This window comes from Mesoplodon densirostris, chromosome 15 (genome assembly GCF_025265405.1).
Source record: "Mesoplodon densirostris isolate mMesDen1 chromosome 15, mMesDen1 primary haplotype, whole genome shotgun sequence".
In the NCBI taxonomy this organism is placed as follows: Eukaryota; Metazoa; Chordata; class Mammalia; order Artiodactyla; family Ziphiidae; genus Mesoplodon; species Mesoplodon densirostris.
This window is the reverse complement of record NC_082675.1, coordinates 85954216-86024906: the sequence shown is the minus strand read 5'-3', so window position 1 is coordinate 86024906 and position 70691 is coordinate 85954216. Positions and strand designations below refer to the sequence as shown.

The window sequence follows — 70691 nt, the reverse complement described above, 5'->3', positions numbered from 1 at the left end:
CCACTGAGTGGGCCCAAGAGACACCCCGATAATCAGTGTCCAGAGCAGTTTCTGACTCCTACTCGTACTCCAGAAGGAAGAAGAGAAACAGAAAGAGGACGAAAAATAGGGGGGAAATGGGAAAAAGGAATACCTAGTGGAGAGGCGGTCCCGAGGCAAGGAGAGGGCAGAGCAAGCCTGGCGGTCAGGCTCGCGGCGGCCACACGTGTTCCGGTGGTGAGACCTGCCCCCACCCCCGGGTCCTGAGCGCACCACTGGAGCCTAATAGCGCAGTGGGATGATGGCAGAGGTGGGGTTTTTACTCAGCTGGGATATTTGTTAGCAGGGCCCACGGCGCGTCACCACCCCACCCCACCCCGATGTGTGTCAGGCGCTCCTGGAAGATAATAAGGCTCTCGCCGCCCGCTGTCTAGAACCCAGTCAACGTGGAACACGCCAGTCCCTCCCCAGAGGGCTAAGGACAGCACGCAGGTCATCACAGGAGGAAGCAACCAAGGCTGGACACGTCGGCACGCGCCTGGCTGACTGGCACCAGTAGAGCCAGAACGTGATGGAACACTTGGACTAATCAGAGACGTCATTTACCTTGAAATCAGTGACATTCAAGATTCAGGGCTCCTCTCCCGCAGGCCCCTTCTAAATAAATAAGTATCCACTTTTGTGCCTAATTTGTATTCACAGTTCTGTATTCTTTTTCTTAAAGAGATCCCCTAAATTCCAAGACGTCAGGTCCCACGAAACTTAGTCCAGGCTGGGCTGACGAGGGACGACAGAGCTGCCCAGACCACCAGGCGAGATGCGCAAGGCCCCCCAGCCTGGATCCAGGCTGCCGCCTGGAATCCCCATTTGGGCGACATGTGGGCTTCATCCCAGAGGTTTCTGCCATCTCCTCATGATTTAAGTTGTGCTATTTTTAAAAAACCCATTTAGCTTTTCCCTGTACTTAATCTTACAGAAAATAAAATGGAAGAAACCACGTGTACCGGCATTTCTGCTGTTACTTTTAGCTTGGCCTCTTGATTATCTTTGAGAACTATCTCAGCCTATGGAACATCCGCTGGGAAGATTTAGGAAACACGGTGTCTCCCGTGGGCTCACGGCGCTTCTCGTGCAGCCGGCGGGGCTGGGAGCCAAGATTCCCAAAGCTCCCAGGCTCCCGGGTTGGGGGCTGCCCATAGGATCCAAGTTTGTTTGCCTGGCGTGGTTGTGTCATCAGGAGAGGCCGTTAGGGGGGAAGTGGGGGGATTTCTGTCCACCTGGGGAGGGTGATGGGGGTGGAGACGAGCGTGGATGGTTTCTTCCCTCGGCTACACTTCCTTCAGGACCCGTTGCTGAGACTCCTAGGGAAGGCCCTCCTGCCTCAGGAGCCGTGGGTCCAGCGAGGATTCTGAGCACGTGGGGAGCACAGGGGAGGGAGGACGCCACGTGTGGATGGGTTCTGAGCACCTGTGGGGAGGGGCCCAGGACCAGACCAGGCGGACCTGCTTTTCCGTGGGCAGGGGCTGCTGCAGGGCTGCGGAAGGAGCTGTTCTCCAGCCTGCACCACAGGCCAGCAGACACCTGGCTCCTGAGCCCCCCGATGTCAGCTCCCACAGGGGACCTCGTTGTCCTGGTGGTGGGTGAGGCTTGGCTGAGGGGTCCTGCAGGCAGGGCCACCCATGCAGCAACAGGTATTGGAGCTGAGGAAGAGCCAGGGAGTGCGGGGACTGCCTGCAGCCTGAGGACAGTGTGGGACCCTAGGTCACCCCACTGGGGACACTGAGAAGTAACGGGGGCACCATGAGGTGGGTGTTTATAGCACCAAGCAGTCTGGGGAATTGTGCAGCTGTAACATATATAGAGAGAGGACGTGCATCCTTGGTTTGTCATCATGGTCTGCTAAGACCCGGGACATAAGGCCAGCAGCAACAGGAACTTCTTTTTCAGTTTGGTGGGTTCAAGAATTTTGTCGATGCAATCCAAGATGACAAGTTTCCAACTGAAGCTTTTATTTGAATAGATGGGGTTCCATTGTTGAACGCTGCCGGGAACCCTGAACAAAGTTTTATTTCTTTTTAAAGCATTTGTTTCCCATTGGGCAAACATGGGCAAGGTAAATGAAGTGCTGGGTTCAAAGGCGTCGTCTGCTCATGGATGACTTTGCAAGTTTTCAAACTGTAAACAGTTGCTGTCACTCACAATTCAAGTGCCACTATTCACTGCGGTTAAAAAAAAAAAGGAATTGGAACTTGGTTTTATGGATGCGAGGAACTCATCCTTAAATTAACCCAAGATGGAATTTCTGCTGAATGTTGAAGTGCTCCAGTTTTCTGTCTAAGTCTGTTGACAGTTTATAGGAGACAGTTCTCCAAGTAAAAGACGTGTGCATTAGTTTCCCGTGGCTATTGTAACCAACACAGACCTAGTGACTTAAACAGCAGCAATTCATTCTCTCACAGGTCTTTAGGTCAGAAATCTAAAATCAAGGCGTCCACAGGGCTGGCTCCTCTGGGGGCTTCGGGGGAGAATGCATATCCTTGCCTTTTCCGGCTTCTAGAGGCCACCCTTGACCTGTGGCCCCTTCCTCCTTATTCAAGTGCATCACGCCAGCACCTGGTCCATCACATCTCCTTTTCTGACTTCGACCGTCTTACGTCCTTTCACAAGGATCCTTGCGAGTGCATTGGGCCCCAGGGTAGTTCAGGATAATCTCCCCATCTCGAGATCCTTCCCTTAGTCACACCTGCAAAGTCCCCTTTTCCATGGAGAGAGTCACGTCACAGGGTCCAGAGATAAGAACGTGGACATCCTCATGTGTGTGTGGTGGGGGTTATTATTCAGCCTCCCGCCACGTGTGAGGTATTAGTGGAAAAGTCTCCTGGAAGATGAACAAGCTCAGATCAAAGACCCAACTCGAGGGACCCTGGTGGTCCAGCAGTTAAGACTTTGCCTTCTGACGCAGTGGGTGCAGGTTCCATCCCTGGTCGGGGAGTTAAGATCCCACATGCCTCACGGCCAAAAACAAAAACAACAAAAACAATATAAAACAGAAGCAATGTTGTAACGAATTCAATAAAGACTTTAAAAATGGTCCACATCAAAAAAATCTTTAAAAAAAAAAAAAAAAAAAAGACCCATCTTGAAAGTCCAACATTGCAGTGTCCAGACAACCAAGTGGGGTCACGCTCCCGCCCAGGGAGTTTGGCTTAGCCACTAGCTGCTTCCTTTTTACTCTACTCACATCCGTGGAAAAACCAGAGGAAGTGGCTGGGGCAGGAGTGGTCTGTTTCCAGAGCTTCCTGTGGGCCAGATGTGGACCCTGCAGAAGGGAACCCGTCTGGATCATGTGGAGAGAGAATCTACCCATGTGGAGAGAGAATCTACCCAATTGGGTAGATTGGGTGGACCACCTGGAGGAGGGGCCCCTAGAACAGGGCAGAAGATGGAGTGTAAGCACCAGAGGGGGTCTTAGACCACCAAGGAAACTGTGGGTCAGAGACTCCCAGCCCCAGGAGCGTTATCTCTGAAGATAAAGCATCTCTGGAGGAAAGAAATCAGCATTTGAAATATGCCATCTCTCGGGGGCCCCAGTGTCAAATGACAACCGTCCTCATCCACTAGGGCCTCTTCCTCCTGAGGCTGCCATATACGTGTGAAAGTCACCCTGTGGAGTTGTGTAGTGCACAGTCTCAGGCACGATTTCTCACCTCTCTTCCACAATGGAACGAAATAAGAAACCAATAAATGAAGACAATTTGAGAAAGTCACAAATATGTGGAAATGAAACAACACACTTCTTACAGGTCAAAGAAGAAATCATAAGATGAGAGTTATAAAAAACGCTGAGATGAACTAAAACAAAACTACAACATGCCAACACTTATGGGCTGCAACTAAAGCAGTGAAATAAAGCAGCTAAAGGAGAGAAACGTATAGCTGTAAATGCTTATATTAAAAAAGAAAAAAGATCTCCAATCAATAACCTAATCTTCTATCTTAAGAAGTAAGAAAAAGAAAGGTAAACAAAATCCACATCAAGCAGAAGAAAGGAAACAATTAGAGATTAGAGCATAATAAATAAAATAAAGAATAGAATAACAACACAGAAAATCAACAAAACCAAAAGCTGGCTCTTTGGAAAGACCAGTAAAATCAACAATCTTTAGCTAGACTGACCAAGATAAAAAGAGAGATGATGTAAGCTACTAAAATCATGAAAAAAAGAGGGGACACCACTACCAATTCTACAGAAATAAAAAGGACAGTAAGGGAATCCTATGAACAACTGAATAGCAACAAATTAGAAAACCTCAATTAAATGGATAAATTCCAAGGTAGGCAGAAACCAGTAAAAATGACTCTAGAATAAATAGAAGATCTGGGACTTCCCTGGTGGTCCAGTGGTAAAGAATCCGCCTTACAATTCAGGGGACTTGGGTTCGATCCCTGGTCAGGGAACTAAGATTCCACATGCCATGGGGCAACCAAGCCCACGCGTCACAACTACTGAGCTCACGTGCCTCAACTAGAGCCTGCGTGCTGCAAACTACAGAGCCCTCACGTCCTGGAGCCTGCGTGCCACAACTAGAGAAGAGGAAACCTGCACACCACAACTAGAGAGAAGCCCGCGTGCCGCAACGAAAGATCCCACGTGCCTCAATGAAGATCCCACGTGTCGCAACTAAGACCTGACACAGCCAAAAATAAATTTAAAATAAATAAATAAATAATAAAAATAAATCTTAAAAAAAAGAAATAGATCTGAATATGCCTATAACAAGTAAAGAGATTAAATTAGTTATTTTTAAGCCTCCCACAAGGAAAAGCCCAAGTTGGCTTCGCTGGTGATCTCAAACATATGTTAAAAGAAAAATGAAAACCAATCCTTCATAGCTCTTCCAAAAAAATAGAAGAGGGGGAAATACTTCCAATATCATTTTATGAAGCCAGTATTACCCTGACACCAAAACCAGACAAAGATCACAAGAAATGAAAACTATATGCCATATACTTTATGGCATATTAACACAAGAACCCTGAAAATACTGGCCAGCCAAATCTAGCAATATGTAAAAAGAATTATATAACATGACCAAGTGGGATTTATCCCAGCAAGGTTGTCAGTAGGGTGAACAAGATGTTTCAGAGCCTGTATGTGTATGCTGTATGTTTATATAAATATTTATATATTAATAGCCTTAAATACTTGTATCTTTTAAAGAGAAGAAAGTAAAAAATCAGTGAGCCAAGTTTCAAACTTAAGAACTTAGGAAAAACAAACTATAGTTCAATTTTTAAAAAATGACGTTAGGAAAAGAACAAAAGAACTCCAAAAAATCTAAGAAGGGAGATAATAAACAAAAGACCGTATATTGCCAGACAGAAAACAATGCTATAAGAAGGCTGATAAAGCCAAATGTGGTCCTTTAAAACTTCTGGTAGATTCATTAAAGAAAAAGAAGAGCAGTTATAAATAAATAATGTTATAAATGAAAAAGAGGACAGGACTAGACAGAGGAGCTATCAGAAGGTATAATAATTTACTACATGTGGCAAAAAAAATAGAAAGCCCCAATAATCCTGTAACTACTAAGAAAAATAGGAGTAATTAAAAATCTTCCCACAAGAGAACCATATCCAAAAACTTCTGCCAACTTTTCAAGGACCAGCTCATTCCAATCTTATACAAACTCTCCCAGAAGAAATGCTCTCCAAATCATTCTATGAGGCCAGTATAATTCTGATACCAACACCAGATAAAAACAGTATGTAAAAGGGAAATTAGAGCCTTATTTTACTCATGAATATAGATGAAGAGTTCTAATAAAATATTAACTGAATCTAACAGCACATTAATAAAGATAACATGCTATGATCAAGTTGGATTCATAGGAATTCAGAGGTTCTTTAATATTTTCATGTCTATACATTTGATTTACTACATTAAGAGATCAGATGATCATATATGGTTATATATAACCATATATGAACATATCAATAGATGCAGAAAAAAGCATATGATAAAATTCAACATCCGTTCATGAAGGTACCTTAACTTGATAAAGAATATCTCTAAAAAACTTGCAACATAAATCATCATAAATGGGAAATAGAATTATTTCTTTTAAAGCTAGAAACAACAATCTGGAAACAACAGGATCTGTGTGCTGAAAATACAGAATCTGTATGCTGCAAACTAAAAATGTGATGAAAGAAATCAAAGAATGCCAAATAAAGCGTGAAATATATTGTGTGCATGGATTGGAAGACTCATGATAGTAAAGGTGTCAAATCTTCTCAAAACAGTCTGCAGATTTAATGCAAATCAGAGCAAGATCCCAGCAGGATTATTCTGCAGATAAAGACAACCTAATTTTAAAATTCATATGGAAAGGCAAAAGAATTAGAATAGTCAAGTCAACTTTGGAAAAGAAGCAGAAAGTTGGAGGAATCACACTTCTCCCTACTTTATGACTTACTATAGAGACAACAGGAATCACAACAGTGTGTACTGGCAAAGGGATAAGCACAGAGGTCTAGACTTAGACCCACATAAATATGGCCAAGTGAATTTCTGACAATGGCAAAAAAGTAGTTCAGTGGAACCAGGATAGTCTTTTTTCAAAAATGGTGTTAGAACAATGGGACTCCCATATGCAGAAAAGGGATCCCGACATCCTTCGGCTTTATTCAAAAATTAACTCAAAGACTGCAGTCAGCTGTTAGGAGAATGAAAAGACAAGCTCCTCACTGGGAGAATATACTTACACACCATGTAGCCATTAAAGGACATTTATCCAGAATACATAAAGAACCCTCAACTTCAACAGTCAGAAAACTCAGTTAAAAATTAGGAAAAGGCTTGAGCAGACCCTTTACTAAAGAGGATCTACAGCAAATAAGCACATAAAAAGATCTTCGACACCATTAGATGTTAGGGACATGCAAACTAAGGCCACAGTGTGTTGTCTGCAAGCCTTACTGGCCCCTTTGCAACAATGTCGTCTCAGACTGTAAATTCCAAGAGGCCGGGGGACTTGTTCCCTGTTACAATGGCTGGAATAGAAGAATATGGGGAGGGGGAAGGGTAAGCTGGGACAAAGTGAGAGAGTGGCATGGACATATATACACCACCAAATGTAAAACAGATAGCTAGTGGGAAGCAGCCGCATAGCACAGGGAGATCAGCTAGGTGCTTTGTGACCACCTAGAGGGTGGGATAGGGAGGGTGGGAGGGAGGGAGACGCAAGAGGGAAGAGATATGGGAACATATGTATATGTATAACTGATTCACTTTGTTATAAAGCAGAAACTAACACACCATTGTAAAGCAATTATACTCCAATAAAGATGTAAAAAAAACCCAAAAACTTACAATAGCAAGTCCTCGTGGGGATGCAGAACCCCTGGAACTCTCAGCACTGCTGGGAGAGACGTGAAGTGGCACAGCCACTGTGGAAGACAATTTGGCGGTTTCTTGTAAAGTTAAGCAATCCCATTCCTAGGTATGAGATTCCTAGAGAAATAAAAATGTATGTTCACACAAAAACCTGGACATGACTATTCATAGCAGGTCGATTCATATTCACCCCAAACTGGAAACAACTCAAGTGTTCTTCAACAGGTGGATGGGTAAACTGTGATAACTTTCGTACAATGGAATATGACTCAATAATGAAAAGGAATAAATTACGGATACATGCAACTACTTGCATGAATCTCAAAAGCATGATGCTGTGTGAAACAAGCTAGTTTCAAAAATGTATGGCTCTGGGGCAGGAGACAGATGGGCCCCCAGGGCAAACAGTTTGAGTTCGTTCCTTGTGGACCAATACTCCGAGACGGGAATAACAGGACAATTGAGAGAGGAGGCTGGGCCCTGCCCAGGTAGAAGACAAGAGACCACATATTCCTCATTCCTGAAGTCAGGAGACCTCCCCAACTGCACATGCGCTGAAAGGCTCCTTGGAGGTCAAAAGGGGAGCGATGCCAACTGACGCTCACTTACCCATAGGCCTCTTCCATGGAATCCATCTTGGCTAAGAGATGCGCGCGCACACATGGGAGGATCCTGAGATACACCAAATATGGAGTCTGAACCAGGCAAAGCAAAATGACTGGACAAAGGAAACACGGAAGAAATGCCCCATATAAGTGATTTAAACTGCTGCAAGGGCGTGACTCTGAGTCCGCCCGTGTGTCTATCCACACGTACTCTTTTTTTCTCCTAATAAATACTTTACTTGTTTCACTACTTTCTATCTTTGTGGGAATTCTTTTTCTGCAAAGCCGTAGAGCCAGGGTCTTGTCACTGACCACTGGACTAGTGGCTGGGATTCGGTGTTCTCACTGCCGCGACCCGACCTCAGTCACTGGCCGGGAACCGAAACCCTGCTTCAAGCCGCTGCAGGCCGAGGCCACCCGAGATCAATTCCATTTCCGTGACGGTCTCGAAAGGCCAAAACTCAGTGATTACCAGGGGATGTGGTGGAGTGGGAGTGCAGCATGAGGGGGTTTTTGGATGGTGGACCTATTCTGTATATACGGTTACTTGACTCTATATATACACGTGTGAAAATTCATAGAATGGTACACACGTTCACACAGAAGTCAGTTCCACTGTATGTTGGTTTAAAAATCAAACAGTAGAAGCTAAGATCAGTTAGAACTTGCACAGGCTATTCCCATGTACTTTCAATGATCAGCATCAGAAAGGCCCTCATTATAGCAAAATTACTTAAAGTGCCCAATACCAGTTGCCCATTGTCTTCAGTTATACAAATAAAATAGTTGACTTAGTCACAGGGAAAAATAATGTAGTAGTAAGACACGGATGCTTATTACTTCTACTTCTAAACAAGCCTGATAGGAGGTTCAAAAAAATTAAAGACAGGGCTTCTGGTGGCGCAGTGGTTGAGAGTCCGCCTGCCGACGCAGGGGACACGGGTTCGTGCCCCGGTCCGGGAAGATCCCTCATGCCGCTGAGCGGCTGGGCCCGTGAGCCATGGCCGCTGAGCCTGCGCGTCCGGAGCCTGTGCTCCGCAACGGGAGAGGCCACAACAGTGAGAGGCCCGCGTACCGCAAAAAAAAAAAATTAAAGACAGAAGGATTGGAAGGGACGAAATCACACCATCATTACTTGCAAGTAGGGAAGAAGGGAGGCTAAGAAATACAAAGAAAAGAGATGGCACCACCACCACCCCCCCCGCCCCCCGCACAGGTGTTCTGGTCCGAGGCTGACCTGAGCCAGGAAAGGAAGGGATTTGTAAGTGAACTCTGGAGCACTCCTGTTCAACAGGATGAGACTCTTTACTACTTAGAAAACAGGCTATTGTTTAGTACCGAAACTGACTAAGCTGTGAGAATTGCCAAAAATGTCAGGAGCCAGGAGCATTGAAAACACTACATGTTATGGAAAAGAAACACCCAGAGATCTGCTTCCTGATTGCTCGGAACCAGACCAGCTCATTCATTATGCCGGTGAGATGTTCACTCTCTGATGTGAGGAGGGGATGGACGGAGCCCTGGGGCCACGACCTGCTCTGAGGCTTCCCCACCCTGGTTCCCTTCAGTGCATCCACCATCCAGGGCTGCTGGAGAGGCAGGGAATGCAGGCAACCTCCCAGCTCAAAGTCAATAAGACCAGTACCTTGCCTGCCTTCTTGGAATTCACAGTCTAAGACGACTGGGATGTGAGGGGCAGGCAAGGCTCAGGGACGGGTAAGCAGAAATTCCCCATGAAAACGGCGATCTGTGAAAGCAAAAGGGTAAGTGCCCTTGGCGGAAGGGGCAAGTGGGTAAGGGAAAAACTTACAGGATAGAATGAGAAGACCTTGGCAACGAGACTGGAAAGGGGGCCGGGACGCTGGCGGAAGCTGCTAGTGAGGGAATTAGGTAAGGTAATCGGTCTGCACAATGAAAAGGCAACGTTTTCCCCCCTTTGGCTAGAGTTATTTGATTATTTGCATTGTCTGGCATTGGTTGTACGAGATTTTCTTCCTGAGTAATCCTGTATCTTGGCAAGCACGTAAAATATAGTTTTTGTAACTTAAAAAAAAAAAAAAAACATTGCTGGTATATGTTAGTTGCAATCAGAACAGCCATAATCTGTGCTTTATAGAGAATCCGTTTTCTGATTTCACAGAAGCAACCGTGCTTTATCAGAAGGCTCACTTTCGTTGTCGCTTGTTATTTTCCTTTATTAACAATCATGCATTCTAGCAGGGACTCATGCAGATGTACGTACACCCACGTGCATGGCAGCATTATTCACAATAGCCAAAAGGTGGAATCAATCCAGGTGTCTATGGACAGATGAATAGATAAGCAAAATGCAGTCTATCCATACAACAGAGTATGATTCAGCCATGAAAAGGTAGGAAATTCTGACACAGGCTACAACATGGATGAACCTTGAGGTTCAGTGAAATACGCTTAGTGAAATAAGCCAGATACAAAAGGACAAATGCTGTAGGATTCCAATTTACGGGGTACCTGGAGTAGTCAAACTCATAGAGATAGAATGTAGAATAGTGGTTGCCAGGGGCTGGGGAGAGGGAGGAACAGGGATTATTGTTTAATGCGACAGTTTCAGTTTAGGGAGATAAAAAGTTCTGGAGATGGTGGTATTATTTGCCCAACAAAATGAATGTACTTAACGTCACTGAACTATACACTGAAAAATGGCTAAAATGGTAAATTTTATGTTATATATATTTTACCACAATAAAAAAATGTTTCCCAATGGGGAATTATATACCTTTCAGTTTATTTATCCATTCACATACTGAAGGACATCTTGGTTGCTTCTAAGTGTCGGCAATCATGAATAAAGCGGTGGCCCTGGTGGTGACTCTTGAGGGTGGAGCAGGGGCCACCAGTAATGAAGGAGGACCCAGGCCTCCACAGTGAAGACACGGAGGTGCAGACGGAGGGCCTGGGGACATCTTGGTTGCTTCTAAGTGTCGGCAATCATGAATAAAGCTGCCAAAAACATCTAGGTGCAGATTTTTGTGTGGACACAAACCCTCTGGGTAAATACCAAGGAGTGTAATTGCTGGATCATATGGTCAGAATATGTTTACTTTTGTAAGAAACTGACAAGCTGTCTTGCCGAGTGGATGGAACCATTTTGCACCCCCACCAGCAAAAAACAAAGAGTTCCTATGACTACACATCCTCACCAGAAGGATGGTTTTGTCGGTGTTTTGGATTTTGGCCATTCTAATAGATGTGTAGTGATAGCTTACTGTTGTTTTAATTTGCAATCCCCTGAGCACATACGATGTTGAGTGCATTTTTCAGTGGGGATCGTGAGCACAGGCTTAGGCCACATGGATGGCACGAAAACTCAAAATATGTGTTGAAAGTATTTAATTTTATTTTGGATATTTCATGAGAAGCAATGGAATAATCATCACGAGGAAAGCTAAATTTGTTAGACTTCCATGCAGTTAATTTACGGCTGAGGGTTATTTTTATGCTGACTTAGTTGGGGGGCAGGGTGCCACCACCCTTTCAGTGCTTTGGGGGCCACTAAAGGTCTCAGCTGGTCCTCTGAGGCCTCACATCCAGGTTTCCATCCAGGATGAAGGCCCTTCCTCTCCCCAAAGGCAGCCTCCGGTCCCACCTCAATAGAGCTATGAGTTACCTTCTTGGACAAGGAAGCCGACTGCCATGCTCCAGACCCAGGGTCCTGATCGCTCTGTGATGCACTGCCTACTGGGCCGTTCTGTCCCCCGCTGCATGGGCCCCACCCCAGGCCCTCCGTCTGCACCTCCGTGTCTTCACTGTGGAGGCCTGCGTCCTCCTTCATTACTGGTGGCCCCTGCTCCACCCTCAAGAGTCACCACCAGGGCCACCACCTTAGGGTCTCACCTGACTCCCTTCCCCTCGCTCCACCCACCACTGTCTGAACACCTGGGTGTGTGTGTGTGTGTGTGTGTGTGTGTGTGTGTGTTTTACAAACCTGGTTCTCCCACCAACTGGGAAAAGCAGTGTCTCTTCATCTTGAATTCCTCGGCATCCAGCCCACTACCCTGAGGAGGTGAAAGCCGGGAGATGCTTTCTGGGGAGAGGGGCTCATGGGGCACAACCTCTTGGATGTAATAATGTGACCATTCTCACTCATGAGGCCCCCGCTGTCTCTCAACAGCACTTGGAGAGCCAAGGTTAATGGGGGCGGAGGGGAAATGGGGGTGACTTGACACTGTGTCTTCTCATAGGCTGACATCCGATGACCTGGTGAGAAGAATCTCATCCCAGAACTATCAGTATTTTCAGGACGCATATCTGGCAAAGGCATTAGGCTCTCCCGACCTCAGCAACCTGGACCCACCAGAGCTGAGGGCCTTCTGCTTTCAGCTGCTGGTGAAGGAGACCCCCTTAACAGGACCCAGCTCTGAGCTAGGTGAGCAGTTCCAGCTGCAGATTATTTCAGGCACGCTTTAGGGTGGAGCACGCTCCCTGCAGAGCGGCAGGTCATTCGCCAAAAGGGAAATAAATTCTGGAATGTCACCCTTTCCTAAGAGCCCTTGTGTAGGAGTCTCAAGGCCAAATCGCAGGCTGCATGTTTTCCTGGCGAGGTGTTTTCACGGGAATGTAATGGGCGCGATACCGATCTTTCTCCTGCGCTTGCTGGAAGACGGCACGGCACACACGATGTGGGCTGGAGCAGGGGCTCCGGGTGAGGGGGAGGAGTGTGAGCACTCCCATCGCTCCCCTCGTACTGGAGGGAAATCCCACGCAGCAGCTGTGTCTTGAGTTGAAATGAAAATGCAAGAAAGGAGGCCAGAGAAAGGGCAGAGATGTCCTAAGGTTTGTCCCAAACAATGTAGTGCAACTGTGTGGGGGGTTAGGAAATTCCAAGGCTTATACGACCAAGGCGAACCCTGCAAGGAACACAGTGATTTGTTCTGTGCAAAGATTTCGGGCCAAGCTTAACACACAGCAAAGGCACCGGCAAAACAGCACAGCAAAGACTGCAGTGGGTGGTTCCAGAGTCTCACGTTCAAGACAGCTCGGGAAACCATGCTGAGCGCCTGCCGGCCTTTAGCTCACATCCCTTTAACCAGCATCACCGGTGCTCCAGACTGAAGGACAAGGAGCTGCACTAAAGGTCCTGAAACAGTGTTCTATCACAAAAGGACCGAATTGCAGGACAAGGAAAGAGTGACCACAGAAACCGCGGGCTCACTTCTGGCCACGGAAAATAAGGCGATGACTCTTCAAGAGGAAAATGCACTTTAAGATCACAGTGAAATGCTGCTTTACAGCCACTAGAGCCAATATAATGAGTGTTGGCAAGGATGTGGAGAAACTGGAATCCTTGTAGTTTCTGATGGGAATGTAAAATGGTACAAGCACTTTGGAACAGTTTGACAGTTCCTTAAGCTAGAGGTAAATTTACATAAGACCCAGCAATTTCATCCCTACCAATTCAGAAAAATAAAAACATATGTTCGCATAAAGACATCTATGTAAATTTCATAACAGTGTTATTCGCAAAAAAGTGGGAACAACCCAAATGTCCATCAACTGATGAATGGATAAACAACATGACTTATCCATACAATAGAATACCATCCAGTAATACAAAAGGAATGAAGGATTGATACTCTTATCACACGGATGAACCTCAAAAACATTAAATTGAGTGAAAGAAGCCAGAAGCAAAAGACACCTAGTGTAGGACTCTATTTAGACGACATGTCCAAAGAGAAGCAATTCTACAGAGACGGATCAGTGGTTGCCTGGGGCTGGGGGTGGGAACAGGCAGCAAATGCAAATGGGTGCCCGAGACAGATCTTTCTGGGGTGACAGAAATGTTCCCAAACCGGAAGGTGTGAGTGGTTGCACAGCCCCTGTAAATTTACTGAAAATCACTGAACTGTACACCTAAAACGGAGGAAATTTCATGTATGTAAAACATGCCTCAATAAATCTGTTAATAAATAATGACGACGACTATAGCCCAGCAATCTGAAAACCAAAGGTGTGGAGGGTCTCTGATCTAGGAGGCTACCTGCCCTTAGGAAGGAGGAAATTGTGTCCCCTCATCTTCCAGGCAGGAGTTGGGAAGAGCAGGAGTCGTTCCTGAGTTTCGGGCAGATGGAGAGAGGCTTTCTCTGGCTCCTGGAAGATGACAAGGATGAAAGAGAAAAGAACCTCTATCATCCCATGGCCTGGCCCACAGCCCCTCGCCCCCTGGGGCTCCCACTCCAGTCCTGGCGGGATCCCCGTGTGCACGTGCAGCGCAAGGCCTAGCAGGTGGTCCTGGGTCCGGCAGAGGTTTGGCAACAGCAGCCCCAGACCTGTCCTTTGGCAGGGTCCCTCAGAGGGCCCGGGGGGTCAGGAAGGAACAGAGAGGAGCAGAGATGCAGCAGATCCTTCTGCAGAGAATTCCAGGCTGTAGAGCATCTGCTCCCAGCAAAGGAGGACTGTGTCATTCATCTCGACGTCTTGAACACTAGAGTGGCGGCGCTTACAGAGTGAATGAATGAATGAATGAACTCCCACCACGGTAAGCATTTTTACAGAAAAAGGAAGAAGGCTGAGAGGTCACAGAAGACGAACTAGCCCTTACAAAGTGGTTCAGGATGGCCAAAGGCTGCACCTCTCAGATGTCCAGCATCACAGCAGCTCTTGAGACTAGAAGCTACTGATCCCAGAGCCCTGATGTCTGCTTCTCTTCCTGTAATTCATCTCCTTAAATAAAAATGCTTTTTCATTACACAAATAAGGCATGCCTGTCTTACATAAAATTAGAAAATTAACAGAAGAAAAGAAAAATCACTTGTCATTCCTCCAGCTAGAGATAACATACATTGTGATGTCTCTTTCCAAGATTTTTTGTGTCTATAAGTAAGTATATGGTATGCTTTTAAAAACTAAGACGGAACATAATGTTTTGAAACCTGCCTTTTCACTCCATGACGTATCATGAAGGTCTACTGACCAAGACTCTGTCCACTGTAAATGTCAGAAACCCAACCCAAATTGGCTTCAGCCACAAAGGGAATCTATCCACTGGGTAACTGAAAAGTCAGGCGCTCACGTGAAGTCCTGAGGAATCCAGCAACCCATGCCCTCCTTCCTCAAGGCTGGCCTCATCCTCCAGCAGATCCTCGTGTGATGGCCCTCTGGCCCCCGCACCCTCAGAGCCTGGCACTGGCATCCTCAAGGGGAAGAAGCCTCCTCTTTCCCTACGGTTCCAACAAAGCTGAGAAGTGAGTCCCTTCCGTCCTGCTGGCCTGCTGGGAGCCCTGGACCAACCCTGCGGCTGGGAGTTTGTGTCTCTGTTCTCTTCAGCGGGCTTTCTCACAAGCCCTCACCACCGCTGCATTTCAGAACAAACCACAGGACTGAGCATAAGAGGTGTGATTCCCTAAGAAGACATGGGGTGTGCACTGAGAAGGGACGGTGCAGGGCCAGGAAAAAGGACCGTTTCTCCAATAACACCTTTCCTATCAACACAGGCTTCCTGTCCAACCTCTGGTGACAGTACACATGGTTCCACGAGTGGATGATTACCGTTTATCAACCCAACCCCTAGGACACACGCTGAGGTAACTTCCAGCTGCTGCTGTTAGCAATCATGCTGGAAAGGAAATCCCAACACTACATCTTTGCCCACAGCCTTCACCTATTCTTAATTCTCCCGAATCAGGGTAAAACAGTTATTGATCTTTATGAACTAGATGATTTGGGGAGTCTAGGCAAAACTGCAGGAGAAGCCCCACTTTTCTGCTAACCATTCTAAGCTCTTCTCTGCTCGGCTCTTGGAAGCCAGGCTTCTGGTTATAAAGGGCTCCCAGTGAGACCTACACCCAGATCTCCCATCCCCACCCCAAGGCTGGTCCCAGACAACGAAGTAACTTCTTCCTTTCCAAACAAAACTCTGGTTTTAAAACAGGCTGGTCTCGCTCCGGAGGAAAGCAAGGTAAGTATCTGGATAAAGTAGAACCCCAACCACGGAGCAGCTTGAGCTTGCTGAAGTGCGGGATGAGTTTGAGGGGAGATGGTTTTGAGTGGGGAGGGGAGTCTGGCTCGCTCTCATTTCCTTCAGGCTTATCCTCCCTCACCCCGCAACCCTGCAGGTGACGGGAAACTCACCCCCTTCCGAAAGGTGGCCTCCCCTTTCCTGCACTTTGACCCTTGTGCAAATGTGGTCGCCACTGCTGGGAGAGGGCCACAGAGACCGTGGCAAAGCTGGGCATGAGCTAGAATCCTATTCCGACTGTAATTTTGCAAATGACTGGTAAAGCTGATAAATGTTTGAAACTTTCTTGGCCTGAGGCAGGATACGTCAATAAATGATTGTGAGATGCTTAGAACACTTCACCTCCTCCCTTCTAAGGTGCCCAATTCCAACATGGAAACAGGCATTAGAATATCACACCTAGAAGCAGGTGAGTCAGCCTCTAACCCTGTCACTCCCACTCCCACTAACAGATGATAGTTAAAAAAAAAACAAAGGGCCATTACCCTTTTCTATGAAATATTAGATAACAACATTCTCTCAATCCACCCTACCAGGTTGCTAGGCCAATTGTATGAGCTAATGTCTGGGAATATACCAAGTATTATACAAACACAGGGATATTTGTTGTTGTCAAAGTCCTTTCAGGAAGAAAAACACTTCTATGAGCTCATAGAAATGTAGTAGAATTGAGCACTAATAAACCTATTTGTCTAACATAATCAGAGTCGAAACCATAGAATTTTACCTTTTCTTCCAAGAAAGGCCTATAAGCAAAATATTCATATTGTTTTCAGTGACAAGTTCAACTGCCAATAGATGAGTTCAGAATCCAAAGGGTATGTTCAAACGTATTCCTAACGCTGTGACGTGTCTGGATTGCTCCATTTAGCCTCAGGAAATCAGAGAGAACTATTTATGTGTTAAAAGAACTTTCTCAAGAAAAATTCCAGGGTGCTCGAAGTTTTCTGATCTTTCAGAGGAAAAGCTAGGATACATATTCCACTCATTTCTTTAGCAGGTCTTTAAGGACCTCCTTTGATTCAGGTACCAGATTAGGTGCTGGGAGACGCAGTCCTTACCCTCAAGTAGCCTCTGGTCTGATGGAAGAAGTAAGTGAACAAATACAGTTTAGTCTAAGTGCTTAGTTAAAGCAGACACACCCTGGTTAGTACACTCCCTCTGCTTGGCTGTGGTGGTGCCTGAGTGTGGGCATGGGGCCCTGGAACCCCGGGCCTCTTTCGCCGGCTCAGAGGACTTTTTGCCTCGTGTGGTTAGAAAGAGACACGTCTCCATCTCCTTCAAGACAAAGGAAAACCAACTTGTGAATATCTGTGTGACCAGAGTATGATTGGCAGGGTCACTGCACTCAAGCCATTTCTAGTGTTATGACTTCAGTTTTCACAGTTTGGGTAAGGGAGCGGGGGGAAAGTGGTTCTTGGATTTCATACAGTTTTTTGAAGGAGTCAAAGACTATTCAGGTCAACTCCATGTGAAGCCTGCACGGGGCCAAGCCACTCCCCCAGCTCTGCCTGTCCCCAATCCTGACCCGCAGGCTCCCTGCCAGGCCCCGCCAAGGCTGCCAGTCACTGGGAATTACGGCTGGTGCTACCAGCACGCTGGGCTCCTGGGAGATGAGACCAGACTCGTTTTACCTTGCTTGTTAAGCTAAAGCTTCACGTTTTATTGCTAATGTAATTATTCGTTTAGTCGTTTGCTGTTCTAGGGGAATATCCAGTACCAAAGGTACAGCTGGCCTGTAAGGCACTGTCATGTGAATCCCCAGAAAAGCCCCCTTTGCACAGGTCATTTAAAAAGGCATCCCCGGGCTTCCCTGCTGGCGCAGTGGTTGAGAGTCCGCCTGCCGATGCAGGGGACACGGGTTCGTGCCCCGGTCCGGGAGGATCCCACATGCCGCGGAGCGGCTGGGCCCGTGAGCCATGGCCGCTGAGCCTGCGCGTCCGGAGCCTGTGCTCCGCAACGGGAGAGGCCACAGCAGTGAGAGGTCTGCGTACCGCAAAAGAAAAAAAAAAAAAAAAAAAAAAAGGCATTCCCTCTGGTCGGATGGGGCCCCCAGGAAAAGGGCCTGGTGGCCTGGGCTCTGGTGGACTTCAGCCCCATTCACCCCTCTGCGGCTTTGTGCAGCATACAAACAGCACTAGAGGGTGGCAGCTGGTGTAAGTTCTGCATTCTGAGCGTTTTGTTTTGGCTCTAGAGAGTACAGTATCTTCTGTTTTAAAACGATGCTCATGTATGTCAACTATATTTCAATTTAAAATATGCTGAATGCTTAAAGGATCTCTTTACCGTGGGATTATCATTTTCTTTGGTATACTTTTCTTTATAAAGATGCCAAAAGAAGTATTATTAATAACGTATTTTTAAAACTTACGAAAGTAGAACTTATCGTGCAAATCCTAATATTAATTTTGCTTTCATGTTCTGCTTTTCCCCTGTGGTTTTCACGCATAGGTTTTAAAGGAGAAGTGTTAACACTTCTGTAACTTATTCTTCTTCCTATTCGCGCCCCCTCCCAATAAAATTCTTGGGACAGGGAATCAGCTTTACACCATCAAGCCAAGATTTTAAAGCAGCGCCCTAGGATGCCTCCTTTACTCCACAACTGCAATATTTTAAAAGAAGAGACCACGTTTTCGTAGAGCCAGCCTAGGGAAATATTCCCACGTGGTTCTTCCCCTGGTGGGGGGGTAGGGTGGAGGTGGGAGAAACGGTCACACAGAAGGAACTCGAACAGGCACTACTGTTACCAGCCAAGTGATCCCCAAATCCCAAGTGTCTGTTGCATTAGGGAATAGCTGCGGTGTACCCAAAGTGTTCCTGAGGGCTGAGCATTTGTAAATTGGATGCTTCATAATTCCTGGCGAACTCCACCAGTGGGCCACGAAACTGAAAGCTAAACCAGCAAGGTGCAGAATAGACAAGGTTAAGAAACCAGTTCCTGGGCTTCCATGGTGGCGCAGTGGTTGAGAGTCCGCCTGCCGATGCAGGGGACACGGGTTCGTGCCCCGATCCCGGAGGATCCCACGTGCCGCGGAGCGGCTGGGCCCGCGAGCCATGGCCGCGGAGCCTGTGTGTCCGGAGCCTGTGCTCCGCAACGGGAGAGGCCACAGCAGTGAGAGGCCCGCGTACAGCAAAAAAAAAAAAAAATAAATAAATAAATAAAAAAGAAACCAGTTCCTCAGGGATGATTACAGGATGCTCCATCAGGGTGACAGTAATTCCTGTTATCCCCTCACTGGGGGTGGAGGGTGGGAATATCTGAAATTTAGGTGCAGGGCGGTCAGGTAGGGCCTGACCTACAGGGATGGGCTGGCTGTACAACAGGCCTTGAATAAGCTTTTGTTGAGTGAATGCAGGAGCCTCGGGGGCGGGGCAGCTTTCAGAGGCCTTGGCTGTGACAGTTCCCCCGCCCTGGCTCTCCGTTTAGGGGAGAAATGCTTTTAGGGAGCGGAGGGCAGCTGGGGTGGGGTCAGGGAGGGCTGGAAAGAACCAGGGGCAGCTCTGAAGGCCGGGGCTCCTGCCTACCTCATACGACGACTGCGACGGAACTTCGAAGCCTGCTCCCCAGAGGACGTTGCAAATACACAGAAACACAGGTTTAGATACATTCAGTGAACGATTTCTCCTCGCCAGGGGGAAGGGAAACGTTTAAAGCGTGCGGCGCTTTTTTACCCCTGGCAAGGACGCCCTGGAGTTTTTGGCAGCCTGGGAGACGGCGGTGGGATTCAGGAGCTGCCTGGGAAGGGCGGGCGGGGGCCGCCACGACATTCCCAGACTGTCCCGGACCCCCGACTCAGGATCTTACCCCGGAAAGCGCTCGGAGGAGACCCAGGTGGGGAGATGGGGGGCAGGGCTGCAGCCGAGGGCGCCCAGGGGTCCGAGGGACGGGGGTCTGTAAAAGAGAGTGCAGGGCGCCGAGCAGCCACCGGAGAAGGGGCGAGAGCTTGTCTTCAGGGGAGCCAGAAGTCTAAACCAGGGCAAGCCTGAATCTACGCAGAGTCGGTACCAGGAAGGAGCTGGTCTTCTTGGGGAAAAGGTGCAAAAAAAAGTGCAAACGGTGGCGGGGTGCGGCAGGCGGAGCAGGGCGTCCCGCGCGCGGACACCCACTGAACCCCGGCTGCTCGGGCGGGCGCGGGTTGTTGCCGCGGGACACCCCCCCTCATCCCCGCCCCCCAGGACGGGCCGGGCGCCCGCGCTGCCTCTCCCCCGCGCCCCCTCCCCTCCGCCCGCGCTGCCTCTCCCCCGCGCCCCTCCCTCGCCGGGCCGCCGAGCCCAGACGCGAGCGCGGGGCGCTGGGCGCGGGGCGGGCGGGCCATGGCGCGGGCGCGGGCGGCGGGCTCGCGGGGCCGGCCCGGGTGGTGCGGGCGGGGCGCGCTGCTGGTCTGCGTCGCGTGGACCGCGGGTTGGGTGCTGGCGGCCGCGCTGCTGCTCCGCGCGCACCCGGGCGTCCTCTCCGAGCGCTGCACCGACGAGAAGAGCCGGCGCATCCTGGCCGCGCTGGTAGGTGCCGCCGCCGCCGCACTGCCCCGCGCCGCGCGCCCCGGAGGCAGGGCTGGGACACCCTCCGCGGGCCCCGGGAGCCGGGGACTCGGGCACGGCCGACCGAGGGGAGGGGGCCCGGACACGGTGCGTGGGATGCGGTCTCCAGCGTGGGACTCTGTCCGGGAGTCCTCCGTGCGCGGGCGGGGATGTCTCCCCCCGTTTCGCCCAAATTGGTCCTTTGTCCCAGAGAGTCTTCCTGCCCGACTGCTCTCCCGCCGCCCCCAGCCCGCGCTCCTAAAGCAAGTGTTCGGGTCTGTTCCCAGTCTCCCGACTCGGAATAGCGGGGCTCGGGGCGCGGGCCGCTGAGGGCTCGGGTCGGGGAGACCACGCCCCTGCCCCTGGACTCGCCGTTCGGTCGCTCAGCCGCTGTTCGGCGAGTCCAGTCTGGGCTGCACCTCGCCGAGTCCCATGCAGACGTCTCGTAGGGCCCCCGCCCCGCTGCGCCCCAGAGCCGCGGCTCTCCCCGGCGCGGTCTGCGGGACCCAAGACAGAGCGCGTTCAGGGGAGCGGAGCGCGAGGGAGGCGGTCGGACCCTGGGGTCCGAGCGGGGTCTCCGGACAGGGGAGGGCCTGGGGGCTCCATAGCTGAGCCCGGCAATTAGGGAGAGAAAGAAACGCCTGGGCTTGCAGGCTGCTGCTGCTGCGCGCTTTGGGCCCCAGAGGCGCATTAGCTGTTTCCGAACGCTGGCTGCTCTTTGGGCTCTCTGGTTCGGAAGATGAGGCGCATTAGGAGACTTCGATAAAGGCAGGAATCCCTAAGAGGAAGGCCAAGGTGAGGGTAAAGGCAACTACTGTTACACTGATTGAGTGATGATTCACTTCCTAAAATACTGACCATCTAAGTATTTGGTACGAAAAATGATCTATTTTCTAAGAGATCTTCAAGAAACGCATGGGAAGTTTTCAGTCCAATTGCTTACATCTGGGTGAGCCTTTTGAGATTGTAGGTTTTCAAAACGTGGTAGCATAAAGGGTTTGAAGTAAATGATTTTTTTTTAAAGTGAGATTGGAAAAACTAAAGGAATGAGGTGAAATGGACAAGCTAGACCAAATCATTTTCTCTAATGGAGTCTGACAATCGATTCCCTCCATCCTATCTATCAATAATTTATCCATTTATCTGTTCATTGTTACAATGACGTTCTATCAAGTTTTCTTTAAGTTACAAGAGCTCATTGATTTTCCTCAATAACTCCTCTAAAAATTTCTTTCAATGATAAAGATTTTTTTCCCTCTCTTTTGGGGAGATTGATTGACTAATTATAATTAAAAATGAATAGCTTGGCCAGGATGAATATCCATGTACCAAAAGTAATATAATAGTCTTTTAGATTAAAATAAAAAACAAACACTATTTTTTCATTTCTTTACCTTTGGTTAAGTAAGAGAAGGCCTAATGGAAATTAAATAGCCTAGTATAACTTAAGTCATTGCTCATCATAACTTTCCCAGCATTCCAGCTCGTAAATTAAAACCAATTCTGTTTGGAGGCTGAACCAACATATCTCCTGTGGCAGCCAATCTTTCCTGTTGCCAAAAGAACAATCTGAAATACCATGCCTGTCTGTCTGCCTGAAGTTCACCTGACCGGTTCTCAATGACCTGATTTGGGGGGGAGCATCATTTGGAGGCCCCCTTTGAGGCCGCCATTTCTCACGCTCTGCTCAGGACCTGACTTTCCCTCTCTACCCTCTCCATTCTGGATTTGCTGGCAGGAACCCCACACAGCACCGTGGCTCCCTTTCACCCAGGACACTGTGAACTAGACTGAGGTTTGAATAGGACCCCAGTCTCCACATCCCAGACTCTGCCGGGCCCTGGCGGCCAGGCAGAGGCTGGCATTGTGGCACTGTGGCCTCCCAGGACTGAATCGAGCCTCTGTCTCTCAGCTCCGCCAGTCCTTTCAATTCATTCTGCCTGGCTTTTATCCTTAATAATAAAACTGGCTGTTATTTTTCTGACTGGCCTCCAGACTCTCATTAGCTTTCACTCTGAATCCCAGAGCACCGAAGGAATAGCTGCAGCTGAGCCAGAGGGAACCCCTTTCCCTTGGATGGAGCCAAGGGAGTTGTGAACCTCTGAGCACGTTCCCGGGCCCTCATGCCAGGCAGGTGAACACTGCTGGCCCGTGGAGAATCTGAGGATGAAGCTGAGGAGCCGGTTAGGAGCGGGGGGTCATGGGTGCTGTTGCCCACCCCGAGCCTCACCCCACCTCTGGAGGGGCCCAGCACACTCCAGTCTCAAGAGAGAGTGTTGGAAGAGCCAACTGGATTGGTTCCAGAGTCGAGCCCAGGTCTTCCAGCTTCAGAATTTTCTGGGCAGACGGCAGCCCTCCTTTTTCCTGTGGCTTTTCAGCTCATCCCGTAATCAAGACATCTCTGTGAGGTTTCCAGAGCCCCACTTTCTCAGGGAACCGTGTCAGCAGGCTGTGCCAGGCTGACTAGCGTTGGGTCTGACCGTTCACAGGCCTGGCTTCCGTTTCTGCAGGCAAAGCGCCTCCCAGGGCGGCGGGGACGTATGCTGCGGGTGCCCGCTGAGGCTCCCTCGGGGCAGGCTCTGTGCTAAGTAGTTTTACGTGTATTAATTCATTTAATCTCAGCCTCTGCGGGGTATGTACTTTTACTCCTCCCATTTCACAGATGGCGAAACCGAGCCCCAGAGAGGTGAAGTAGCTTGTCCCGATTCACACAGTTACTGTGTCGTGGAGCCAGGATGTGACTCTGATAGTGGAGACCCCGTGACAGAACTGGCTCCTCCAATACTGAAAACCATAAGTAACAATTGGGCATACTTAACCCTTCCATAGCACATCACTTTCAAAGCATCGCAAAAAGATTCCCACAGACTCTCTGTTATTCAGAAGGTTTAAGTCCCTTCCGGCTAGTTAGGTCTTGATGTGACTTAATTTGGTTGCCTACATCTGGGATTTCTTTTCAACAGGGCAGGCTTATCTTTCTTTGCTCTGATAGAAACCCAAGGTCCCAGTGGGACTACAGCATCCAGGGCACATACCCAGAAAGATTTTAGAGCAGGGAATGACTGCTTTCCTGAGTGCTTTGGCCACGTTTGTAATGTCTACCTTCTAAGATGTCCAGGGGTCGAGAAGGGTTGCAGAGTGGCCTGGCAAATTGCTCTGAGATTCTGCAATGCACAGCGTAACTGCTCCGTGAAGGAATTCCATCGTGAGATATGAGGGCTGCTAACGGCATAGGAACTTAATTCTCCTTAAAAACAAAAACAAACACACAAAAGAAAACCCAGCCCTTGGGCATGACCTCTGAGACCCTGTCACCGGTTTCCCAGACTAGAAAGGACAGGTTTTGTTTTTGCCTGAGAACCGAGAGACAAGCCAGAGAGGGAGGCTCTAAGTGACCACCACTGAGCACGCTTTCTACAAGAACCGGGGCTGCTGGGAGTGTGCGTTTGCACACAACCTGTAAGAAATATGAATTCGCTGTGAGTTTCATTAATTTTTTTAAAATGCCAGTTAACTACAATGAGACTTTATTAACTTGGTTTTTTCCCCAGCTTATCTTAAAATCTGATACCTGTGGATTTGGTATGCACACACATTTGGGTACAGAAATGTACCTGTTCAAGATGGCAGTTAGGGCCTCCTCATATCCAGAGGAAAGTGATTTTTTTAAAATGGAGTTAAAAGTGCATTACTTCTATTGAGTTTAAAAAAATTAGCTACTTCAATAGGACATGCTGCTAATAAGATAATTTCACTCTTGTCTCTAACATGATGACACTGTTTAACTAGCTTGTAATCTGTAAATTTACTGGTTTTTAAAAGCCGAGCTAAGTCTATCTCTGAGTTTAGCAAGCACAGGCATGCAAAAAGATCCTGCAGAGCTCACTGGAACTCTGGTAACCAGAAGAGCCACAGTGGAGGAATTTTACATTCTGTATCAGAAGAGTAGGGACTGAAGTGCCCAAAAGGCTTCATCACAAAAGGTGACGACAAAGAACAGCTCTGCACTAACTACCCTTGCGTACACTTTGCTTTGGTGTAAGCGATCTCCCATGACAAACGAGGTAGCCGGGGCACGGAAAGTTAGGTCAGAAACCTAGGACAACACCTCCAGTAGCTGGTGGCCCGGCAGGGCTCTGGGCGCCCAGCCCCACTGCCCACCCTTCCTGATCTGCAGCTTCCCTACAAGCTGCCAGCCATCTGGAGGCATGCCTATACCTCAACATGCTGACCTTCAGAGAAACAGCCAAAGGTAATGTTCCCCTCCCAAATCAGCAGACTATATGCCAAATTTCCTTGCAACCCCTGTTTGGAACTGCCTTCTAAATCTGCAGGGGCAAATCTCGTATGGGTTCGATTTGAATTCGATTTCATCAACGCGGTAGAGTTTCGTAGAAAACACCAGGCTGTGGGGAGCCAGCGGGGGCAGGGGATGGTACGGTGGCTCACGGGGGTTATTTAATGGAACCTGGGGCGGAGGAGACAAGAATTCCCACTGGCAGGTGGGGCGGCCTCCCAGGGAAGGTGGGTCCGACCCTTGCAGGGGGGAGCATTCTGTCAGGTGGAGACACAGGAAGTGGTGTTTCTGACAGGACGCCCAGTCCCTGATGCCCTGGCACTTGCTCTAACCCTGCCCTCTGCTCCCCTGAACTGTCTGGTTCTCTGAACACTCGAGCGACTTCGCATCTGTGGGCTCCTCGGCAGGTCATTCCCTGCCCTCTCCCTCCTGGTCCACTAGGCAGACTCGCAATTCATCTTTCAAAACTGAGCTCGGGTGCATCTCTCCAGGAAGAGCCCTCCCCGGCCCCCTGCCTTCTAATGACCAGGGCTGCAGGGAACTAGAATTCAGAGGCCACCAGGTCCTCTGAACCCATGACCTTGGTTGACCTTTACAGGTCTCCCACGACACAGTGTCATCATCCCATGTTACAGACTTGGAAACAAGCCACAGGCCAGCAAGAGGCTGGGCCCAGAGGCAAACCCAGTGGGCCCCAAAGCCACGCCTGGCCGTGTGCCTTTCTTGCTTACACTCCACTGTCATTTGAGGAGTCTGAAAGGCAGCCACCTCGCTCTGTGACGCCTGAGCCTGAGCCGGGCACCTGTAGCTGGATCGTGGCTCAGCTCACACACAGCACTGTTAGCTGGAAGGTGGCTGGGTGTGCCCGAGGCAGCTTTCCCACGGCCACTCCCCACCCCGGGGGTGTGGAGTGGGCTTCTGGGCCCACAGGTGTCTCTCATGGCCAGTGACAATTTCGGCCGCAGTTCCAGATGAGGAGAGTGAAGGCCCCGGACAGTCACAGCTGACACCCTCGGCACTCCCCGCTCTCGGGTCGTGGCCCACCCAGGGCCCACGCCCCTATCTCGCCTTCCCCATGCCTCTCCCCTCTGCCCAGCACAGCAGGATTCTGAAGCTCGCAGTTCAGAACCCACCTCCTCCTACCAAACTCGATTGTATCACCTGCTTTTCTTTCTTTTCCAGTTCTGTTCTGTCCTTCATACAAAAACACCTTTGATTAAACTACAAATTTGACGACACTCTAAATAGGATTATGGAATCGAATTAAACCATTTTGGATATACTCAAAGGGTCTAGGGGCTTTATAAGGCAATCAAGAAATAAATGTTGGGCTTCCCTGGTGGCGCAGTGGTTAAGAATCCGCCTGCCAGTGCAGGGGACACGGGTTCGAGCCCTGGTCCGGGAAGAGCCCGCGTGCCACGGAGCAACTAAGCCCGTGCGCCACAACTACTGAGCCTGCGCTCTAGAGCCCGCGAGCCACAGCTACTGAAGCCCGCGTGCCTAGAGCCCGTGCTCCGCAACAAGAGAAGCCACCGCAATGAGAAGCCCGCGCACTGCCACGAAGAGTAGCCCCCGCTCGCCGCAACTAGAGAAAGCCCGCGCGCAGCAACGAAGACCCAGCGCAGCCAAAAATAAATAAATTTATTAAAAAAAAGAAAGAAAGAAAGAAAGAAATGTTGCCTTTTCTTGTCAGGCTTATTACAGAGATGTGAAACTCTGTAAATACCAGATAAAATAGGACAAAGCTACAGCAAGTAAAATGAACACCCACGTTACCTCCGTCATTCACACCTTTTTTTACTCTTGGGAGTCTCAGTCATTTAAACCTTTCATTCCCACCTTACCTCTAAGATTATCCTGAAAAGTCTCAGAGGAACCAGAATCAGCTGATGCTTTCTTCCGAGGCACCGTGATATGGAAGCAATTCCAAGCAAAGAGAGTCACTCAGAGGGTCCTGATCCCTTTGATGCTCCTGTCATGACCCCACGCCTTGGAAAGAGGTACCAGGATGAAAAGTAAAAGGATGGCATTTGACCAAAATGGTGTTAAGTTAAACTGCAAGATGTACACAGCATCAAGTGTATTTAAAATAGTTTCATGGGTGTTTATTAATACAGCTTCATTATGGCTGTCTGTTTTCCAAAGACAAAAAGCCAACCCCAGGCAAACAGGGTGCACTCCCAGACTCCAGGATCGGGACCATCGCGTGCATCTTTGGGTTTGGCAAGCGTGACATCCCCACCACCCAATACGGTGCGGTGCCGAGATCTAACGCAGCAAAAGAGAAGCAGCTTGTGGGAGCCCCTCAGCAGGAAGCTGGGGGGTCAGGCCTGATGGCTTGTCTTGGTCCTGTTGGACTGTTGTCCAGTTACTGCCTGAAATGGTCCCTGAAATCCAGATACTTGTTTTAAGAACAGGGAGTATATCTTTTTTTTTTTTTTTTTTTTTTTTTTTGCGGTACACGGACCCGTCACTGTTGTGGCCTCTCCCGTTGCGGAGCACAGGCTCCGGACACGCAGGCTCAGCGGCCATGGCTCACGGGCCCAGCCGCTCCACAGCATGTGGGATCTTCCCGGAGCGGGGCACGAACCCGTGTCCCCTGCATCGGCAAGTGGACTCCCAACCACTGCGCCACCAGGGAAGCCCCCAGTATGTCTTTTTAATAAGCGTTTTGGTCACGTCATATGCTTTGAACAAGTCACTGAGAATACTTATAAAGACCCCCAGTCCCTTACCCACTGCTCTGTGGCCAGGCCTGTTTTGGACTTCACACTGTTCTGGGTGTTAGATAATATGCAGCGTATATATACCTTCTATTTGCATATGAGGTAGCGCCAGTCATCAAACAAACCCAGCTGATTAATAAGTGCAGCGAAGCTCATGCAAAGTCACAGGTCAAGTACAGTCAGACCATAAACAGGCTCTCATCTTCTCAGTCGAATTTGAGACTCCATGAGGGCGAATGAGTCACGGAAAAACTTGCCGTTTTCAGAGCTTTTTGGATTTGGGGATTATTTACATATCTAAGCATTGGAGGTATATTTTCCGACTTGAAGGAGCTGTCTATAATCTACTTGGGGTTCATAAAGCCGAGCAGCACAGAGCCACCAGAGAGTCTGGCCAGCGTATAATTACATACCTGACCTGCCTTTGCCCACGTGGGAGGAAGATGCATCTGGGGGGAAACAGGTGGAGTCAGGAAACAGGCTCAACCCCTAATAAACGTGGGCCCAGAGGTTTAGGTTTCCTGAAAGAGATAAAAAAGAAAGAGAACAGGGCTTCCCTGGTGGCGCAGTGGTTGTGAGTCCGCCTGCCGATGCAGGGGATACGGGTTCGTGCCCCGGTCTGGGAAGATCCCACATGCCGCGGAGAGGCTGGGCCCGTGAGCCATGGCCGCTGGGCCTGTGCGTCCGGAGCCTGTGCTCCGCAATGGGGGAGGCCACAACAGTGAGAGGCCCGCGTACAGCAAAAAAAAAAAAAAAAAAGAAAGAGAACAGAATCATCATCCTCCCTTTCCATCGGTTTCACACTGGCCTCTCCTGCTCCCCCTCTAGCAGGTCTTAAGGGCAGGGCCTGGCTGGACCGTATTTAGGACGGATGCTTGTAGTGTCGTGGTGGGGTCACCAGGTCCCCCATGTGGCAGGGGGGCCTAAGAGCCTGACGTTTAGGAGAAGTTCCCCATTTCAGGGTCCCTGAGTGCCTTCCTCACCACCCCCAGGAACCGAACACCCCCTGCTTCTGGAATTTACCCTGCAGGACTCCTCTTCTGCAGGCGCCCGGTGCCTGCCCTGCCAGCCACGAGGCCTCTCCTGCCTCCTGTTTCCTGCAGTGGGCTCTCCAGACCCCGCAGTCCCCCAGAGCCTGCTGGCCTTACAGCCACACCACCTCCCGGCGACCACAATGGGCGCAGGGAGAGGTTCTAGAGGAAGGGCCATTCCTGGGGTCGCCGGGGAGCCACCTCCTGAGGTCTGGCTGACCTGTACTTGACCGGGGGTTGAAAGCTCTCTGGGTGACCCTGACGTGAGGCCAAGAGTTGGGAACCACAGGCCTGGCCCAGCCCTTTCACTGACACTCAAGGAAACTGAATGCAGATGCCAAAGGCCTTTGCCAGCATCACCCACCTCAGCTGGAAGTGGGGGAGGGCAGAGACCTGCTTCCTAAGACCTGGGCCTGGGCCTGATGGAGAAAATAGCAAACTTGAGGCGCTCTTTCAAGTCTTTTTTTTTTGACTTAAATGTATTTATTTATTTTGGCTGCGTTGGGTCTTCATTGCTGCGCAGGGGCTTTCTCTAGTTGCGGCAAGCGGGCTCAGTAGTTGTGGCACACGGGCTTCAGTAGTTGTGGCTCGTGGGCTCTAGAGCACAGGCTCGGTAGCTTTGGCGCACGTGATTAGTTGCTCCGCGGCATGTGGGATCTTCCCGGACCAGGGCTCGAACCCGTGTCCCCTGCGTTGGCAGGCGGACGCTTAACCACTGCGCCAGCAGGGAAGCCCTCAAGCCTTTGACTTCGTAATTCCTCTCTGACCCGAGGAGCCTCGTGGTTCACTCTGGTGAAGGTTGTCTGCACAGCTGTTAGGAGTGTGCTGGGCGCGGGGACCAAGCTTGTGTCTGTTTGCTGCCCCTCCGCGATGTGACCGACTGTCCCCTTCCTTCCAGTGCCAGGACTACCGGGGCGGTGCACTCGGGGGAGACCTGTGCGAGGACCTGTGCGTGGCGGGGCAGCTACGGTACCGGCGCTGCCTGTACTACGAGCGGGGCAAGAAGGTGCTGCAGGCTGACTGGCGCGGCCGGCCCGTGGTCCTCAAGTCCAAGGAGGAAGCCTTCTCCAGCTTCCCGCCGTTCGGCCTCCTGGACGGCCGGCCCGAGGCCGGCGGCCAGGGCTTCCCAGAGGCAGAGCTCCTCCTGCTGGCGGCCGGGGAGGTCAAGAGCGCACTGGGCCTGGAGCTGGCGGAGGGCGGCCTGGGGCGGCTGGGCCTGGGGCGGCGGGGGCCCCGGCTGCGCAGTCAGCTGGCCAGCCTGTGGGCGCTGCTGCAGCAGGAGGAGTTCGTCCTGCTCAGCCTGCTGCGGGGCCGCAGCCCGCACGCGCCGCCCGTGCTGGGCTCCTGCGGCCACTTCTACGCCGTGGAGCACCTGGCCGCGGGCAGCCCCCGCCTCCGGGCCCTCTTCCCCCTGGACGGTGCGGCCCGCGGAGGCCGGGCCCAGGCGCGTGCGCTCAGCGGCGTGGCGCTCAGCTTCCTGGACATGGTCCGCCACTTCGAGCACGACTTCTCGCACCGCCTGCACCTCTGCGACGTCAAGCCCGAGAACTTTGCCATCAGGAGCGACTTCACGGTGAGTGGCTGCGGCATGTGTTTCACCCGTGGAGGGCAGACTTGGGTCCGGGTGGTGCTAAACGAGGGGGTTCCTGAAATCGGGGGAGACCCTGCAGCGTTATGCAACCTTCTGGCCAGGACAAGTCCGACCTGCCAAACCTTCCGAGTGGGAATGAGAGAATTTAAAGAACAGAGGTGCCTGCCTGGTGCCGAACTGGGAGGACACCCGCTCGCAGTGGGAGGTGCGATCTGTCGTCCTTAAGGGCTGCTGTGTTTTCTCCAAAGCGACTTCGCGCCTTCTTAGGTCTATTTGGAAAGCAAGCAAATTGTGCAGAAAACAGTCTTCAGGAGCCTCGGAGGATGAGGAGAGAGGACGGCCTTTGGGGGCTTTTGCACAAAGGCTCAGTAGGGGGACACTGTTTTCAAGCTGTCCATGCTCTAGGATGATGGGCCACTTTTTCTAATACTTTCTTCTGAAGACGTTCTAGTTTCCCTTCTGTGGGTAAGACTTCTAGAGGGACAACTGGCGTTTTGGTGCCTTACACAAGGGAGAATCCTGCCCGGGTGGTCACGTCAGCCTATGCAGGCTCTGCAGAAGGCAGGTGAATTTTATATCCCACTCCAGGCAGTGCAGGCCTACAAAGAACGTACCGAGGTGGAGAAGCAGCCGCAAGAGGCCTGGGGATCCGGGGTGGGATGCCGCCTGTGTGTTTTAAAAGCAAGCCCTCCAGGTGATTCTGATGCACACTCAGTGTGAGAACTAGCGAACTGACGGACCAGCAGGAGGGTTACCCCTTTGGTCCGTTTTGCAGCGGGGAAGAAGCGCTGTCCTTCAGGTAACGTGTAAGAATTGATGACTCGCAGTCATTCACTTTCTCGGGTCCCCCCTTGCAGGTCTTGAGAATCTGTCCAGCGGTTGCAAAAGAACTAGGAAAACATCTTTACTTCTTGCTCCCAAACTGTTGCCAGAAAGTGCTCTTTTCAAACAGATGACGTTTCCTGCTCTAGAGGCACACTTTTCAGTGGAGAACGAAATAATCCTCATCAATCTGTTCTAGTCTGATGCTAGGATGATGTCTGAAGATGATGCAAGTTAGGTATTTTGTGCAGGAAAAAATTTATGATTCTCCCGATGTTATCTAAGAAACCTCAGGCAGGTTTTTCTGTTCATTTTGTTACTGTTCTTATTTTAGGTGCATAGAGTTACGCTTCCAGTAGCTGCAATCCATTCTACAGCATACACTAAAATTAAAAAATAAATCTGGCTCTTCCTGGGAGATGTTCTAGAAGGGAATAGTTAGAGCTGGAAGACAGAACAGGGAGCTGAAATTCCACCAGGGGCCCAGGGGAAGCTGGGGAGATGGCCAGGAGCTATCAAAAGAAGAGAAGTGTCTTGTAGCCCCCCAAATAAATTATGAAAGACAACAGACTCATTAGCACAGCCTCATATATTTTTAGTGTATTAACCAGTATAAATAATGAAATGAGCTATTTCTTTTGTCTGAATAATAAGATAGGAAAAATTGATTAAAATGATAATTTGTTTGCAGAGCCTGAATTAGTAATTAGACAAGGCTGTTAAATAGGGAAAAATTCCCTGTTCTTTATTTTCATTATTCTCCACATATTTTGAAATAAAGTATTTTCCCTCCTCTGTTTTACTGAATAATCCCCAAGAAGCTTTACTGCATTCTGGCATCAATCTTGAAGGAAAAAACAGAAACAACAACCTGGGAATGTGCCTCCTGACTTTGCAGAGAATTGAGATGTAAATGAACACTTTTTTGAGACGCTACCAAAGGGAGAAAGGTGATATTTTGAGGTTGACCTGTGAAGGCTTGTGAAATGCCACAGACTCCATTAACCCCATCGAGTCTTCTAATAGCTCTTTAATACCTTGAAGCTATACACTGCTTGATTTGGGCAGAGTCCAGGTTTTCTCAGGTTTGAGCTCATTTTTTTTTTTTTTTAATTCAGGTGGTGGAGGAACATCTGCATAATTTAGACATTATTCTTTTTCTGGTTTTGAAGCCTATTTGGGTTGAAGCCAGGAAGATAAATCTGAAATTCCAGGGGCTCATCCCATTTTCACGCTGATAGTGGGACTTAGTTTTTGACGCTGCTGGATCAGGGTACACATGTATCGACCCCAATTTGAGAACTTTGGCTTTGCCACTCCCTGCACTCCCCCAGCTCCCCGCAGTTGGAGACTGTCACCTCAGGTAACAGACAGCATAAATAGACGACCTACGTACTGCCCACCCCTCTCTCACCATCACACCCTCCACCTGTCCCTTGAATGTAGTTTTCTTTTGTTGCTTATATTCATAGGGATAGATTATCTGTATTTCACAGCTTTTGTATTCCTGAGGCTTGAATGTCAGAAACCAAAGTGATAAAGCAACAGAAGGGGAAATCAATTCATTTTAAAGATATTTCAGAGATTCAACTTTTAAATCTGAGAAAACTTTTAAAGATGAAAAGTGATACTGGTTCCACATTCTAGGCTTTCACTGGTGACCACAAAGGTCCTTTTTGCAGTTAAAGCCTTGCCATACCATCTGTGCCAGTGACTTGTATGTCCCCAGCACAACCTGGCTCCTCTTCCCTGCTGGCAGATTTCTGTGACCCCTGAAGTCTGTGACACTGGCACCTGCAAAGGGGAACAGGGGTGGGGTGAAACTGCAGGGCTCCCTCTGTGCTGCGACCTTGGGGGTCCTCTTGAGAGGCATGTGCTGTTTCAATTACAGGTGGTGGCTATTGATGTGGACATGGCCTTTTTTGAACCTAAAATGAAGGAAATTCTTGAGCAGAACTGCACGGGAGATGAAGACTGCAATTTCTTTGACTGTTTTTCAAAGTGTGATTTGCGAGCGCACAGGTGTGGAGCTCAGAGAACCAACAGCAACCTGCAGGTGAGCAATGCTGCTGTCCTCTCTGGGGGGGGGGGACCCTGTTCTCTCTGGGTGCCTCTGCCTGCCACACTGTGACATCCCGGTGATGTAGCTGAAGGTTATCACCCTTGCCATGTCACCTGGGCTTGGTGTGTCCAGTAAGGGCAGGGATGGTGGGAGACGGGGATCATTTGTTCTTAGTCGTCTAGCCCGGAAGTTGTCGGCCAAGTGACCCCATGGGGCTAATGGATGGTGCTCCCAGCACAGCCTTTACTGGGTCCCCCAGAGCCATGGGGACTTGGGTAGCCCTTCTCTCTGGGTCTAATTTCTGCATCTACACACACACACACACACACACACACACACACACACAGAATGAGCACCCAGAGACTGATTCACCACGGATAAATCTAGAAAAAGGGCAAAGCAGTCCTGAAAATTGGCCAAACCAGAGAGGGTGGACGACACCACAGATCCAACAGGCAAGAGGTTAGGCCAGCAGGTGGTTAATAGAGGGAGGAAGTGCATGGGTCCCACATCCAGGAGACCAGTGAAAAGTAGGAACCCATCCTGGCTTCCAGCTCTCAGATCCAGTCTAGACTGAGGGAGACCCAGATGTGGGGCTGGAGACCCCTGCACTGGGAAGACATATCCCCTCTGCCGGCAGAAGCTGTCTGCTCCCGGCCCTCACTCCAGGCCCTCAGGTGGGTGTGGATGATCTGGGCTCACACGTGTTGATCACAACCAGGAAGAGGTCATAGCAGGGAAGCTGGGCGCACCTCCACCACCGCTGATCTGTGCTCTAGCCTCAGCCTTCCTACTGTTTCATTCTCCTAGCCGGTCCGCTCCGCAGTCTCACCTCCACCGCAGTCTGTGGAGTCTGTGTACAGTCCTCCAGCCCATAAGGCCAATATAACCCTGGTGCACACCTGGTGATGGGGCCAGAGCCTGGGGCTGAGTCACGCCGGCACAGAGGACTGACCTGGGGAGACCTGGACAGTCGTGTAGTTAACCTGGCGGCCCTGGACCAGGCCGAACAAGGCCCTGGCTTGGCAGCCTCTACAACTTAACGTGGACTCGCACCCTCGCTGGGTCTGCAGCGCAATCATTATTCTCCAGATGTGGGAACAAGATGCTTTCACTAGAGCATCAACCACCCTGTGACCTCAAACCACAAAGTGGAAACACTAACACCTGCCCTCTGCAGCATAATTGGAGACTAGGGTTGTATCCTTAATATATAAACGGCTCTTACAGAGCCATTAAGCAGCGAGAGGTACACACACACAAAACTGGCAAGCAAAGAACATATGACAGATACACGGGAGCTGAAATGCAGACGGCCAGAGAACCTGGAAAATATTTAATCTTACTATTCAAAGACATGCAAATTAAAACCCAGCGATAATAATTTTTTACTTTTAACTATTGGGAATAGTTGTTAAAATGCTATTAATTAACAGGTGAGGCTTCAGAGAAATATAGGTAAGAGTCTATATTGTTAACGTGATTGTAAAATTCTACATCCCTCTGGAGGGTGCATGACTCTTGGAAATACTCTCTTTAGCTGAGCAATTTCATTTGTGCACCTTTTCTGATTATTGCCTTTGAATAAAGACCTAGAAACGAAATTTCGCTTCCTTTAAGGATATGAGAAAATATGAAGCATTCATTAAGCGAAAAAATGCAGGTTACAAATCAGTATTTACCCATGATCTCATTTTCGTTAAGTAGTACGTGATTGGGAAAAAAAAGATATGAAAACGTCAAAAGCAATTACTTACAGATGATAGGATTACAGATAATTTTTATTTTCTTCCTTTTGCCCTATATTTTATAAATTTTCTACGGTGGTATGTATTACTTTTCTAACTTACACTTTTACTCAAAAAAAAAAAAAAAAAATCCCTGCCCTGCATCAGCTGATTGGCAGATCAAAGGAATAGAATTTTTAAAAATTGCAGAAGTAGACCTAATGACATATGGGTATTTAGTACGTTATAAAGGCAGCCTCTCAGGCCGGTGGGAGGGAAGCTGGGTTATACAGTGAGTGGTACTGGTAAAGTGGCTATTCAGGAACAACAAATGATCACATTAACTCCTGGTTCACTCCTTATATCAAACTAAACTTCAGATGGCGCAAATACTTACACCTAAAAAATGGAATCCTGAATGTTCCAGAAAAAAACGGGGAGAATTTAAAGTACTACCCTAGAGTTCGGAAGGCCTTTCTGAGTACAGAACAAAGCTCAGAGGCTATTAAAAGGCACAACTGACACATTTAACCATTAAAAAAACAAATCCACATGTGGCAAAAACGAAACAAAGTGACAAAAAATATGAGCAAATTTAAAGGTTACAGGAGAAAATTGGCAACATATTTGCAACTGCTCTTACAGACGAGGAGCATAGAGGACACAGACAGCCCTTATCTGTCTGAGACTCAGAGCTGCTGAGACTCATGGCATCCCCCAGCATCGTGCTTGCCTCAAGGTAACCCCGCATCCCAGGGGCAGCGTCTAGTGATTGGTCAGTGGGGAGGGGGGAAATGCAAAGCCCAGGCCCCTGGCCTCGATAAGGAAAACTCTGTAGGCCATTCCAGTACCAGAAGTTTTCCTTCTCCCTTAGTTCCATGTTAAGATGGTTTCTGAGAACGCCCCTCAATAAATCCCTGCATGCAAACCTCCACCTTACAGTCTGCTCCCCAGGAAACCAATCTAAGCAGGGGGTTAATGTCCTTAATATATAAAGAACATTTACATATCAATATGAAAAAAGTTAACAATCTGATGGAAATGTGGGCAAAGAACATCACCTTGACCACCCACTGGAAAGGAAGCACAGATACTTTCAACCTCACTGATAAGAAGAGCCATACAAATTAAACCATTTTCATTCAGCAGTTAACAAAAAAGAAAGACGACACATGTTGTTGAGGGCATTCTTGTCATACGCTGCTGTGAGAGTGTAACTCGGTACAACTTTTATGGGGTCAATCTGGCAATATCTATCAAAACAAAAAATATGCATACCCCTTGGCCCAGAAATTTCATTTCCAGAAATTTAGTCATATGCAAAATGAAAAAGATATCTGCAAGATATGTATTGCAGCATTTTTCATGATAGCAAAAGTTAGTGAACAACCTAAATTTCCATCAATAGGGAACTAGCTAAATAATTTATGATATGCATTTCAGGTACAGCCATTAAAACAAATGGAATATCCTTATAAGGACTGATTTGGAAGGCTCTCCCTGATATTTCATTAAACGAGAATGGAAGCTATAGAACAGTGTGTGTAATATACTACCATCCATGTAAAGTAAAAGAAAAAGGAAATGCATGTATATTTATAGACTCTCCAGAAGGACATTCAAGGGAGTGGTTGCCTCTCAGAGCCTGGAGTCGAGTGTCTGGTTGTCAGGAGTGGGGTGGAGACTTAAGATTACAGCCTATCTTTTGGGACATTTTCCATGTTTGCCCCTGAAAGTGTATTATCAACTCAAAAGAGAAATAAGATAATTTGTTTTTAAACAGAATCCTCAGTCTTGCAGAGGTTGGGAAACACAAGTCAAAATTATAGAAACAGTAGCTCTATAAAATTGAGGCATTTGTTAACTGAGTCTAATTTGAAGTGTGACATAGAAAAATGGAGCAGAATATTAATTATGCAGCACTCCATCCAACAGGGAGGGAACCATGAAGCTTGTAAAACAGCGTGTTTAAATGGAGAATTTAAAGAGATCTTCAGTCTCATTGAATTTCATACCCAAGGAGAATTAAAGGCTGTGAGATAGTGGCTTAATTTTTACTTCTAAAATAAAACATCTCAAAGGCTCCTCAAAAAGAATCTGCAGCCTTTCCCTTCCAATATACCTTTTTTCCAGTGAGCCTCAAAGTACTATCACGTTTGCATACCCCTTGTCACCAGCGTGTCCTGGGGCCCTCAGGACAACCCTGCCAGGTGGCGATGACTGTCACCGTGACCAACCTATGGATAAGAAAGTGCGCCCTCAGGGGTGCGGTGACGGTGGGGCTGGCAGCCTCGGGCCTGCCCAGGGCCCACTCCTTATGCAGCAGCTCCCGCCTGTGATTTTTCTACTGCAGTGTCCTCAGTCCTTTCTGAGTGTCACCCGGAGCTTCCCCCTCGGCATTTCCACCGCACCCGCGGTGGCCTTCTCCCCGCTGGGCGGGTTAGGGTCCAGGAAGGGCCCTTCCAGGAGGCCCCCGGACCTGAGCTGACCGCCCCCTCCCGCCCTCCCCCAGGTCGTCTGCGACAAGATCCTCCGCCACTGGTTCTCCTCGCCCCGCGGCAGCCCCGCCGTCTCGGCCCCGCTGCGGCGGCAGCTGCGGGCGACGGTGCTCGAGTGCGCGGCCCCGGGGGCCCAGAGCGCAGCGCCCCGCGTGCTCGCGAAGCTGCGGCGCCTGCTCCAGGCCGCGCTGCAGGAGCTGCGGGAGGACGAGTAGCCGCGGCCGCCGCGCGGTGAGAGGAGCGCGTGCGCAGCGCGGACAAGGGCCTTGGGGACGCTTACTGTGTGCGGAGGGGGCCGCCCGGCGCTGTTCGTCCCTCAGCCGCCTCCTCTCTCTGCTCTGCTTTGAGGACCCCCTCCGGGCCTCGCCCGTCACCCCTTCGAAGTGACACGAGGGAGGGGGTCCCGGCGCCGGGTTCTCTGAAGGAGGCTCCGCTGTGCTGAAGCAAGAGCCCCGCCGGGGCCCTGCAGACGTCACCACGTCACAGAGCGCACCTGCGTGCGCACGCGCGCGCATGCGCGAGGGTGAGTGCGCGCGAGGGTGAGTGCGCACGTGGCCGTGAAAGTTGCGCGGGTGTGTGGACGTGTGTGCACGCGTGTGTGAGCGGGTGAGGGTGTGGGGCCTGTGCGCCTCCGGGCGGGGAAGGTGCCTTCTCTGGCGTATCCACTGGCACCGCGGGCCTCGCTAGCAGAGAAGTGTCACCTTGCTTTTGGAATTGAAAACAATAAAAAACCCAAGTCTCATCTCTGGGAACTGTAGTTTGTACTGGCGAGGGTGTGAAAGCAGAGTTTACAGTGTTTTTCATTTCGAGGAATGCATGGATTTTACGAATTGTAACATCACCTTTAGGGAGCATTTCATCTCTTATCACAGTACATCCTCCCTGGGAGCAGGCATTGCAGGCTTGGTGAATTCAAGGCAGAGCCAGGCCCAGCTGGCCTGTGCTCAGTGCCTGTTTGTGACCCGGCGCCTCAATGCCACTCCAGTGAAGACCAGGCTGCAGGCCCCATGTCACCTGTTGGCAGAATTGGTTCCAGGGGGTTCCCGACGCTGCCGCTCTGCTGCAAGAGAGCAAACGGGAGGAAACTGCATGCTGGTCACTCCCCGGGTTGGGCACGTGGAGCCGGCCAGAGGTCTGTCCACCTTGGGGGGGGGGGGGGACACAGTCCTAGTCCACATCTGGGGAGGGTGAGAGCTCAGCAAACCACCACAGGCCACCCTCAAGGTAAACCCAGAAAGACGCCAAGAGAGGATTAGGGATTCTGTTGATGTTTTACAAACATGAGAAGACAAAGTAATCCGAAGTTTTAAAATATCACAAATTGACAAATTCCAAGTATTTGTCTTTTCCTTGCCCAAACCCCTTCTGATGCAGACAAAGAGCAATTGCCTATGTATGCTGGTTCGGCTGCATCTCCACTCACCCTGAGGAAGGACGTGTCTAAGGCCCCCCAGTTCTAACTCTGTGACTCCTCACACTCTGGTTGGAAGGACCCCTCCCCTCCCCCATCACCACTGGCATTTTCCACATGACTGAATTTCATCAACGGCCTCCTCTAATCAAATATATGAACGACCCACTCTGCCTAGCAGGCAGCAAAAATCCACGTCTGTCACTTTTGTGGCAGAAGTAAGTTAAAACTAAAATTTGAGCACAGGCCGTGGATTAGTAGATTCTAAAGGAAAAGAGAATTGGCTGCGGTGTGCCCAGCGGAGGTTGTTGCACCTGAGCTGTGCTGTTCGAGGTTGTGTCTGCAGTGGTGAAGGTCTTAATGAGCCTCGGGGCCCTCGGGGCAGGTTCTCTGTCTGAGCCAAAGGTTCCCACAAAGACAGTGAGAAATAGACGGCGAGGGAGGGAGGCGCAGGGGCTTTGCGGTCTGTGCCCTCAAAACAGTCAGCTTTTGCATTGTGAGGGCACATGGGTCTCCTGTGGTTGCCCTGGGGTTACAGCCCTTCCTTGGCCTTTGAGCTAACCGCCCAGGCAGCGGAGGGAAAAGGTTCCTTTTCACTTCAACCAGAATGGAAACAAATGTTTCTATTTGTCATGGAGGCTGTGCAATATGTAATTACCCAACACAATAGTGTTTTTATTGCTGAAAATTGCAGTTTATTCCTTCCCCTGCGTCTGACCACCCATCTCACACACAAACACACAGAGACACACACCACGCCCCTTTCCCATCCTGCCTGGAGAATTCCCTCTATGGCAGCATCTCTTAGACTGTGGTGAAGTTCAGTTTTTGTTGTTTTTTTTTTCAATTTTCAAACCCTTGCAAAATAATACTTTCATCCACTTTAAACCATGTAAATCAATCCCTTCTGGCCCATGCTGCTGAAGGGGGCTCCCCAAAGAGCAAGGACAGAGCAGAAAGGGGTGGAGGCCGGTGGGGTCTGCTGGATGTGGCCCTGTGTGGGGCTGGCTAGAGCAGAGCTGGGAAAAGGCATTCATTCCTTGATAGGCACAGAAAGCATCTCTACTTACTGCTATTTTTTAAACTCCCCAAAGTCAGTTTTTCTCTCATCTTTTCAGTTTATAACTGAAAGAACTCTTTCTCTTGTGTCAAGAGTAAGGCCTGGCTCATAGAAGTCACGCGGAAAGTGTAGCTGGTTACAAGTATGATTCGATCACTGTTACAACTTCTACAAAAGCCACTCGTACTGTAACTACTAAGGAGAACTGGCCCCAGACAATCCTGGAGGGAAGAATTCTACTTTGGACCCAGTCTGGCGCAAAGCAGGGTCTCAGTCACAAAATTCTGCTGACAGAGACATTGGAACCTCTGCCACCATGGCAGCTCCATCTGAACGAGATGGGTTGACAGAAAACTGGGGAGTAGTGATTCTCTGGGAGTCGTCCCAGAATCGTCTGGAGGCTTCTTCAAAGTGAAAATTCCTGGGTCTGGAATCAGGATCTCTGGGGCTGAGGCTGCCCCCAACCCCCATGATTTCCAATGCACCCCAAAAGCTTGAGGATAGCTTCTAAGTCTATCGTTGCGGAGGCCGTTACCAGTTGGTTCCCAGGGGCCTTGGCTGGAGTGTGACTCCTACAGAAGGTCTTTCCTCAAGCAAGCTCCTCTGAGCTGCAGGGCACTGAGTCAGTTTTTCTACAAAGGATCATCTTTACATAAAATAATGGCCTGCTGACCAATCACTTTTGCGTAATAGACATGGAGGTACGACTTTTGTCCTTCCAACTTCTATTCCTTAACGTCAACTGTCGCCAGCCCGTTTACCAAACTCCCGACTGGTGGGCCAGAAGCACTGCTGCCCTGGCCCTCAGCTGCCTGTCCTGGCCGAGGAAGCGCCACTTTGTCCCCATTTCGCTGGGAAGCGCCCCCTCTGACCGCTCCTTGCTCCCTCCCTCTCACAGTCCTAAGAGAATGCCCCTTGCTCAGGGCAAGGACAGAAAATATGCAGTCGCCCACTCACTGTGTGATTGCTAACTGGGAAAGGTCCCCCCCAACTCCACTGAGATCGTTCTAACTCGTTTACTCTCTCTCACTCCACCTTTGTTGCCAAAGCTTGATGTGCCCTGAAAGAAATCTCTGGCCTGGGACAAGCAGAGTCTAGGACACTTACCGGCTGTCACATTTAAAAACACATCTCAGGAAACTGCATGGCTGTTTTCAATGGCTATGGAAGGGGTTTCCCGGGATGCTTTTGCTCCCCTTCTTAGCAGGACCACATCTCCTCCCTCACATTTCTGGACTGTGGGTGTTTTGATTTGGTTTTCCAGTGGTGATGAGGAGAAACTCGGGGCCATTCATCCCTTCTCACCTGTTCCTTTCCTGCGCAGGGTACCCGTGGGTGTTCTAGGAATATCTGCCTATCTGGAGAGGACCTGGCTGGCCTGGTCCTCGCCTTCCTTCAAAGCACATCTTGCAGGCACCAGGCGGTTTGAGAGAGCTGGAAAGAGCGGGCTAGGCTCCGCCCATTAGCAGAGCTTTGTGTTACGTCATCACACTGCTTCCCGGAACGGAAGGCAGCAAATCATCCCCACACCTCCTTTCTTCAGACTCTTCGGCCCTTCAAAACTTCATTCTTTGCTACTATTTTCCTTCTCTCTAATCACTTTTCCTTTTATCCTCTCCAGTCTCCTGACAGGCCTTTGAAGGCAGGGAGATGAAACTGGAGACGTCTAACAAGGAGGCATGTCATTCTGAGAAAGCTACAAAAGTCTCCAAATTAGTGCTTTTTTAATCAATACTTTGACTCACTATAAAAAATTCCTGCTTACCTTCGGCTCCTGCCACATCTTTAATCTTGCTGTTTCCTCTGAAAATACTCGGCTGAACCCCTGCAAGCCGGCCTTCGCCAGACCCCGCCCCGGGACCCCCGGCCCTGTGGGAGCTCTGCTGTGCAGAGACCAGGGGACTCGGGGGGCTGCCCTGTGAAGAGCAGCCTCTCTGTGGGCGGTGGGGCTGGGTCCCCGGGAGGGGAGGGGAGACCGCATCCCACGAGCACAGTTTCTCGGGGTCAGGGCGCTTGCAGCAGCAGAGGGGCCGAGGGGCCTCCTGGTCCCTCTTCCTTGCACAGCGTCCTGTTCCACGGGTGTTAACGCTGTAGGCTTTCAGTTCTAGGAGGGCAAACTACAAAGCGTTTACAGGCAATTCTGATTTATTGCGTTTCTTTCCCACATGTTCTGTGCAGTTCTGTGCACCTGGGACCTCGCCTCATACCTACACGTTTTCCTAAAGGAGGCCAATGTCTACAGCAACGCTTGAGAAAGAAAGAGGCAAAGAGCAGGCAGGAACGTGTAGCTCGGACTTGACAAGTAAAATCGATGCACTCCATAGGTTTTTTTCTTGTGGTAAATATACATAACATAAAATTTACCATTTTCAGGTGTATAGTTCAGTGGCATTATGCACAGTGACGATGCTGTATGACCGTTTCTATCTGCAAATTGAGACTCGTGCCTGCTCTGGGGCTGCTGGGCCGAGGCAGTGTGGACCCTGGCTTGGTGGGGACTCTGCACACAGCAGTGGCTCCTGTGACCCTCCCCAACACCCACTGTAGAGCAGGGTCCCACGCCGTGTGGGTGCTCTGTGAACATGGGCTTATTTAATTCTCATCTCAACACTGAGGCTGGAACGAGCTCGTATTAGAGATGAGAGAACAATATGTGAGGTCAAATCCGAATTCTGTCCAAGGCAGAAAACCCTCAGTCTTTTGACCTTGGCCGTCACTGGACAGAGATCAAATGCTTCATCAAACTCCACCTACGCGTCATGCGTGGGACTTCCAGCACTTCAGAGAGCTCCAGGGGCCTCTGAGCTGACTGGGGGTAAACGCTTCTCTCAGGGGCCGCTCTTGCAGGGAGACCAGCAGAATCTCTCTGCATCTCCAGGACGTTTAGGGTGCTCAGGGTGCTAGGAGCACTGTTGCTGAGCCCAAACTCCTGGGAGGTCTAGGATGCAGCCTTGCACAGACCACCAGGCTTGGAAGGACGGGACTGACAGAGTGAAGACCCCAGAGTGGCCCTGCACGGACGACCCAGTGGCATGCACGGAGGAGGTCTGTGTCTGCAGGACACAGGCTCCCTTGGGCTGGCATGCTTAGCAGGACCAGGCGGGACCTTGCAAAATCATGCCCCTTTTATCCCGTTTGCATCCACCAAGTTCTCTGCACTCACTCACAGCACCATAGGTTCTTACACGGGAAGAAAATGTCAGAGCAGCAACAGTGCCTGACATTGTTTCAGCACTAACTATGGGTCAGGCATTAAGTAAACACCTCACACGTGTTATGTCATTTAATCATCTCGATTCTAACGGGGATGGATGACTAATGTGCACATAACCCAGAGTTGCAGCCTAGGGTGTAGAAAGGCCAATAACTTGCCTGAATTCATGCAGCTTGTACACGATGGGGTTGATGCCTGGGCCCTGGGCTGTCCGGCTCCAAGGCTTTCAGACTGAGCAGCAGTCATTGCCAGATGCTGCTCCTGAGATGATGGCGTTCGACCGTCTCATCAGAAAACAAAGGAATGCCAGGCCCGAGTGTGGCTGGCCCACGATCAAGGACTGAGAGCTCTACCGTGTGCGATGCTTGCCTTCCCAGGCTCGGTTGGCAGGAAGAAAACCAGGCGGTATGGATAACTGTAGTGATTGCACCATGTGATTTGGGTTCTGAGTCCTCTCCCATGGAAGCTGGGCTTCTAGGGGCCTCCCCGTTCTCTTTGAAGGCTGGGACGTTCTCTTGCTGCTCTGACCATCACGGCCCCTCTCACCACTGCGTCTTCAGTTGCCTCTGGCCCTGCCCCTCTGTCCGGGATGGAGAGCACCGAGGACAGGACACAATTAGGCGTTGTGATCCAGGTACCAGGTCATTAAGATGGGACTGTGGTCATGGGAGCTCAGAGTGTAGGGCAAAGCACATAGCCCGGAGCTGCAGCCTAAGGTTCCAGGGTTAAGATCGGATCTCCCCACGTGGTGTATTGAGGCGGGTGTGCCAGTTTGTCCTGCTTGGGGGGAGAAGCATCATCACTCCAAGCGGGTTTTGAAAGATACTGACAGATGGAGAGTGGGAGTAGGACCACGGCCAGGGGCAGCTGTGCTGTGAGGAACACAGGGTACACGATGAGGCCCTTCTCCCAACATGACGGTCCCCCCACTCCTGGGCTCTGTTTGGAAGAGTCTGAGAGAAACGGGGGAGGGGATGCCCAGTGCAGCTGGAGTTCTAATTCTAGAGGAGATGCCTTCTTTGAAAGAACAATCGATTCCCTCCTACACATTAGTGAGGGCATCCCAATCATTTAGGAGGCTTTAGCTACCACAGACAGCAGTGAAAGGGCAAAGAGGCAAAGCTACTTGTAAAGACCTGAAGCGTGGCTGGCCTGAGGGATGAGAGCTGCAAACACTCCAGAAGACAGGGGCGTGAAGCTACTGCAGCAACTCCACCCAGAAAGGCTGTAGCCTGGAAAACAAATTACAGTGCTCTGTGTTCCATAATAAAGTGATTTATGCGGCCTCTTGGAGGGAAAATGGCCAAATTCTCTTCTTTAGTAGCATAACAATGCGTAACTTTAAAAGTAGAGTCATCTGGGTCACTGGGGGTATTCACAACCCAGTTTGCTGAGGGCAGGGGTGTGGCCCTTGTTTGCTTGGTTCCGCTGGCATCTGGGAGCAGGCGGTGGGGACAGCAGGGCCCGGGCCGGACTGGGGCACGACCACTTCCAGCAGCCTCTGTAAAGCGCGTCCTCAGGCCAGCGTCTGCAGCGCACGCCTCTGGTGACCCCACTGCTCTGTTCCCTCTGGGGTGGAGCCTGCGGGGCTCACTGCCCCCGCCCTGCCTGCCCTCCACACCCAGGAGAGACGGCCTTGATAAATCCTGACATGACAACAGCCAGCTGCAGAGCAGTTGGTATATTACAATCCAATTTTTTTTTTCATTTTTTAAAGTTGAAATATAATTGGCATATAACATTGTGTAAGTTTAAGGTATACAACATGTTGATAATATAATATATATGATTCAACATATATTATATTATGATTACCACCATCATGTTAGCTAACAATTCTATTATGTTACATAATTACCATTTCTTTTTTGTGGCAGGAACAATTAAGATCTAATCTCTTAGCATACACTTCAATTTTTGTTAAAGAATAAAAAGCACCTCTGTGTGCATGTGTGTATACATGAATATTTGAGAATATATGTATATACAAATATATGTATTTAGAGCTCTAGAAGTATACGCACAAAACTACTGCTTGTGATTATCTCTTAGAGAGGGTGGGAAGGATATTCACTTCTTAAATTATATCCTTCTGCATTATTTCTGATTTTTTGATAATTAAAAATTAATAACAAATACATATTTTAAAAGTCAAGGTTTTCAAAGTTTTCCAAGAGTCAGTTTTCAAAGTTTCCCAGGGAAACTTATTTTAAACTGTTAAATTTAATAAGATTATGGGCCAAGGCCTTAGAAAAAAATACAAGTCTATAAAAATCAAGGTTATTTTTGTTCGGATCCTTAGTACAGAACGGTTCTGTGAGTTGGGAAGCAAAGCAACTCTGCTCTTACACTCAAAATATGTGCTACCTATTGAATAACATAAGGGGTACATGGATATTTCTTTTCACGGAAGGGGCTTGGTTTCATATTTTCTGAAACTTAGAATTTATATTTATGAATACGATCCTACATAAACACAGCGTCTATGATAGGCTATGCTCGTAGTTTGAGAGAAAACTGCATTATTTGAATGTACTGTTCATTCTTGAAATGCTTTCAAATTCAAGGCACTATTTACTCAACTATGTTGACTGGATGGAATTTGACTTTACTTCTGATATTGCCTTTTTTTGTTTTGCAGTTTTCTGAAGTAATTAACCTATTTTATTTGGGGGGGACAAGTAGACTATATACCTAAATATAAGTAGAGATTAAAGACACGCCTTTCAAATCCCTCTCTCTCCACAAAGATGGGGCAAGTTTCTGATTGCTGCTACAACATAATTGATCAAGGACATTGGCGTTGTGAAGCCTTTTCTTAAAATTTTCAAGATACAGGGAGAAAAAAACAGACATGGCAGACAAAGAAAGCAGGTTTGTAAAACTTTGAAGGTCATTCACCAAAAGTATATTTGGGGCCTTTGATACCTTATTTTGCTTTGGTTCGGTTTTTTATTTTTCTGCTTTAGGATTCTTGAGAAAATATATTTCCTTTCAAACCCAAAGGCTGTACCATAGTGATCTCTGAAACATTTTTTGGACAGAGGAGAGGGATGACTAAGCACATCTGTTTGGGTCCAGCATTAGCTGGTGTGCAGGAGTCCGCTGGAAATGAGCACCAGCACACCTGTGTCTTGGCCATCCCTTTGTTCTTGGATCCATCTTTGTGACTCTGTTTTCCCAAGCTTCCAGGGATTGGAACCTCCCCACCGGGGGACCATTATGGGAGGGGCTCACGGGAGGACAGGAAGCGCCACAGGGTGACTTGGGAAGTTCACGGCAGGGCGGGCGAAGAGGCCAGTGGTGCAACTAATTTTCAGGTCCATCGGCAAGGGCCCCAGAAGACAGCTGCTCCTGCTGCCGGCTCCCAGGGTCCACATGGGCTCAGAACAAGCTCTAACGTGGGCTTTCCTGGGAACACGCGGCCCTGAGACCCCTGATGAAGCTGTCAGCACGGCCGTATCCTGTCCAGCTTCGCTAAAGCGCCTCTTCAGCTGGGTCTGAAGATTAAAATGGGAGGCCCAGTTTCAGCGAATAAACAGCCAGGTTTAGGCGCCTGTTCTAAGGAAATGGCTGGAATGTGTTAGGTTAGGAGACAGAAGTTATTATCTTAGCTATCCACCGATCCACGGATCCATCCATCATGTATCTATATCTATCTATCATCTATCTATCTATCTATCTATGTACTATATTTAAGATAGATAGTCTTTCCTTAAAGAACAGCTTGTACAGAAAGTAGAAATGACAGATCAGCACGGGAACTGGAAACCTTTCACAGTTGGGTGCCAAGTCCTCATAAACGCACTGATGGAGCCTTTCAGCCAACATGCTTGCAGAACACTCAGTGTTCCTGAGAGGAGAGATGAGAAGAGTCAGGGGAACAGGAGCGAGGTCCTCCCTGACCCTTCTCCCCATCTTGGAAGTTTCCTTTTAAAATGCAAACCCTCCGTGTATAAGTGAAAGAACAAATCACACTCCCTTTCAATTTCCCACTTCCCTCCCCTCTTCCCCAGCTGGAGAGGATGGCCCAGCCCTCTATGCCTTTGTAAAAAACGGGCTCATTTCTCCAGCCCAAGGAAGCATAATCTGAAAAGGTGCTGGGGGGATGAGGGGGTGAGCAAACACACTAAGACAAGATGCAGTAATGCACCCACCCCTCTGATGGCATCACAACCTTGAAAACTGTGGGGTTCTTAGGAAAATGTTTGCATTCCTCTGTTTGGATTTGATTCCGTTACTCCTCACTGAGGTTGGATTTGGGAGCGGGTGTGCACGTGTTTGTGTGCGTGCACATGGGTGTACATGTGTGTGTGTCCCTATGTTGTGCCAGTTGGTACCAGCTTGATGTTTGGAAGGAAAGGATGAAGAGACCTGAGGGGGCCACTGAGGGAGCCCATGCCAGCTTAGCCTGTTCTTCCATCGGTAACACCCTCAGGGTCTGAAGGCAAACTCTAGCAAGGGGACAGGCACCCCTGGGTCGAGGACAGGTTATGTGCCTGGGGCAGCTTTGTGGCCTAGAGAAGGGGTGAGCCTCTGAAGGTCTTAGCCTGTTTTGGGTGGTCTTCCCCTTGAACCTATGGAAGTGATGCCATCTTGTACTGTTAAAAATCTCCTTCTTTGGGACTTCCCTGGTGGCGCAGTGATTAAGAATCCGCCTGCCAATGCAGGGGACACCGGTTTGAGCCCAGGGCCGGGAAGATCCCACATGCTGCAGAGCAACTAAGCCCGTGCGCCACAGCTACTGAGCCTGCGTTCTAGCGCCCGCGAGCCACAACTACTGAAGCCCGCGCATCTAGAGCCCGTGCTCTGCAACAAGAGAAGCCACCGCAATGAGAAGCCTGCGCACCGCAACAAAGAGTAGCCCCTGCTCGCTGCAACTAGAGAAAGTATAGTAACGAAGACCCAAAGCAGCGAAAAAACAACAACAACAACAACAAAAAAAAAACTCCTTCTTCCACCGTGTAATTCTCTTTAGTTGTTGCTCTAAACCCTTCAGGAGACTCTTCCCCAACTTCACAGGCGGTGGTAGGCAGAATGGGGGCTGGGCAGAGAGGCAGGGGAGCAGGCCAGCATCTCCCTCTGCTTTGCCTGGGAGAGGAGCATGTGGTGTCCCCAAGTCTAGGAAGGGAGTTCTGTGGAGAAAGCTGAGGCGGGAGGGGTGCTCACGGAGGAGCAGCTGCAGAAGGACCCGGGGCGCCCCTAGAAGAATAACTGAACTTCACACCTAGAATGGAAACAATCGAAACCTTTTTGGTCCAATGAGAAAGGACCCCAACAAGTCACTTAGCGGCTGTAAATAACTTATAATTGCTGAGTAAATTGCTGACATGGCCGGCAAAGTCGTCCATCTGACATCACAGGGAGGAAAAGAGATGTCCACACACAGCTGGCAGAACAAGTCATGAAGGGACTCTTGCCAAATGGACCTAATTTCTGGATGTGATAACAAGCTTAGTGGATAATGGGAGTGCAGTGAACTAGAGCATCTTTCTGCTTCTTTTGAGCATTTGTGGCCTCTCCATAAAACCTATCTCAGGGAAAACCAGCTAGTTTTATATCCATTGATTGCATGGATTTATTGGCTCCTATTTTTTTCCCAGTGAAATCATACACCAAGTAATCATTAATAGCTCAATGTCAAGTCAGGAGGAAGTATTGATCTGAAGAAAGCACTTTTCTCAACTGCTCCCAGGTTTGGAAATTGAAATTGACATTAAGCTTTCTGATTCCTTGGAAGAAATAAATGGGAATCAATAAAAGAAGACTCAGTGAGACCTAAACAAAGAAATTGGTTGGGAATAGAAAAACTAAAAAAGTAAATGAAAAAGGGTGGAGACAGACATCTGAGCAGGAAAAGAGGAGCACGCCACAGAGAAAGACCAGCAGTCGTATGAGACCCTTTCTGGATGCCTAACGTAAGATGATTGGAGTTTATCCCTCATTCCTAAGGGGGATGGCCAAGTATCTACCAGTCATACGTGGGTGCTTTGTCATGCATGCCAGCTCTACCCTGAAGGCTTCCTGACCAAGTCCCCTAACTCATGGGTGGCACTCATCTCTGTTAATAACCCAGCACTGGTAAGGTGCTTACTCCTCTCTCAAAGAGAGGATGCCTAGAATCTATTATGGCAAAATTCAGGGATAAGGAAAGTAGATTGGAGTTTTCCCTGGGCCTGTGAAGGAATTCTGCTGGTCCCCCATGTTTCTAAGGTAAATGATTTGGGAGCATTGAGGCAGGAGGAGGCCTGCCACACAGTCCTGATGGGTCCCCGGATTCCTTGCTAGCTCAACTAATCCCCATTCAACCATCTTCCTAAAACCCACTAATCTCATCATTTTTCGGCTTTAAAATCTGCATTGCCTCTAGAAAAAGTCCAAGTGCCAGCTGGGATAACATGGGTATGAGCTGCTGGAGCTAGTCTGCATTGAACTGAGTCATGCTAGCTCTACACCAAGCCATGCCATCCAAAAAAAAAAAAAAAAAAGACTTTACTTCTTGGAGCAGTTTTAGGTTCACAGTAAAACTCAGCAGAAAGTACAGAGTTCCCATATACCCCCTGTCCCACAAAGGCACAGACTCTGCCACTATCAACCGCCCCCCACCAGAGTGGTGCTTTTGTTATAACTGATGAACCAGCATCCACTCATCATTATAACCAAAGTCCACGGTTTACATTAGGGATCACGTTATGGGTGTTGACAAACGTACAAGGACACAGATCCACTATCACAGCATCATACAGAGTAGTTTCACTGCCCTAAAAATCCTCTGTGCTCCACCTATTCACGAAGGAAGAAAGGGGATCTGGAGGGGGATGCAGGAAAGAGCCATAAGGTTGATGGGTGGATTGCGGTCTGGGCTGGACCGGAAGACGGTCGAAGAATAAAAGGATGGATTGGGTTTCCTCATCCTTGAAAGGAGAAATCAGACACAGTGGTCAACCCCTTTAGGGGGCCTTTCAGATTGGTGGGTGAGAGGATGGGATGCCCCAATGTGGATTAAAGGGCGGGGATTTGTATGTTAATTCACTTTTATATTCTGAGTTCCTGGCACGTTAACAGGTGCTCAATAAACACCTTGGATGAATAAGCCAGACAAACTAAAGAACAGGGAACTTAGCTGAGTGAGATGAAGGGTTTCCATGCCGCACCCATTACCAGCCTCTGGAACTGATGGTGAAATCCAGCCTCAGGAGGCAATCAAGTCTCTGGAGGGTGTGACTGAACACGCATTTCCTGAGTGCTAGAAGTGCGGGGTGTTCAGCGTGACTAAACGGTTTCTTAAGTATTATCTGATCTGGGAAAGCAGTAGATGTGCAGTTAGCTATAAAAATAGAGCGAGGCAATGCTGTCAGAAGAAGGAATAGTGCTGCACGCACAGCAGTGTCTCCCCAAGCTGGCTGAGCATGAAGACTCTCCAAGACAGCAAAGGTACAGGGTCCATCCCACACCTTCCAAACCAGAATCTCTGGCAGCGACTCTGGAATCCTCCCCCCGACCGCTTACAAAAGCTTCCCCGTGTGATTCTGATGATCAGCTAGGTTGGTTTGCCAAATGTTGGTACAGAAAAACAATCAAGTGGGACGTCTTTAAAAACTGGCTGGCGCTGGCCTGTTCAAAGTGATCTTGGTGCAGTCCCTTCTGGAGGCCGGGGGGCCAGCCTTATGCTCGTGAGCTGAGGCAGGGTCTGCGGGGTGGAGGACGCCCCTCACAGATCTGCCCTTCTTCTGCCGAACACTCCACCACCTGCAGATGTATCCCCCATTGCGAGGACTCGCCTCTACGGAAGCAAATACTGCATTTCCAGGAGTGTAAACTATCATATCATACACCTGCATCTGTTCCCTGCAGCTGCTGTAACAAATTTCCACGAATCTAGTGGCTTAAAACAACAGAAGTTTATTCCCTTAAGTTCTGGAGGCCAGAAGTCCAGAATCGGTTTCCCTGGGCTGGAGTCAAGGTGTCGGCAGGGCTGGCTCCTCCTGAGCCCCCAGGGAGAACCCCTTTCCTCACCTCCTCCAGCTTCTGGCGGCTGCCGATTCCCCTCGGCTTGTGGCCGCATCCCTCCCCTTATCACCTCGCCTTCCTCTCTGCCATAGTCTGATCTCCTGCTGCCTCCCTCTTTTTTTTTTTTTTTTTTTTTTTGTGGTACGTGGGCCTCTCACTGTTGTGGCCTCTCCCATTGTGGAGCGCAGGCTCCGGACGCGCAGGCTCAGCGGCCATGGCTCACGGGCCCAGCCGCTCCGCGGCATGTGGGATCTTCCCAGACCGGGGCACGAACCCGTGTCCCCCGCATCGGCAGGTGGACTCTCAACCACTGTGCCACCAGGGAAGCCCCTGCCCTCCCTCTTTTAAGGACACTTATGATTATTTAGGGCCACCAGGTAATCCAGGATAATCTCTCCATTGCAAGGTCCTTAATTTGATCACATCTGCCTTTTGTCACATCAGGAAGCGTTTGCAGGTTCCAGGAATTAGGATGTGGGTCTCTGGGGGGGTGGTCACTAGTCAGCACACCCCAACACCGGTCTGAGTGAAGGACCAAACGCAGGCATTCAGCAAATTCACTGACTTCCTAAATATAAGCCAAACCAGCTGCACGGAGTGACAAGCATTTTGTTTGATGAGAAGGAGAACTGTAGAGCTGAGAGGAGGCCTGGGCTGTGCAAACAAAGGCAGAGGATGCTGGGTTCCCCAGGAGTTTAGTGGACTCTGGACTCCCGGGCTAGAAAGCAAAGCTCAGGGCTGGGAGTGGCAGGGGAAGGGCAGGAAAGCCCCAGGGACAAAGGCCCCCCAGCTTCTGCAGGGATGTGCCTGAGGGTCCTGCTCTGCTTACCTCCGCGTGTGACAGCGAGGCCCGCGGGAAAGGACGGTCGTGAACGTCTTGGGCCACGTGATAGTTATTACCATCATTGCTTCAACCTGTTCCGAAGATCGTTTCTGGGCTGAGCTATCCAGTTCCCAAAAGGAGATGCTCAATTTTCACTTTTTTTCTTTTGTCCTTTTAACCTAAAACCACACTGCTCTGAGAAACTTTATTCTTCTGTGAAGCAAGAGCTCACTAACGCAAATGGTGGGGGGAGTTGCTAAGCGTCGCAGCTGCAAATACTGAAATGGAGACCAGCAGGTTACAAATCATCAGGGGCCTATCCACAATTCTGTCTGATGAGGTCGGAGGGAAGGGAGTATTTTTAAAAAGTGCCTCAAGACTATGAATAGAAGGTCACAGAACTTAAATAACTGTATTTTAAAAAGAGACATTCTTTTCCTTAAAGCAATACTTGAATAATAATGTTTTTGTCTTTGACACCAAATAAAGTCATTTAAGATGAAAAGCTCCTTCGAGCTGCTAATGCTTGGAACTGACTTAGACGTGAGCGCCCATGCCCCCGGCCCTGAGTGTGTGGGAATGTGTTCTTCTCTCGAGAGTGTCCCAAAGGGCACATGCGCTGTGGGACCAGCACAAAGCCAAGAGGAGAACCCGGGTAGGTTATCGCCAGCAGGGCCCCTGGGGAGCGGGGTGGAGTCTCTCAGAGAACCCTCTCAAGTCTGTGTCCTCAAGGAATATGCAGGGATGATTCGTGGGGACTGGCCCTGGTTCCTGCGTACCAACCCCGGGAGCGGCCTGGGTTAGAGCCGCGTGCTGGTCTGATGGCCGCGGGGAGCCGCCTAGGGCACTGAAAACCCGCACCCAGACTGCTGCTGGCCCGGGGGTCAGGCCACTCGAGATGGCTGTTCTCTTGCTCTCTGTACATCCCCTGCCCGACCACTCCCTGCCTCACCGACACTACTCCCAGGAACCGCTTGTCCCCTGCCCCAGCTAGTGACTGTTCTGATCCTCAGGCCAGAACGGCTCCAACCGGCTAGTTTATTAAAGGGACACCTCTGCCCTGATGGTCATTAACCTGCGGGGCTGTGTGGGACGTGCCCCAGCTGCTGGTTTCCCTGGTAACTGATGAGCCCACCTGACATCAATTCCCCTGTAAACTGTAGCCTCCTCCCCGAGTAGCGAAGATTGCTGCCATGTCCTGCCTGCCGTCTACCGTACTCGGTGGGGCGTAGCTCCAGGACTCTGTTTTGGGTGTGTTAGGTCCCCTGTCCACTAAGCCATTGATGTCTCTGTTGTTGTCTCCCGGCTCTTTCTTCGGTCTCAAGGCGGGGCAACTACAAGGCTTGCAGTTCTGCAGGGTGCAGTCCAACACCTTGAATGAACACTGCGTCTTTTTGAGCTCTGTTTTTGTTGGTTGGTTTGTTTTTGTTTTATAAGGTAGAATCCAGTGCCCCCAAACTTCATAGGGGTCTGAAGGCAATAAGGTATAGTGCTGAAGTGTGCGTGTCACCACTCGTGGATGTGTGCCTCAGTTTCCTGGTCTGGGATCAGATGCTGTGGCCTCTGAAGGGCACTGGGCACAATGCCTGCCAAGCTGCCAGGGCCTGAGCAAGTGGCTGTCTGCTCCCCAGCGCTACACAGTGCCTGGCACAGGGGTGGTGCTAAAAGGACTGTGACAGTGTTTTCCAAACCAGAGCACTCCATGGACAGCTGCTCCCATCCCAGGACTCGGTTTTCCTACTTAGGAATGGGCCCTCTAACTCATCTCTTGGCTGTATGGACGGCTCTCTTCACACAACACGGTAACGCAAGGACTGTTACCCAAACCGAGCCACGCAGTCATGGTGGGGGACACGGCCCCATTGACACTGGCTCTGAAGCTGGGGAGCGGGGCTCCGGGGCCCCTTCTCTAGCTGCCACTCCGCCTGTTGTCCTGGTTCAGGTCTGGCCTGCAGAGTCGCTTGAAGGGGCTGTGGCTCCTGGGCTAAAGTAACCAGGGGACTTGTGCCTCCGTGTGCAGTGACTTCATCTGGGGCCTTCCATGTCCTGGCCTGGCGCTCTGGAGGCTTTAGCCAGAAAGTGGCCCTGTGGCTGGACACCAACAACATCGGAGAGAGGCCCTGGGGCCTGGCTCTCGTCCAAGTCAAATGACAGAAGTCAGGGAAAAGCTGAGGCCAGGCTGCAGAGTCAAGACGAACAATGCTACAGGGCCATTAGGAGCCGACTGAGAAACCGACTGGGGCCCACCTGCATCATTAAGGAGTTCGGTCAATACCAGCCCTTTAGCTGCTGCCTGGAGAGCTCATCGGATTACAAATGAGTCTCACCCACAGAAACACAGGGATTCACTCCTAAATGGTTCGTGAGTGGTTCACAAGACCATGTCTACCTGAAAGAAATAAAAGTGTATTTTGCAAGGGACAAACCCAGCAGGCCCCCAGGGCGGGGAGTGCTGCAGGATAATGGGAATCTCCATCTTCGGAACTGTGTGGGTCTACTTCTCTCTAGGGTTCTTCCTTCCTGGTCTGTCCCAGTGCTTGGATCAGGATGACACGGAAAAGCTGATTTTTAGTGCAGAGATCTTAGGCTCTGTGAGCAGAAGGAAATGTTCGCTATTTAAGTAGCTGTAGGCAGTCCTCTAGAGTAAACCCCAGATCTGAAGATGAGCACTGATCAGGATAAATTCGTCAGCACTTTATAGCTGTCTGCATCCATTCAGGCTGCTATAGAGAACAGGTTCGACTGACTCGGGTTGGGGGCTTATAAACAACAGACATTCCCTGCTCACAGTTCTGGAGGCAGGAAGTCCCAGATCCAGGCAGATTCGGTGTCTGGTGAGGACCCACCTCCTGGTTCTTAGACAGCTGTCTTCTCACTGTGTCCTCACAAGGTGGAAGGGGCAAGGGAGCTCTCTGGAGTCTCTTTATAAGGATGCTAATCTCATCCATGAGGGCTCCACCCTCATGACCTATCACCTCCCAAAGCCCCCACCTCCTCATACCATCACCTTAAAGGGTAGGTTACAACCTGTAAATTTTGGGGGGACACAAACATTCAGACCATAGCAATATCCTCTTTAAAATGTTAATTCTGGAATGTCAGTCCATGTGCAGGTTTCAGGAAGGAGAGCCTTCCTAAGACAAGAGCCGTGGCAACATTTATGGCCCTCCTCTTGAATTCCCAAGGTCAACGACCCTGGGGGGAGGGGAGGGATGGAGGCCAGGGCCCCTGGAGGCCGATGGTGAAGGCGCTACATGGAGCCACATTGAGGCTGAGCCAGCATGAGAGGACATGGTGGAGGAACCATAACTGCTCCCACTAAGGCCCTGTCCTGCGGGGCTCAGACACAGGGCACTGAGCTCTGTGTGTGGCTAAGAGAAAGTGCCGGGGCTGGATCTAGCAACCCTGCTCATAAACAAGTCTGCTGGACAGTCACGCTCGCTCGGGGCTTTGCCCCCTCAACCTGGGTGATAGGCACGTCCTGCCTTGTGGACCGCAGAGCAGGGAGCTAATCTCTCTCGTTGGACTGGGGACTAACTGGGCATCAATACTGTCACCTGAGCCCCTGAGTCAGCACGAGCACAGTGAGCTTCCTTCCGCAGGGGTGAAGGTGGAAGGTGCTGGGAAACACTTTCAAAAGGCTCTCCCTCCCTCCCTACCCCCTTTTCTCTTTTCTTCTTTTTCTCCTTCTCAGTTCTACTCCCCTCTGCTCCCTGGTGAGGTCGTGGACCCTCACGTGGGGACAGGCTGGGGCCCTACCAGCCAAAGATCTCCTTTAGCCTGACGCTGGGGGGCTGCCAGGCCGTGCCAACGGTAGAGAGAAAACACTCCCAGTGTCTGCAGCTCCCTGAACTGGATACCCTGCACAATGGCTGGGCCACCTGCTGAGAGCTGCTTAAAGCTATTTGGGTCATCAATTAGATCAAAGAGGCATTATAGTCCAGTGAATGGCCGGCTCTGAATAGATGTGAAAACAGCTTTTGCTAGACTCCCAGAGTCCCAGAATCCAGGGATTGCAGAGGACCTAAAACCTTCCAGTCTAATCACTCAGCTCAGCTGATTGCTGGAATTCCTTTGGCAATATCTCTGCAGGTTATCCAGTCAATATCTGAGCTCTTCTAATGACTGGGAGCTCATTACCATCCAAGGAGGCCCATTTGGATGTGTTAACTGGTATAAAAATTTCTAATGTGAATCGAAGTAAGTTTCCATTTAGCGTCTGCCCATTAACCCCATTTTATCACTGAGGCTGTGCAGAGTAGGTCCCCTTCCTCTTCTACACTCATTTGTTCAGCAAACATTTGGAAGATTCCAGAGAGCAGTAGAGGTCAAAAACATGGACCTGGGGCTCAGACAAGCCTCAGATAGAATTCCCAGCTTTGCTGTTTTCTGGCTGAATGACCTTGGGCAAGTGACTTAATCTCACTGGGTCACAGTCTCTGCATTTTTAAGTGGGGGTTAAAAACACATGGACTTCAGAAAGTTAGGAGCAATAGAGGAGACATCCGTGGAGCATAAGCAGACAGCAGCAGCTGCTGTCTGAGTACGTAGGCTGGGCACGGAGTGTTGGACCCCGGAACTCAAGGGAGATGCACAGACTGCCGCTTCCTCACGGCCCAGGGCAGCAGAGCAGTTTTCAGGCTTAAAGAGTGAACTGCTGGCACTAGGACAGCATCCTTGGGTTTTCGTACCACGCTGGACTTGGTTATTTTATTAACTGAAAATTCCAATTCTGCCCCCTGATCTCAGACTTCTGGTCAACACACACATGGTGGATGGAGCTGATATGGGAGACACACGCCCCCTCCATGATGGTCCCACTCCAAAAACACACAAAAATGCTTGATAAAACAACAACACATTTGCAAACTCAGATCCAGGCTGAAAATTCCCCAGTGCCAGAAAGAAGGGAACTCAAAGCCATAGCTGAGAACCAAGATGGAAACTTAGTGGGCTGTGAGGCTCTCGGACCTCTGCTTCCACCTGCAAGAAGGAAGGAGAGGAGACACAGGTGCCCTTCTTCCACTCTCGGCACAGAGCTGGGGTTTGACGTTCACTGGGGAGCCAGGGAAGGACCCTACAGTAGGGAGCTAATCACCCTGAAGGTTGGGGGTGAGCAGGGGTAAGAAACTTCTGTTTATCTGCCTGAGGACATGGCTCAGAAACACACCACTCACTCTGGGTCATGTGTGTAAAAAGAGTCAGCAGAGTTCTGGACTACTTGCAGGTGTAGAGTCTGAATCACACCACCTATGAGGTGCAGAAACCCTCAGCTGAGAAATTAACATGTGAATCTGGTCCAGAAACGATGAAATCCAGGGAGTCCCAAGGGATGTTCCCACATCCCAGGGCAGGTGCAGGGCTGCATGTGGAGACAGCTCATACTGAAGCTGATTTCACAGCCAAATAGTACACATGATGTGAAGAAACAAACTACCACTTGAGAATAATCAGATGTAGCAACTGGGATAAAGAACCTCCCAGGAAGCACCAATGACAGAGCAATCTGGAAGAGACATCACCATAAAGATGCTTGAAATCTCAAAAGGGAGGGGAGGCAATGAAACAAGTGCAGGAAGATTTAGAAAGGAAAGAGTAGAAACTCTAGGAATAAGAAATACAGTTATTATAATGAAAACTCAATAGTGAGCAACATAACAAGGTAGATGTCACTGAAGAGATCATTAATGAATTGGAAAATAGATCAGCACAGAGAGTTAAAGAGAACGAAGATATGAGACGTTAAGCAACATGGAAGACAGAATGAAAACTTTCAACATATCTGCAAAATATGTCAACTGGCTCAGAAAGGAAGGATACCACAAGGTTTCCTTCCGAAGAAAGAAATGCAGAGAACAGGGAAGATAAACTATTTGAAGAAATAAAGACTGAGGATTTTTAGAATTTAAGAAAGACCCAAGTCTTCAAGTTGAAGAAGCACACAATGTCCTGAACAGGAAAAATAAAAGCAACTCCACATTAGACTCATCATAAAGAAACTATGGTATATTAAAGATAAACAACCTTCAGAGAAAAATCACACATCCTTTACAAAGGAATGACAATTGGACTAAAAACAGACTTTTAATCAGTAATTATAAATGCCAGTAAATAATGTTGAGAGAAAATAACTGTCAGCCTAGAATTCTATATTCAGCTACCTTATCATTCAAGAATGAGGGTAAAATAACATTTTCAGTCTAAGACATTTGCCAGGCCAAACCCTCTCTGAGAGAATTACTAAGGGGTAATGAGAAGAAAGTGGAACCCCTAAAATACAGTGGGCAATGCAAGACCCAGTTTGTTAAAAATGATGAAGTTTGAGAAACTTAAAAACAAGGTGGAACTAAAATAACTGACAAAAAATAATGTGGAAATGGAAAGGACTTGGGAATGAAGACATTCTGAGGGAGTGGTTTTGCTCCAGAAAATGACAGAAATTTTAACTAAATTTAAGTCTGAGTGGGAAGAATTAATTGCAGAAGATTTAATTGATGGAGAAACCTACTGTGCAAAGGGAGAGAAAGGAATTTAGCTTAGCTACTAAAATTTAAAGGAGTTAAATTAGGAACTTCAAGTCAGCCAGACCTTGAGGGGAGAAAAGTCAAGCTTTCGTCCTATTATTAAATTGGAATTCCAGTCTCCTGTTTCGATAATAAATATTGAAATGGATTCTGACCACCTGGATGCAACTCTAGGAAAATGTGAGTTGTGTTTGTTTAGTTTAGCTAAGGAGAATGGCAACCTTGATGTTTACACTCCCCAGTATTTTAGTGAAAGACTGGGGGATGTATCATGGACTTTTAGATAGAAGCCATTTGAAACTGGGAGTCTAGTGGCAACTCGTCAGAGGTCAATCTCTGCTAACCACTTTTCTGAAAATATTGTGACCATTAAGTAGGAAAGGGAGAGGCAATTGCCAGGTACTGCTGATCAATGATTTGAGTGGAATCAGCATTAGATAATAAATCAATATACAACATCTACCCCGTAGTCTTGTCTTCCCTAGCATTACTGCTTGAAAAGAGCTCCAGAAACCAGAATCTCCTAGACTGGAAAAGGCTGAAGCTATTCCTGATGGCTTGTCCTTCAGAACAGTTTGATTCAGAGTGAGCCAGGAAGACTATTCCAGGGTGTTGAGCCTGCCCAGAGGGGCATATAGATCAGGGGTTAACATTTAGAGCGTTTAAAAGAAATTGCTTTTTAAGAATGCATGTTAAAATAGATTAGAAGTACAAACTGTAACTTCCCGATCAGGAGAAAAAAGGAGGGGAACTAAAGAAAATTTGATAAACCCAATAGAAAATAGAAATGGTGAAGTAAGGAGCCAAATAAAAAGGAAGGCAGACAGAAAACAAAATGACATGGCAGAAATAAATCCACTGTACTAAATGCAGGCGTGAGCCAATGCAATATTACAAGGAAAAGGAATAAAAGTTATAAAAATTAGAAGAAAGAAATAAAAATGTCAGTATTTTTAGATTGCATACGTAAAAAACTGGAAAGAATTTATTATTTAGAAAACTCAAATTAATTAAAGAATAAAACATATCAATCAATTAAGAGTTAAATATAATTAATATGAAATTTAGTCTTTTTGCTAGAAGCAAACAATGGTTAGAAAATGTACTTGGTAGAGATGTTATTTATAATAGCAAAAGCAACAACAAAAGTCTTTAGTGATAAATCTAATAAAAGATGTGTACACCCTTTATGAAGAAAAGACATAATTTTAAGAAGGGACATAAATGAGACTTAAGTAAGTGCAAAGACCTACAAAGATCTACATATATTCAAAGACATACTGTAAATATGTTTATTTTCCCTCATGGTTGCTACTGCTGTGGTAGTATAAAAACCAATCTTTTTTTATGCCCACAGATTCTGTGGGTTAGAGTTTAGAAAGCCAAACTCAAAACAGCAGGAACAGGCAGGAAGGCCCACTTCCAAGACGGCGCCTTCCCTCATCAGTCAGGCCCTGGTATGAGTGTAGCCCTGAGCACCTGCATGTGGTCTTGTCAGGGGCCTGGGCTTTGCATGGATAGTGCTGGGCTCGGAGCAGGAGCTTGCAGATGACATTTGATCCCAAGTTAGAAAGGTCTTGGATTTTTCTGTTATATGCAGCCTAAATTTAATGTTAAGTGATACACTTGCATATCTTTGCACCCCAAAATTCCCTCACAAACTCCAGCAGCATAGATGAGTAATGTTGATTTTACTTATGCTGGAGAGGGATATTATATCGCAAATCATATGAATTCCTAAAATCCTCTTTAAAACGTTCTTTCTCGGGACTTCCCTGGTGACGCAGTGGTTAGGAATCCACCTGCCAATGCAGGGGACACGGGTTCGAGCCCTGGCCCGGGAAGATCCCACGTGCCGTGGAGCAACTAAGCCCATGCGCCACAACTACTAAGCTTGCGCTCTAGAGGCTGTGAGCCACAACTACTGAGCCCACGTGCCACAACTACTGAACCCCACGCGCCTAGAGCCTGTTCTCTGCAACAAGCCACCACAATAAGACCACTCACTGCAACAAAGAGTAGCTCCCGCTCGCCACAACTAGAGAAAGCCCACGCGCAGCAACGAAGACCCAACACAGCCAAAAATAAATAAATCAATTAATTAAAAACAAAATTCTTTCTCCAAGATTCTTTTTCCCTACAGCAGCTGTTTTATTCCTAGTTTTTCTCTCCCATCCCTTATCTCCTCTTATCTCCCTCATATCTCCTCTTAAGCTTAGCCAACCATTCTTTTCTCCCACTCTGCCTCAAAGTGTTGTCAACCTGCACACTCTGGCCCGGCTGTCTGCTGAGCAAGACAAGACCACCAATTGCTCACCAGGTATGTTCCTCTGGGGCTGCATGTCATTCTTCCACATTTTAGATCATAATTCATGGCTTACACCTTTCCAGCCACTCCACTCCCACCCCCTATATCACATGGTAGGGTGTGGAATGCATAGAACTGCCACCTGCATCTGTGTGTCCCCATTGGCCAGCACGGTGTTTGGCAGCTCGGGGAATGAATGATGGGTAGAATTCAGCAACACCTGGTCCACTTTCTTGTCGCCACACTTCCTATTGCAGCCTCCAAAGCAAATAAGTCTGATCTCTTTGCCACATAAAGAAACCGGCTGAACCAAGGTTATGCTCAGAGCCACTGGGAGTTCTTCACTCCTCCTGACCTGCACTTGGCGGGGGCCATGTATTTCCTCCTTTTGGGCTCCTTCTAAATAGGGAGCAGGACAGGGAGGACCAACTTCAATTGTTTGGTAAGCTACAAATTTTGAAGCAAATGTATGTCAGGGCTTCATGTATTTCTGTGGACTTTGCTCTGTGCTTTTCTTGGCTTTTATCCCAAGCCTCTTGGGCAATTATTTTTGGCTCATTCAGTGAATGGCTTTAAATCAATTTCTTCTATCCCGAATGCTTAATATAGGGCTCGTCCACATGTAGTATTCATAGTACTATTGGAGAGTGTCCCTTGTTAATAAACCTTTCTGTTCCTAAGCCAGTTCCCTCCTCATGGGTGCTGTGCAGTCTGTTTTCCTGGGCTGATGGAGAATTCTAAGTGGGTTCTCCCCTGGAGGAGCTGTTTCTCAGACCCCATTTCCATAGGGTGGTAGGGAAAGGTCTGAAAAATACTGCACTGGAATTTCCACAATTTCTAATCTACCCAGATTAGCATAAGGCCTTTTAAGTCTCTAAAGATTTTTGGGCAACAATGGAGGTAAAGGGGCCAACTACATGTTTTGTGGGTGAAGAAAACCCTTGGGCAGGGCTGCTTCCACTACAAATGGAAACCCAGGTCAGTGTCCATTCCCCCAGTCCCCAGGTGGGAACAGATTATCGTGCCCAGGCCCTGATCAGGGCTGGGGGTACAGGACTCAGGCTGGTGCCCCAATCTGGGCTGGGAGTGTGGGCCTCAAGCTGCTTGACGTTTTCTAATCCCCTGTCCCTCTGTATCAGTTTCCTATTGCCGCTGCAGCAAATTACCACCAACTTTACCTGTGAAACAACACATATTAATTATCTTAGGGTTCTGGAGAAGTATGAAATGGGTCCTATGGGCTAAATCAAGGTGTCGACGGGATCATGTTCCTTTTAGAGGCTCTGGGGATTCTGCTCTTTCCAGCCTCTGGAGGTCACCTCATTCCTTGGCTCACAGCCCCTTCCTCATCTTCAAAGCCAGAAACATGCCATCTTCGAATCTCTCTCTCTCTCACCTCTGCTCCATCCTCACATCTCCTTCTCTGACTCCCCTGCCTCCCTCTTTCCCTTAGAAGGGCCCTTGTGCTTACAATGGACCCACATGAGTATTCCAAGATAGTCACGTCTGCAAAGTACTTTATGCCGCATAAGGTGACATACTCCAGAGCTTCTGGGAATTAGGTCGGTGCGTGTTAGTGGGTCCATCATTCTGGCCCCTCCCCGTGTACTGTGAGACCCTGAAGGTAAGGCCTGTGTTGGTCCTTCTAGTTTCCACCCTTCTCACCCCCAAGTCCAACACAGGCAGCACTACCTCCAATGGCTGGATGGCTGGTAAGTGTAAAATGACTGAGTCTGATAAATGGCTTCTCTTGAACACTGATTTTCCTCCACAGAATGATGGCTGCGCTGTCTTCGGAGGGCCCATGGCCCTCCCTCTGCCTTCTTTGTTTTTTATCTTCATTTCTCTATTATCAACTTCCACCTCATTTTCACGTTTTTTGATTGCATGAGGAACTTCCAGAACTTACCAGCGGAAAGGGAGGAGAAGGACCACTAACTGAGCCACGATGTTTCTTCTGACTCTGTTCCCCAAACGCAGCTGTGGGTAGAGTCGGGGGGTCACTGTGTGGCAAATGGGCCAGCCTGGAACTGGCTTTTTAAAGCACAGAAATGTGCTAGAACTTCAAATCATTTCTGTATCTGCTGTCCTTTTCCTCTATTAGACGGGGCTCTTTAATATTTCTCTGCTCTTCCTTTAAAAAAAAAACCAGTAACAGCCCTTATATAATTCAGTGGCTGGAAAGACAAGATAAACTCAGCAGTTGTCTAGGAAGTATGAATTTTTTTTTTTGCGGTACGCGGGCCTCTCACTGTTGTGACCTCTCCCACTGCGGAGCACAGGCTCCAGACGTGCGGGCCCAGCAGCCATGGCTCACGGGCCCAGCTGCTCCGCGGCATGTGGGATCCTCCCAGACCGGGGCACGAACCCGTGTCCCCTGCATCGGCAGGCGGACTCTCAACCACTGCGCCACCAGGGAAGCCCGGAAGTGTGAATTTTAAGATTAGGAAGCAGAAAAAGAACACACTGCTTGGGGAGCTCGAGATTCTCAACAGGAATAGATGGACATGATTCCAGCTTAAAGGTGACAGTTCCAGAGCCCAGGAATTTTCTTTAAAGACAAAACCCAAAGCAGTTCATAGTCTCTCTTTTTCACCTTAAAAGCTTTTTCCCCCTTAAATTATTTGGCCTACATCACTTTAAATACAGAAAATATGGGGGTGGGGTGCCTTTTGGGTTCCCAGACCCAATTCCAGCACACGGGTGGAGGCTCCCTCACACCAACATGCAATTCTTGGACTCCAGCTGACGACTTCAACTCAATTCTGATGCCATCCACCAGGAGAGAGAATCACATTCCACAGGCTAAGGTCTGATCCATAAGGCCGCCCTCCACTTCAGACGCCAATCCCAAGTCCAGGTTGTTACCTGTGCTTCTGACCGACTGGCCATAAATCAGAGGTCCCCACAAGCCCCTCCTCAGTTTCAATTAACTTGCTAGAATGGCTCACAGAACTCGGGAAACCTGTTTTTTTCACTAGATCGATTTATTACAAAAGGATATTAAAGGATAGGAATCAACCGCCAATGAAAAGATACACTGGGGAAGGTACTGGGAGGGGTTGTGGAGCTCCCATGCCCACTCCAGGCACCACTCTCCCCAGATCGCCACGTGTTCTCCAACCCGGTGCTCTTGGGTTAACTACACAGGCACGACTGGTTACATCATTGGCCACTGGTGATTGAGTCGAACTCCAGCCCCCTCCCCTCCCAGGAAATCAGGGGGTGGGACTGAAAGTTCCGTTCTCTAATCACACGGTTCACATGGCAACCAGCCCCCACGCTTGCGTGGGATCCAGAAGTCACCTTCCCTGAAGTGTTTTCAGAAACTGAGGACGAGAGACCGAATATTATCTCACTGCCCTTATCGCTCAGGGAATTCCAAGGGTTTCGGGACCTATGAGCCAGGAACTATGGATTAATGACCAAATATGTATTTCTCATACTGTTTCTCATCCGAATGGCCAAATATACATTTTTGCTGTAAATCACAATATTGCAGATGGGCATTGCAGCACACACCATGGTTCAAATCTGATGCTTGTCAACACAGTGAGTAAAGAGAAGGCAGGTTTATATGCTTTTACAAGCACATGAGATTACCTGAGAAAGGTGCTTGCAGCCCAGTGGTTCTCAGAGCAGCATCACCTGGAAACGTGTAAGAAATGCGGGTCCCAGCCCAGACTGACACGTTTGAGAACCATCCTCCTCTAGTACGGTCAAGGAGTCTAGTCTGTAGGAGCCGTTGTCATCTTCAGGGCCAGCTTGCACTGTCTGAGTTGAGATGTTCAAGGACAGGATCCCTCTTCCAGCCTCCCCAAGCCCTGCAGATACATGGAATTCCACAATTAGCAATGCATTCCTTTTATGTTAGGCATTACCTCCCCCTTTTAAAATAAGGGACATTGAGAAACACACTTATGCTGTGCTCCTTCTGGGACCACCAGGGTACCCTCAGACCCACAGCTATTTTGATTGTACAGCCGAAGAGAGAGAGCCACAGCTCCTGCAAGGACATTGGTGTCATTTGAAAGACTATGGCCCTGTAAATTATTTTAATGTTATAGAATGACATGAAAAAGTATGAGGCAGTTAGGATTCACCACGTCAGAGAAAAATAATACAAGTGATCTGTGCGTTCTGCGTACGAAAGTCTACCAGGGTGAGGGGTTTCCTTCTTCTATTGCTAATGGGGTGGAGAGTTGCAGAGGGTGACCCCTTGATTCTGGGTTTATACCCAGCTTTGTGCTGAGGAAGTGCCCCCCTAAATTTTACACAAGGAGGTGAACCTGGACTGTAAATCTGGAGAGTTCTAAACTCCCTCACCTGTACAATACTTTGTGGAAATTACCCAGTTTAACTTTTCTGGAGAAGAGCTACCTTCTCATGGGAGAGGTGCTGAGAAATGCATTTTTTAAACATATATTTACTTATTTTTGGCTGCGTTGGGTCTTCGTTGCTGCGTGCAGGCTTTCTCTAGTTTCGACGAGCGGGGACTACTCTTTGTTGCGGTGCGCGGGCTTCTCATTGCGGTGGCTTCTCTTGTTGAGGAGCATGGGCTCTAGGCACACGGGCTTCAGTAGTTGTGGTATGCGTGCCCAGTAGTTGTGGTGCATGGGCTCAGTAGTTGTGGCTCACGGGCTCTAGAGTGCAGGCTCAGTAGTTGTGGCGCACGGACTTAGTTGCTCCGCGGCATGTGGGATGTTCTCAGACCAGGGCTCGAACCCACGTCCCCTGCATCGGCAGGCAGACCCTCAACCACCGCGCCACCAGGGAAACCTATCATATATCTTATAAGCAAAAGTGCTTTTGAATTCTCTGTTTACCTTTCTGGTTTTTTCTTAGTGTTTAGACTGTAATTCCTTATGTCATTTTGGTTCTTGGATGTTTTCATGAACTTTAAAAAATTCATCCAGCATTATTAGTTGCTTTCCATGAGAGGGTTAGTTTGAATAACCCAGCTTGCCATTATCAAAAACAGGAACTCCAGAAAGAAAGCTAGTTTTCAAATTCTGATTCAGACTAAAACAAGCATTTACCAAGTTGAGAACCAAAGGGAAATGAGGGTAGTGAGGCTGTCATTGCTTCATAAAAGTCCGATATTTATTTCTTTTTTTCAGTATGGTGGTATTGGTAAGGAGGAGAGCTAGAAATGAATTTGAAAAAGACAATTTATATAAAATTTTTACTCTTAGCAATAAAACCTTATAATGGTTGAAACAGCATGTTTATAAAATTCCATTATGTCATTCATCTTAGCTAAATGATTATACTGACGTATGTTCCCTTTACATGCAGACCCAGGATTTTATTTTAATGCAGCTTAACTCCTGTTCTTCAGAGATTTAAATATTTTATTCCAAAACTATTTTAATGATGAGATAAGTAGATATATAATAAACCACAGAGCCAATTATGTTTTGCCAGATTTCTCCTTGAATATGACTGCAGATTTCTGCTTTTTTATACAGGAATGTAGACTACCAAATGTAAATAATTCCTATTGATCCTCTGGAGAAAAGCTAGGGGAACAAAATATTAAAATATTACTTGCATACTATATATAATTTCTTTCATCTTTGAATGTTAACAGTAAAACATTCCTTGAATATTTAAATTCAGAAATTTAATAATATAAAGTAGCAAGGATGATCTCTGTGGAATACAATAAAACATTAATGCATTTTATTTTTTGTAGAAACTAGGAAAAGTTTCACTGGCAGAAAACATATGAAAGATACAAATAATATTTAAAAAAATCAATCATGAGCATTCTTAAAAACACAAGCTGATAAACTACGATGATCAACTGTTTATGAGTGTTTCTGTTCATATTTAGTGGTAGCAGTTTTCAGAAATTTTACAGATCATAGATGAAAAGCTTAAATTGAAAAATCCTATTAATTTGTTATATTCTCAGCGTTTCCTTTTCTTCTGGTTATTCTGAAGTGTTTGCACTTTTGTTTCAGATCACACATGTTCCTTCGATCTTGCCATCTCTTCCAAGGACCGTCCTCCCTTCACAGCTGAACTTCTCACAGAAAACTCCAGCACTTGCTTCCTGCACACCTGCCCATCCTCTGTGCTTCACCTTTGAACCACAGCAGCCACTAGGGACCTCTGAGACGGAAGCCTTCGGCCTCTCAGGCCTCCTTCTCCTGGGCTTTTACTGACACCAATGTTGCCACCACATACCCTCCTTTTCCTTGGCTCTGGGACTCCACACCTCTGCTTTCTGACCTTAACCTGACTGCTTTTCTCTGCACCTTCGCCCTCTCCCCCATTCCTTATGCGTCGATATCCTGTCCTCAGAACTGTCATTTGTGTTCTTCTCTTTGCTGCTTACACACGCTCACACATGCCTTCAACTAACATTTCTATGTGGACGACTCCCCAAACGATACCATGTCCTGAGTTTTAATCTAGTTGTCTACTGATTCAGTCCAACCCAGTTTATGATGGACGGAATCAGTCATCTTCCTGTTACATCTTCCCTACCACTCCTTCATTTCTGCATTTGTAAAGGGGAATGCTCTTCTTGCACTGGTCAAGATTGAAAATCCAGCTTCATCTCTGAGCCTACCTGTCCAGCATGTGCCACCCACAGCCAGTTTCACTGACCAGCCATTTCTAGGTCTGTTAGTACTGTCTTATTCTCCATTCTCTGCTCCTTGGTCTAGGTTTCTGGAATAGTCTCCAGATGATTTCTACATGCCTAGAACTCTCCTTGACCACCGTGGCCCAGTCTACACTCATTCTGGTCCCTGTATGAAGCACATGCTGACCACACCAGAGTCAGTATTCACTGTTCCTTAAACACATGTAACCTCATCGGGCCTTTGTTCGTTTTAGTTCTTCTCTTTGGAATGTCCTTCTTACTGTTCCTCCCGTGTCCCAAATGTGTCAGGCATAACCACTGTTTATCCTTCAAGGTCTTTGAGGTATTTAATGCCAGTGAGTAAAGGAAACAGAAAAATTGTGTCCAGAGATGTAAGATGACAGAGGCCATGGGAGAACAGTGTTTCAAGAAAGGCGTCATCACAGGATAATATTGTTAAGGAGTACATGAAAATGAGTTAGGAAAGTCCACCGGTGACTATTCTCAAGTGAGCAGTCTACACTCGTGATTTCCCATCCCCCCCCGTGCCCCCCTTCTCTCTTAAACTCACCCAGTCAGGCTTTCACCTCCATCATGACACAGAAATTGCATGTCAGAGTCATCAATGACCTCCGTGCTATGAAATGGTCAATGCCCAGCCCAGTCCTCCTCGTACTCCAAAGTCTGCTCCTTTTCATCTCAGTTGATAACAGTTCCATCCTCCCAAGTGACCAAGCCAAAAGCCCTGGAGCCCTCCTCAGCACCTCTTTCCCTCACATCCCTAATCCTGTGGACCTCAGCCTTCACAACGTATCCAGAGTCAGCCACTTCTCCTCTCCTCCTCTGCTACCAGCCACTTTCATCTTTGCCTGGATTCCTGCAGCAGCCTCTCAGCGGGTCTCCCTGCTGCTTCTCCTGAACTCTCCTCTACCCCAGTCGAGTCTAAACACTGCAGTCAGAATGGTGCTGCTGAAACCTAAGCCAGGTGTGTCACCCCTCGGGCCCCAACTCCATGTCACTCAGGGTAAAAGCATGTGTTCTTGATCAGCTCATATCTCCTGGCTTCTCCTCTCCGGCCCACTTAACTCTAGCCACTCTGGGCTCCCTGATGTCTCCCTGAACATACAGCCTGTTCCTTACACCTGGAGAGCTCATCCTTCAGATATCCACGTGGCTAACTCCCTCTCCTCCTGCATGTCTTTGCTCAAGGAAGGCTACCTAAACCACGTCTCTTACTTTGCTCTATTTTTCTTTTTTCCTATACTTGTCACTTTCTAATACATTATATAATTTATTTATTTGTTATGTTTATTGTCTGTCTCTCCCTGCCAGGGTTCGCTGATATATCCCAAGCATCTACAATAGCTCTTGGCACATGCCAAATACTAAATAAATGTCTGTTGTATGAAAGAATGAAAGACTTTGAGAATAAAGGTTCTGTAAAGTGGTGAGAACCTAAAATAGTTTACGTGGGTCCAGCAGCAAATGCATGTGAAGAAATGGAACCACAGAGGTAAAAGAATTTGTAATTTATCTAAGCCTTTCCATTCCTATATAATCACTCTGACATAGAAAAATACATCTATTTGAAATAGTTTTTTTAATTAAAAATAAGACACTATGACACTATGTAGGATACAGCATAAATATTTTAAGCATCAATAGATAATGACCATGACATCTTTAAGCATTTATCAATACTGACCATTCTTAAGTATCAATAAATACCCAATATATTGTCAATTCCAGCATAACAGCAGATGATGAGCAATTTGAAAAAGAGAGCAAGAACTGGTTAGTGAACTGGTTAGTCAGATAAAAGCTAATCATTGACCTACCCGTAATTTTTACTTATTTGCTATGTAAGAAACAAATAAAATATAAATAATATAATGTATAATATAGTAATATCTAATAAAATATAAATAAAAATAAATAGTAACATAGTAAGCAACAAATACTGTGAAATTTAAAATATGAAAGGTACAAAAAAAGCTTTTTTACATTTCTATGAAGGTGATTTTTAGCATTAATTTCAGCATACTCGGTTTTTAAATGCCATGGCTGATCTATACATAGGTAAACAAAATCATTTGTTTATGGTTTTAAAATTGTAATGGTTCTAAAACTGACATATAATTGGAATGTGAAGAATGATTTGCGGGCAGGGTAAGGGGTATTCCACAATGCATGTAAATTAAAACAAGGAACCAAAATCTTCTTTAAAATGAACCAAAATCTTCACTGATTTCTCCAGTGAATTTGAGCACAACAGTTTGGTCTGGACTCTCGTCTCTGAACGTGGAGTAGTAAATAATCAGTCAATCAATCAATTTATCTTTACAGTAAATTATATATATACACACACACACACACATATGTATATGTCTTTATATGTTCTATGTGTATACATATTTTTGGTAAATTTTCATTAGGATAAATATTGTCAGATGGAAAATAAACCTACTTTATACCAGAAAATAGACTGATTCTAACATAAGCAGGCTTTGCCATATAAGTTAATATTTATCTGAAGAAGTGCTTTCCTATAAATTCTAAATTTTAGACACTAATGGAGTACAGGAGGGGCTATCAAGATTACTTATATAAAGAATTGGTAGATACTACACACTACTTAAGCATTGGATTTATCTTTTTAAATTATTTTGCTAAGTCTAATAGTAAAATAAGTTTTTATTACCTGAGACATGATAACTGGACAGTAGCAGGAAGGCAGCCTAAAGCTCCACAGAGCAGGAGGAAGACTGGTTTCAAGAATGAGTACAGGTTGTGGTCGACTGACCAAGTGACCAAATATATATCCTTATTAACAGCGCCTTCATAAACAAATATTTTCACCACGCCCTCACAAACAAAGTGACATACTGTTTTTTACTGCAGTCTACTAGTTATCTATCATACTAGTTTTAGAATGAGAAAGGCACACTCAAAATAGGCTTTAAACCAGATGTATTTCCCTATGAAAATGGTAAAATAATTATAAAATAGAGATAATTCTGGAAAATAGAAACTTTTTCAGTAAAGGTATACAGTAAATTAATAGGGCACAATTTCAAGAACAAGAATTATAATTACAATTTTGAAGTAAAGTTTGTATTCATTTTTGCCTTTAATTGCAGTGGTTTAGTGAAGTAGCAAAAGCAGTAAGTCACACTAAAAAAATCTAAGTTCAACTTATACTTGACTCTCTGCTGGCTCTTTTTTAATGAAGGATTATTTCAGTGGAATATTAATGAGGATTTTGATTTCTTTAAATATCTTACCACAACAATTATATCACATTTTGCAAATTAAATTTCTAAAATGTTTGAAAGCCAGAATAATACTAGTTAGGAGAGAAGCTCCATTTCTGTTTCCCTCTTTTTATATATTAGATAATTTATTTGTAATATGGACCAAATATCATTGTTGACATTTGCTTCAATACATTTATACTCCTATGTCTTTGCCAGGCACCCAGAATGGGTTTGC

At 48.1% G+C, this 70691-nt stretch overlaps 1 protein-coding gene across 1 annotated transcript; it reads left to right on the top strand.

The window, feature by feature from the left end:
- The first annotated feature begins 20293 nt into the window (after window positions 1-20293).
- Window positions 20294-37466, top strand: DIPK1C (divergent protein kinase domain 1C). The gene is made up of 4 exons (XM_060118382.1): window positions 20294-20479; window positions 29450-30124; window positions 32856-33020; window positions 37266-37466. Exons 1-4 carry the CDS (start codon window positions 20294-20296, stop codon window positions 37464-37466), a joined length of 1227 nt encoding a protein of 408 aa, XP_059974365.1.
- The last annotated feature ends 33225 nt before the right edge of the window (window positions 37467-70691 follow it).

Bases quoted from the DNA above. Each gene is read 5' to 3' on its own strand.
- DIPK1C (XM_060118382.1), top strand. From the start codon at position 20,294: ATGGCGCGGGCGCGGGCGGCGGGCTCGCGGGGCCGGCCCGGGTGGTGC. The intron at 30,125-32,855 runs GTGAGTGGCTGC...TTTCAATTACAG, and splicing joins CCATCAGGAGCGACTTCACG to GTGGTGGCTATTGATGTGGA. The intron at 33,021-37,265 runs GTGAGCAATGCT...GCCCTCCCCCAG, and splicing joins GAACCAACAGCAACCTGCAG to GTCGTCTGCGACAAGATCCT.